Source organism: Nannospalax galili, unplaced genomic scaffold, assembly GCF_000622305.1.
Source record: "Nannospalax galili isolate Female #2095 unplaced genomic scaffold, S.galili_v1.0 scaffold513, whole genome shotgun sequence".
Classification (NCBI taxonomy): Eukaryota; Metazoa; Chordata; class Mammalia; order Rodentia; family Spalacidae; genus Nannospalax; species Nannospalax galili.
In genome coordinates, this window is record NW_008334861.1 from 2,793,918 (window position 1) to 2,862,399 (window position 68,482).

Sequence of the window (68,482 nt, forward strand, 5' to 3'; positions counted from 1 at the left end):
GGTTTTGATCTGCATTTCCTTAGTGACTAAAACGTTGAACATATTTTCATGCTCTTGTTGGCCATTCATACTTCTTCATGAAATGTGTTCATTTCTTGCCCATGTTAATTGACTTGTTTGTCTTCTTACAAAGAGTTCAAGACACCAGTCCCTAGTCAAATGTTTTTACAAATATATTCTTCCTTTATCAAATGTTGTTTAAATATTTTATTATTTTTCAAAAATTTTTGTGTGTTTGAGTGTATTGCCTGCATGTGTGCAAGTGCATCCATGCCATGCAATGCCACAGAGTTACAGACAGTTAGATGCCATCTGGGTTCTGAGACTCAAACCTGGGTCCTCTGCAAGAGCAACCACTGTTAACTGCTGAGCCATCTCTCCAGCTGCGAATCAAATACATTTTACAAATATTTTCTTCCAGACTGCATTTCTAAATTTTATAGTTTGTACTTTTTGAGTCATAATTAAGAACTCTGTAAAACTCAAGTCACTAAGGGATTAATGTTTGCCTATAGAACTTTTTTCATGATGGGGATGTTTTTTTGTTGATAATTTGGGGGTTTGTGTTTTGCTTTGTTTCGTTTTTTGGAGGTGGGGGTTCTCCTTTTGTTGCCTAGGCTAGTTTTGAACTCCTACACTCAAGTGATTCCCTGTCTCAACCTCTGGAGTGCTGGACTACAGACATGTGCCACCACACCCAACTTTGAACTCCTGTTAATCCAGAACATTCTCCCCTCCTTACTTCACAAATACCTTTTGGTTCTTTTATTTTATGTGTATGAGTGTTTTTGTCTGCATTTATGTAAGTATACCACATGCCCAAAATGCCTACAGAGGCCAGAGAGGGCGTAGGATCCCCTGGAAACTGGAGTTATCAACAGCTATTAGCCACCATGGGGGTGCTAAGAACTGAACCCAGGTCCTCTGCAAGAGCAGCCAGTGCTCTTGACTGATGAGCCATCTCTCCAGCCTTCACACAACCTTTTAAATAACTGCTTTAAAATCAAATGGTGATAGGTCTTAAGACACAAAGCTTATATATGAGGCCTACCATTCTAGGAACAGTGTGAACTTGGCAAGTTACCAACCTCCTCCTGTTTCCTATCAGGACTCAGTCTTAATAATCACCTTTGAGGGAAATTGTGAGGATAAAAGATGGTTGCTTTTAACATGAAACAGCCTGCACTGAAAAATTAAACTGAAGCCTGTGACCTATCTAGTCTCTGGACCTCCCCGCTTAACCTCAAAGTGCCCCTGGGAACCTAACAAAAGTGAACAAATCTAATGGGAAAAAAAAAAGGAAAAGGAAAGGAAATTACGGGGTGTGCATTTATCTCTACTATGCAGAGTCACCTGGGAACTTCAGACCAGTGCTCACCTGGCAGCTCTCCCCACTGACACCTGGGCATTGCTAGAAAGGAAAATGCCCCCTTCATTCCACCTCACCCCCCTACAATAAGGCTGTACCACACATGCAAAATTTCCTTATCATCCCTGATAGAAATTCTGCAATTTTAGCTTTTATGTTTAGGTCTATAACCCATTTTGTATATTTTGTGAGGCTAATTCAAAAACCATTTGCTATATGGCTATTCAGTTTGCCCAACACCACTGTTACTAAGACAGTCTTTTTTTCCTCCATTGGATAGCATTAGTGCCTTCATGGAAAGTCGGGGCCATATGAGTGTGAGTCTTCTAGATTTTGGGTGGTGTTACATCAGTCAGTAGAAAGGACTGAATATCTGAATATTTGCCTCCTTCAACCCTGATCATATGTAGAAATCCTGTCAGACAATGGGCCGGTGTTAGGAGGTGGAGCCTTTGGGAGTGATTAGCTTTCAAAGAGGTCATGAGTGTGGGGCCTTTGTAGTAGGATTAGTGCCCTTGTAAGAAGACAGTGCAGGGCTATAGAGATGGCTCAGCAGTTAAGAGCACCGGCTGCTCTTGCAGAGAACCCCCAGGTTCAGTTCCCACCATCCACATGGTGATTAACAACCTTTGATGCCCTCCTCTGACCTCTGTCAACATTGCACAACACAGGTGTACCTACCTATATGCAGGCATTACAGTCATACACATAAAATGAAAATAAAAATAATAACTGTTTTTAAAAAGAGAAGAGACTCCAGAGTCTCCTCTCTCCAGCATGCAAGGCCCCACCAAGAATGGAATCTGCCAGCACCTTGATCTTTAACTTCCAGCCTTTGGAACTGTAAGCTATAAATGTGTGGTATAAGCCACCCAGTCAATGGGACTTTGCTAGTGTAGCCCAAACAGACAAAGGTGGGTGGTCTATCTTTATGCCAATGTTATATTCTCCTCATTATTGTAGTTTTGTAACTCTTGAAATCAGGTAATCTGAGTTCTCTATTGTTCCTTTTCAAAACTGTCTTGCATAGTCTAACTTTGTTGTTATTCCTACATCAAATATGTTGCTAGGATGTTAATTGGGATTTCATTCACTCCATAAATCATTTGGGGAGGATTGACATGTCAAGAAAATTAGCCTGGTGAACACCCACCCCTGATCCTGGTTGTCATAGGTTCCCCCATTACCCTTATGCCTGTCCTGCTGTGCCTGCCTTTCCTCTCCCCAACCCATCATTCTATGCAGCTAGCCTCTGGATCGTTTATCCCTCTCCTTCCTCACTTCCTGCACACTCTTCCTAAACAACCTCGCATGAACAACCATGTCTATGCCCAGAGAGCACTCCACACGTGTGCTCCTGTGACCCCTCAAACAGCAGCTGTACTGCTCGTTACTGCTTCCAGTGACAGCATTTATGCTGGATAGCTTTAGTGTCAACTTGACACACCTGGGTTGGGGGAGCCTCAATCGGGAAATTGCCTCTATTGGACTGGCCCGTGGCCATGTCTGAGGGGCATCTTCTTGATGAGTGATGTGGGAGGGCCCAGCCCACTGTGGGTGGTGCCACCCTTGGGCAGGTGGGCCTGTGTTGCATAAGAAAGCAGGCTGAGCAGGGGCCAGGAGAGCAAGCCTGTAAGCAGCATTCCTCCATGGCCTGTGCTCCAGCTCCTGCCTCCGGGTTCCTGTCCTGAGTTCCTACCTTGGGCTCCCTGATGAACTACAACCTGGGAGACGAAAGCTGAATAAACCCTTTCCTCCTCAAGATGGTAGTGGTCAGAGTGTTTTGTCACAGCAATGAAGAAACAAACTAGGACAGCATTCCACTGAGGGTAAGAAGCCTTTTCCAAGGCCAGGCCTTTCCGAAGGTGCTCACAGACAGGGAGACCCACCTGCAAGGCTGCAGAGAGCAACCTAGGAGCCCTGGTGCTGCTGGTGCTCATGGAGTGACAGGGTAGGACCTAGGAGGACAAACCTGCCACAAAAGACCCTGGGGCTGAGTTCATGGCAAGGTCATAGGTCACAGCTGCCATAGTGAGAATCCAGGGGAGTGCACCATGCTAGGCAAATCACCAGGGAACAAGAGTGCCAGGGATGACTATCACAAGGTCTTTAGGGGGGCTGAAACAATGTGCAGGGAACTTCAGGCCTTAGAGAGTCCTGAGACTTCATTTCAGTTTTCATTAGCAAGAAATTAGGGCCAATCAAACCCCGTGGAATTTCTCTGCTGGAAGAATTTTTCCCCACTCACCATTTTCCCCCCCTTCTTCCAGTGTTTGCAACAGCAACTTCCACTTTATGAACCCTTCCTCTGGCCCTTGGAAGTGTATATAAAATCTCTGTAAAACTTTCTGGTGGGGTGGGGGCAGAGGGAAGAGACTGGGTCTCATGCTATAGGCCACACTGACTTCAAATGCCTGGGGATCCTCCTGCTTCAGCCTTCCAATTGCTAGGATTATAGGCATGCACCACCAAGCTTGGTTTTGTAAACCTTTTAAATAAGCCTCCCACAAGCCCTACTGTCCTGGGAGGTTGCTGTGAAAGCCTCTCTCTCTTTCTCTCTCTCTCTCTCTCTCTCTCTCTCTCTCTCTCCACTTATCATCTCTATCTCTGTCTCTGTCTGTCTGTCTGTGTGTGTGTGTGTGTGTGCGCGCGCGCGCGCGCGCGCGTGCGCGCACATATGCAGGTGCAGATCAGAGGACAACTTGTAGGCGTGAGTCTGGGGCATGGTCTCCGAAGGCTGGGCTCAGGCTTGGGATGGGAGGTGCTCAGCACAGGACACTTGGAGAAAGCCAGCACCCCAGCTACCTGGAGCCAATGAGGTGTCTCAGAAGAGCACAACCAGCCCCTCTTGACCTCCTTGGCCCCTGGACGGGAAGAGACTGGTAACCCCAGAGGATGGGACCTCAACTTGGGCTGTAGTAACTGTCATAGCTCATTCCACTTAAGGGGTCATTGCTATTGTGGGACCTTGGGATGGCGGAGGGGGCTATAGCTACATCTGGAGGGTACCTGGAAACTAAGAACTTCAAAGTGGAGGATGCCAGCCAGGGAGACAGAAATAAGGAGCACTTACCCAGTCCCTGGAGAAGCCTTCCTCCAGAAGACAAATGCCTCCTCAATTATACATCATAAGGGCCGTTGGCTCTGACCCAGTTGCCACAGATCTAGGAAGTGTTTGGCAAACATTCCTGAGCTGGGTGAGGGAGAGTATGACTTACATATGACTACTGGATGGGCTGACTACACGCTAGTGGATGCATTTGCACTGAAGGACATTTGGGTACAAACACCTGAATGAATAGGACTTAGCATGTATGGCAGAGTGCATAGGGTTCAGTGGCAGGGGGTGGAAGGCTTGGATGGGGGAGGAGGTCTGGATGTGAGTGGGAAATATTGTATGAATTTTTAAAGGCTCAATAAAAAAAGAAAAAAAATTCCTGAGCTCCAGGACCACAAGGACATTTTAGAAGCTTCCAAAAGGAAGGAACCAGTCACAGCCAAATTAGATCAGAGTATAACTCTGGCAGTGGTCAGCAACTCTTTGGTCCTAACTCCAACCAAGTTGGGAAACCACTACTGGATGCAAAGCTGCAAGATAGAGACCTCTGGGAAGAAGCGAGGTGGGCAGTCATCCTTGCTAAATGAGTGGTTCCGTCTATGTAGCTGAGGACAGAGAGGACATCTGGGTGCCCCGTGAGGCTTGACTGACTTTGTGGATGTTAGGCACTAAGACGAAGTCAGAGAACAAAGACTATAATGTCACTGTCAGGCTGAATTTTATGCATCAACTTGGCCAGGCTACAGAACTCAGGTTTTCAGCAAACAGCAGTCTAGATGAGGCTGCAAGAATAATTTTATATGAGATTGACATTTACAATGGTAGACATTAAATAAAGCACATCCTTCTCCCTATTGTGGATGGGAGTCAGCCAATCAGTTGAAGGCCTTAAGAAGAAAACACTGAGAAAGGAGGAACAGTGCTCCAGATGGCCTTTGGACTTGAACTACAGCATTTCCCTCAGCCACGGGTTTGCCAGCCTGCCTTGCAGCCTCTGTGCCAGATGAGCCAGTGCTTTAGTGTTTTCATAGCTGAAGAGACAGCTCCCAGACGTCATGAGAATCCTGACTAACACAAGTCGTAAGCACAAGCACATAGCAACTAAATGCATAACGGAAAACTACTCAACATGAACGAATACTTCAATAAAATATAATTATGATACAATATATTCATGTGTCACCATAGAATTAGGTAGATGTAATAGATAAAAAAAACAAGCAAAAATAAAAGAATTGCATAGCAGTTGTCAAACTAGATATTAGAGACAGAGCGAAAAAGCTAATGTTTCTGGAAGAAACAATTCTTCAGCATCTGGAAAATTTTTGGAAGTTATTTATGAGCATACATGTGACATACACCTGTAATGTCATTACTGGGAACGCTGAGGCAGAAGAATTGCAAGTTTCAGCCTAGCTTATACAGCAACTTTCAGGCTAGCCTGTGCAACATTGTAAGACCCTGTCTCAAAAACAAGCATACACCCCAAAGTTATTTATTATTGTGGCCTATTATAAGGGCTTCCCCCACTAAAAAATTATACTTTGGTGTCCTAGCCCCCAGTATTTCAAATGAAAACTCATTGGAGATGAAGAGATGGCCCTTGCCATCTTTCTAGCTTCCTGATGGTCCTGGTCCACGAACTCTGTTCATGCTGAGCAGCATCCTCTGGGCAGATGTAACATGGATTGTACAGTCAGTCATCTGCTAAGAACATGTGCTTCTTCCCAGATGTGGGCTCTTAGAACTGGAGCTGTCCTGAACATTGTGTTATGACTCTTTCTCATGGGGAAATACATATAGGTGGAACCTTGGATCACATGGTGGGTGGTCAGTTAACCCTTTCACACACTACCCAACTGGCTTCCATAGATGCTGCATCACCTCTGATCTTGCCAGTATGTGTGATAATCTTTTTTGTTTTAGTCATTCAATTAGATGTTAAATGTTTGGGAATTTTGAGAAATTAATAGTTAAATACTACCATTTATTAAAAATTAAGTTATAGGGGCTAGAGAGATGGCTCAGCAGTTAAGAGCACTGATTGCTTTTGCAGAGAATCTGGGTTCAATTCCCAGCACCCACATGGCGGCTATGAACCATCCTTAACTCCAGTTCCAGGGGCATCCAAAGCCCTCTTCTGACCTCTGTGGCATTGCATGACACGGTGCACTCACATACATGCAGGCAATATACTCATATACATAAAATAAAAATAATACGGGTTGGGGATTTAGCTCAATGGTAAAATGCTTGTCTAGCAAGTGCAAGGCCCTGGGTTCGGTCCTCAGCTCTGAAAAAAATAATAATAAATAAAATATATTTTAAATTAAGTTATATAGGAGCTGGAGAGCTGTCTCAGTAGTTAAGGGCACGTGCTATTCCTGCAGAGGACATGGGTTCAGTTCCCAGCACCGACATGGCATCTAACAACCATTGCTAATTCCAGTTCTAGGGGATCTGACGCCCTCTTCTGACCTCTACAGGCACTGCATATGTGGTGTACTTATACACATGCAGGCAAAACACTCATACATAAAAAAAATTTTTAATTAAAAATTGTTGGGTGTGGTAGTGCACGCATTTAAGCCCAGTACTCAGGAGGCAGAGGCAGGTGGTTCTCTGTGAGACTGAAGCCAGCCTGGTCTACATAGCAAGTTCCAGGCCTGCTGGGGCTACAGAGAGACCCTGACTCAAAAAATAAGATAAAAAGTATGTAAATGAGCTACTTGTGGTGATACCTGTCTGTCATTCCAGTACTTGGGAGGTGGAGGCAGGGGGTTCAGGAGTCCAAGGTCAGTCTCTACTATATAATCTTGCAGAAGATCTGGGTTCAGTTCCCAGCACCCACATGGTGGCTAACCACCATCCATAACTCCAGTTCCAGAGGATCCAACACCCTCTTCTGGCTTCTGCCAGCACTACATGACAGACATGTAGGCAAAATACTCATACACATAAAATAAAAATAAATGAAAAATTAAGAAAATTATATTAAAAATAAAAGACATTCAAAATCTACTTTAATGGGACACATTTTACTATGAATGTATATCGAGGTGCATCTAGCAGATCTCCACAGTGGAAATCAATGTTGTAGTGTGCCACCATGAATCTCTTTCCAAGGTCCCCTTCAGTCACATATTTGTAGCTTGATACTGGCAGTAATGGAGGTATAGAGGGTGGCCCTGACCCCTGTCTAGCTTCCTGTCCAGCCTTGTACCCACTCTGTCCTCCACCTACTGGCCACAGTGGTAGAGATAGTGGAAGAATTATCCCATGGAGGTCAGGGGGCCAGGGCACAGCAGGGCTTCGTTTATTATTGGTCTGTTGATTGCCCTGACTTGAGGAAGTGATGGGGAACTTAAACAAGACTGTTACCTCTGTGGCCGCAACACTGTGAATAGAATAGTGTGAACATATAAAGTTCTCTGTTACTTCACTTTCAAGGTATTCATTAAGACAAAGGTAGCTATCCGCCAGCATTGATGTGGAAGCCACATTTGTCCATTAGTGGCCATAATAGGTGGGACACACACACACACACACACACACACACACACACACACACACACACTAGTGCATTTGCTTTCCTGAAAAGACAGCTGGCATGAGTTTATCAGCACATCACTGCTTGGAGGCAGGTCTCAGCCTGTTGGCGCCACATGGAAGCAAGGTGCTTGGCTCCACCAGTCCAAAAGGACATGAACAATTTGGGGACAGCTCCCAAAATCAAGCCACCATGAGGTCAAGGGCACTTGGAGGCCTGAGACAAGAACCCCAGCTTCAGGGACAGAAGGCACAAAACAAGACCACTTGAGGAAGTGGCATCAGGCACAGACTGGGCAGCTGAGTATAGAGTTGAGCCCTTCTGACCTATCATCTACATAGTAGCAAGGCCATTGTTCTTAGGGCACCACCTTCTGGTACAGACTACCCTCCTGAGCCTGGCTAGAGGGTAAAAGGGATCCAGCCTGCTGGGATCACAAGTTGGAAAAGCCCTATGTTTCTGACTCCTTCAATTCCTGTGAAACCTTGCACAGCCCAGCCTGTCCCAGCTTTGTGACACTTCCTTGATTATTTTGTAAAAAGCTTGCCTATGACAAGACCTTCTGGTTGTCTACCACATTCCCAAAGCAACCTCTGTGGGACTTCCCCTTGCTGGGCCTGGCCCCACCCCTACCATCCTATCTCAGCCAGGCTGGTACCTCCCTTCCAGGAGAGTATTAACCCCCTCTGCTTCTCTGCCCTGCAGCTGCCACCTTCCCCCTATAGACCCACACTATAGTCCATTTTCCACATAGCAGTCTAGGAGCTACAACTAACATACAAATCAGATTTTGTCTCTCTTCTACACATAACTTCTGTGACCTCTGGTGCTTTCTGGCTCAGTCCAGGCCCAGGCCATAGGAATGTTCTGATGCCACTGATGCCAGTGTTCTGGCCTCACCATCATGCCACTGTACATATTGCAGCAGCTCTAGTCATTTTGACCTACTTAAGGTTCCCCAAACGGGCCAAGCTAGCTCAAGGCTGGACTCTTTGCTCATGCAAGTCACTCTGGGGTGTGGTTGCCCCACCTCTTCCTACCTGTCCCAGCATTTAGTGACACAGCTCTCTACTGGCCCACCTCCCCACAAGACAGGAGTGCCTCGGGGTGGGGCCCCACAGGCAAGTCAACCAAAAACCTGAAGCCCAGCTGAGGCAGCTGGTGAGAAGTTGCCCTCCCAGGGCCACTCCATGAGGAATCTAGGACCTAGGATGATTTCTATTCTGGGTGGCCCTTCAAGTGCCACTCACTCCATCTCTCTTCTAAGCCTCAAGTCAGCTTGGCGACCTAGTCTGCCTGGAGCATCCATGTACCATGCCCACAAATCAGTAGGGGCATGTCTTTCCCCAGTGCCCTACATCATATCAGTTCCTTGTTGCCACTTTGCAGAGTGAGGACAGAGGGCGGGCAAGGCTAAGGGCTGGAGCTGAGCCTTGAACAAAGCAGGGACCAGCTCTACAGGCTCAGATACCCCCCTCTAGTACCCCTACCCCCAGGAAGATTCAGCATGCTCATCCTAAGCCCCTATTCAGAGAGGAGCAACACTCAAGGGGACGGTGAGACCTACTTTGGAGGTGGTCAGGGACTCAGGGTCCAGAGCACCAATCCATCAGCCCCTTGGAGCATCCTTCTTGCCAGTACTTTCCCCACGGTGCACCCAAGGGGGGTACATCAGAGGGTCAAGCCACAATGAGGCAACTCTGGGGGCTCTGCTGCAGCAGGCATGGTCCTCACCTGTGTCTTGGTGGGATCTTTTTGGGCATGAGCAGGGAGTCTGGCCAATAAGACAGCTGGTGATATTTATTGAGAAACAGATGAAAAGATGGAATCCCTGAAGCAGCAACCTACAGGAGCCCATGGGTTGGACAGATGGCACCCAACCTGGAGGTGGGGCACGGAGAAGGCTCTAGGGCTTTGTGGCCAGGTAAGCTAGGACTGGGGAAGGCCAGGCAGGTGCTGCAGAGAGCCAGAATGTGGCTTCAGACCCTTGCTGAGTGAATGATGCTGCCACTCAGGCCTCGAAGCTAGGGCCATCACGTGGCACATACATGGGCTCGATGTGGGCCCAGCTGCGGGCCTGCTCATCTGCCCAGGTGAGCAGCTCTGCAGCGCGGTGCAGGAAAATCAGGAGCAGCGTGTGCACATCACCTTCTGCTGAGTGGGCAGCGCTGGGCTCAGCCTGGAAATAGCGGTGGAAGAGGCTGGCCAGGCTATAGCTCTTGCGGCCTTGAGCCCTGGTGCCATGGCTGTGAGCATGGTCCAGGCCCCGTAGTGCTGGCAGCGTGTCTAGGCAGACAGTGTCCCGAGGCAAGTGGGCACCCAGGCGCTGTAGCTCTGTGCACAGCAGAGGGAAGTCATAATCAAAGCCATTGTGGGCCACAAGGCAGATGGGGCCCTCCTGGCGGCTCAGGAAGGCCTGCAGTGTCCGCACCACGGCACCGTTGAAACCAGCCTTCCGGCACTGTGCCAGTCCTTCGCTGCTCAGACCAGTAATTTCACTGGCCTTGGCAGTGAAGGGGCGCTCTGGGCACATGCACAGCGTGAGCTTGTCCAGGACACGGGGCAGCACCAGGGCACCAGAATCATCACGCTCTGGATTCTCCAAGGAAGAGCGGTGGACAGCAAAGAGCGATATCTCTGCAATCTCAGGATCCACGTTGGGGAGCCCAGTGGCTTCCAGGTCCAGAAAGACAAAGGTCTCAGCCCGGGGTGGCTCTGACATGCTGATGTTTTCACAGGAACAGCGAGGCCAAAAGCTGGCAGAGCAAGTGGCATAAGTCAGAGGACTAAAGAAATGGGAGCAAATGCCTGGGCCCTGCTGCCCACAGCTATCTCAAGTCAAAGCTCTACCACTCTGGGCCTTACTTTTTGCCTCTCCATCTCATATCATGAGGCCATTGGCTCTAGGAGTAGTTTCTGAGGTCCATATCCAAGGGCACTTCAAAGGGGACTTCACATGGCTAGAAAGCAGTGGCCAGGATGTGTTACTGCTGTTTAGGATGAGGCCTCATATTCATGCCCCTCCTTCCTGTCCCCAGGTCTCTGTCCTGCCTAACAACGGACAAAAGAAAGGCCTGCGGTGCTCTCATTTTTGCGACCAGGCCCAGATCTAGCCACCGTCCTCATCGAAGAAACAGGGAGGCAGATACAAACCACAAACGGCACCTTGGCCCAGCCTCTTTGTGGAGACACTTTGACTGGGAGCCTCAGGCATTGTGCCCTGCTCTCCACCTATGGGCTACCAGGAAGCAGCAAGTAGGCACCAGAGAGATCTGTCATGGGGGCCCCAGCCTCCCCAATCTTCTCCCTGGTAAACTAGTGCTGCCTCAAGCTGGCCCTCTGCCTGCCTCCAGACTCGTGGCACTGTCCACACCAACCCCACTGCGCTGGCTTACCTGGGGTGGGCTCTGGCCGGCTTCCTGGGCTGCTGGGCACCTGTCTCCGCACAGGCTGCTCCAGGCAGCCTTTAATCAGTGGCCATGGCCCGCCCCCAGCCGCCTGTTGGGCAACCATGGAGGCCTGAGGCCGCAAGACCTGTGCAGCCGGCTTGTTTGCCGCCCCCTCTCGTGAGCTCACAGCCACCAGGACACACGCCCCGTGTTTACAGACTGGGAAGCAGGCTCTGGCCACATGCAGGCTTCTAATGAGTGATGAGCTCTGTCATGGGCTGGAGGAACATGTCCTCACAGGCAGGCGGAAGTCATGCCCATCTCCCAGCCCTACCTCTAAGTCTCATGGGGACTGGGCTGGGACCAGGCCTGGCTAACCCAGGTGTGAAGCCTAGCCCTATGCTGGGATGCATCACACAAAGGCAACAGGCTGCCCCTCATGAGGCTCACATGACCTAAGGAGTGACAGGGGCATCCATTGGTGTGATGCTCAGCCTGTGAATGGGAAGGGATGCTGAGAAGAGAGCCTTAGCCTTGCTCCTGTGACCAGGGGTGGCCTCAAGCTATGCTCAGCATGAACACTGTCTGGCTGTGGCTCACCCACCTTGTGGGCTCATCTTCCAGCAGCAAGTGGCAATGATGGTATCTGCTCCATGGGTGTGACATCCAGGGGTCTGACACCTGATATATACCAAATACTTATTCAGCAGAGCTGAGAAGGCAGGGAGGACAGGCAGGTAAAAGGGGGCTGCAAACCAGTGAGGCGGTGAGGCCTGCCTGACCTAGACAGCTCTATGGCTACGGCTGAGCCAATACCTACTGTTCCAGAAACAGATAACTAGGAGACCTCTCAGGCTATAGGCTCTGAGGACTTTCCTGCCTCACCTGACTCCAGGTGAGGGACACCATCAAGATGCAGTTAGAAGGGCCATCTGCAGTCTGGTAGCCCATGGTTTCCTGAAGATCTGGTTCCAGAGCCATACATATGGCACCACAGGCCTGGCCTCCAGAGGTGGTGGTCAATGTCGGGCTTGCCCACTGCAGGCCATCCTCAGTCTGTTAGCCCGTAAAGCAGTTGGTTCAGCTGGACAGTGGAGAACATGAACCTGCCTGCCCACCGACATCTCCCATGGCAGCTGAGCAGGAAAGGCCTGGTACCCATCTGCCCAAAACACTCAGGGGAGTCTGGGGGAGCAAAGGTGCAGGTGTAGGGTGGGGTGGGCAGTCGCAGGTGTGATCATGGGCCCCACTGATTGTGCCTGTTCCGGTGCTTGAAGGGAAGGAGGTGGCTGTGACAGGCAAACTACTCAGGAAGATACTGAGTCACCCTGGGAAGCCCAGAGAGCAGTTTCCTGGACAAGCAGTCAGGCTACGTTGAGAATTTCCCAGTGAGTGCCAGCACACTGGGAAAGGAGGAGCTAGGCCACCTCCCAAGGACATGGCAAGGAGGGCCTCTGTGGGACCAGGACCGAGGCAGGACAGGAGGTGAAGGTCACATAGGCAGGGAGAAGGGCATGTTGGGTACAGTGGAGACCTCCAGGGCCGGGCATGATCAAGTGTAAGCAGGAAGTGTCAGAAAGCAGTGGAAGCAGCAGGGGGAGAGGCAAGACCATTGGAGCATAAGGGGATGAGGACAGGAAGGCCGAGCAGCCCAGGTCAGAAGGAACCAATGTGACATGCACAAACAAACAGCAGTCAGGACACGACTTCTCAGAGCCTCAGCTTTATTTCCAGCTCCTGTGTCCTCCCCATCTCTGCCCTTCTCTACCTCCCTCCCTCCTTCCTTTCTTCCCTCCTTCTCCCTGAAGGCACCAGGCAAACAGAGAGCCACACCGGACATGACAGGAACTGCTCCTCCTGGCAGCTCCAAGGAGGACCTTCTGCCCTGATATTATCTTGTGCCTTTGTGCAGGCTGTCGGTGAGGATCCTGTACTTCTGTGTTACCTCATCAATTCTGGCAGCTGCGCAGGAAACAAATAGAAAAATAAGTTGAAGGCTTTTGGATCTGAAAGAGGCAGAAGCTGGCAGTCTGTACCAGACCCCTCCCACCCTCCCACCAGGTTCTAGGGATGACCAGGTGGTAAAAGGGCCCACCCTCACCTGGTCCTCAAGGGAGCCAACTTCCACCACAACCCTTGTGAGTGCTAGGCCAGCAACAAAAAGGTCCAAAGTTAGAGCACACTGACCATAGAACAATATGCAAGCTCAAGCCCAGGGGTTGTCCTGGTTTTGATGTGAGCTCTCTTTTAATAAGAACAGTATGTGCACACAAGCTCAGCCACACAGAATAGCCCTAAGGCCTTAGTTTCTACTGTCTGCTGTACCCCCAGAAGCAGCTGCCACAACCTGAGCTGCCCAGCTTTGTGGGATGTACCCTGTAAGGGCACCTACCTCCAGGGCCCTGACCAGAAAATAACAGGGTGCCAATGAGGGGCTTTTGCCCAAATTCTTCCTTTGGGCTTTCCTTGTTTTTTAACACGTATTATGTTATGCGTGTTTTAACATGTGTTATGTGTGTGTGTGTCTGTGTGTGTGAGCGCAGACACATACACACACATGCAAGCATGCTGCATGTGGCCCAATACACATGTAGAGGTCAGAGAACAACTTTAAATTTTTTTTGATGTATTTATTTCAATTTTCTGTGTATGAGCAGATTGCCTGCATTTATGTAAGTGCACCCATGTCATGCAAAGCCTGCAGAGGCCAGAAGAGGGCATCACATCTCCTGGACCTAAAGTTAAGGATGGTTGTTAGCTGCCATGAGGGTGTTAGGAATCACTTTTGTGTGTATCTCACTGTAACACTTACTTTTATATAAATATCCACAAGTGATGTTACAGAATAAGCCCCACTAGGGGAAAAAGTCAAAGTTATGGTTTTGTTAAACTGAGCCCTGCCTTCTAGGTTTGGCCCCAGCCTGGAGATGCCTGCTGCATTGGGAAGGCTGGAGCTGCTGCAGGGAGGCCACTGAAGAAGCTGCCTATGTTGCCCACCCCTAGGCCAACCCTCTACTTTGATATGTGGTACATGGTGACCTTCTCACCCCACACCTCCCTTCCTTAGCTTGGGACAGAGCTTTGTGGAGCAGGGTCCAGGAGTCCTGGGAGCACTTAGAAATGGGGGGGGCAACTTAGCCATTAGAGGCTATATCCGAGGCTTGGCGGTTGAACTCTTTAGAGCTGTGGGGCACACAGAATTAACAGGAACAAGCCTGGGGGGAACCTGGGCTAATAGCCAAGAAGCATTTTTCCTAGGGTCTGGACTGCCCTTAGGTGGAATCTGCCTTTATCAAGTCCTGGCCCCACTACAGTAGATAGCAGCAGGCTGGTTCCAGGGTTGTGTCCTTTGGGTTCCCCCAGCTCTGGTCTTGGAATGGGGAGCCTTGTCTGTTTCACTTCAGCTCCTGTAGATCCAGTTTCTATGTCCTGTACTGTGTGCTTACTTTCCCATCTCTCTTCTCTTTGTTTCTAGAGACTCCCTGCCTGCCAAATCATCATCTTCTGGTCTTTACTCTTGGCCGGGCTTTTACAGTTGTCCAGGCACATGTGATTGTCATGTTGGTTGACAGTTCTCCAGGTCAAATTTCCTATGCATCCAGGTTTTCTCTCTTCAGGATACGCGTTCTCTGTCCCCCTGTTCCCAATCCTGTTCTGGAGCACCTCTAGAGTTGGGGTATGGTGCTGCTATGGAGGTTCTATTCTTTCCTGTGAGGGTGTCTAGAGTTAAGAGTTCTGTGGAGGGCAGGATAGGTTGACAGGTTGACTCAGCTTCAGGGGGAAGCAGCTGGGTCAGCCCTCAACACATGGACCCTCAGAAGCAAGAGAGGTGGTCTCTGTAAGGACTGCAACCAGTCACATCACAAGCTGCTTTGCTTATTAGCTGGCACTGTTTTCTCCACAAGAGAGCAGGCCACCTATGCCCTCTCCACAGACTGTTTCCCCTGCTTCTTTTCTGAGGCAGCTATTGGATCCTGGGACCATACCAGTTAGTTGGTTAGTTCCATGAGCATGGTACCTGCCTCCACTGCTTTCTTGGGCTGTTCTGTCACTACAAGGTTCCTACCTGTGGGTCCAGCAACTCACTGCACCCCCTTCCACACCTGTTGACCTGTCTCGTGTGCTAGTATTATCTGTGCCCTCACATACTCTCAGTTCCAACAGGGTCACTCTGTCCTCTAAATCCACTGATATTTTTCTAGCAGCACCCATTCACACAAGACTACCAGCCCAGGAGGTATACAGTCCTTTACATAAGGCTCTCACTTGATACTTGGGGACATGTCACCAACATGGCTCAGGTACTGGCACCCAGATCAGTAGGAGGAAAACAGCACAGAAAACAGACCTCCCATGGGTACAAGGGAGGTAGTTGCCTGAGGTGGTGCCCACAATACATCAGGTAGGAAAGGGGAAGTGAATAAAGATCCAAGTGGCTTTGGAGTGGATTTGCCACTGGTCCTTTTTTTCTGGGCATACCTAGTGCCTATGAATTTGTCTTGAAGCAAATCAGGAAGCCGTACCCAGAGCTGAGTCAGGAGCCCCATGTGAGGTCCTGCTCCACTAGCTATCTCCACATCTCTGAGGTTACTGGGAGTCAAAGCATGGGGGTGGGAGCGGCTCACACCAGCACTAGTATGCGCTACTCACCAGTGAGAGCACCCTGTTAAGACTATTAATGATCACTATACAGTAATAATAGCATGGATTATGAACAATTTATTAATAGCAATTATACAGGCTGCAGTGAGAGTCACAGTGACAGTAATGATTTCAGTAAATGCTGTAATAAATTTTAAAATGAAGGATCCTCTTTCACCTCAATCAGTAAGAAAATATTCCTTAGTGTCTGGTATACACGTGGCAGGTGTAAGCCAGGGTCAGGAGCAGTGACAAGGCAAGGAAGCACAGGTCAGAAGCAGGGCCAGGTGGTACAGGCCTATAATCCCAGGTAGGTAAGCCTAGCTACTCAAGAGACTGAGGTGCACATATCACACATTTGAGGCCGGCCTGGGCAACTTAAGTGAAAATCCATCTCAAAATTTAAAGTTAAAAAAGGGGGCTGGGGTGGGGAGAGGAGGGCTAGGATATGTTTAGTGGCATAGCAATTATGTAACATGTATGAGGCCTTGGGTTCAATCCCCAGTACAAGGAGAAAAAAGTCCCCAAAGGGAGGTGGCAGAGAGGCTGTGCTCTAAGGCCACTACTTAGGGTTTTATCAGTGAAAATAATTATAGTCAAGTGTTTTAGCTGCTGCTGGCTAGAGCACTGGGAAACAAAACACTAATCAAAAAGCTTGGAAGGAAGGAAAGGCTAGGAAACGAGCTGTCCACAGGGGATCCAAAAAGGTCTGGTACAGTCCCAGGAACCTAGAAGGTCATGTGTGTGTGCCGAGGGCTGTGGAAATGCCCAGGAGAATCCTAACAAAGCTCTGAGTCCTCCCCATAGCCAACCAGAGGAGACTGAGGCTCTGAGCCAACAAGAAGTGAAAAAGAATGAAGAGTTGTCAACTGCTTGACTGTTGATGAACAGGATCTATACATCTAGAAAGTTCAAAAAGCTCCAAATGAGACAAATTTACAATGGTTCACACAAAGACACATAATCAAACTGGTAAAAAAAAAAAAAACAGAGACCAACAGAATTATCAAAATAAGAAAGTAAAGAAACTTGTCACACACAAGGACCCTAATAAGAATACAAGTGGTTTTGTAACCAAAGCTATGAAGGCCAAATGACAGTGGGATGATATATTGGTGAAAGTATGAAAGAAAATAACTGTCATCTAAGAGTTCTATAGTAGCAAAAGCTATCCTTTAAATATCAGGAAAAATCAGACCCCTCACAGAAGTTTCTTTGTACAGTGGATGGCAGAACTCAGAAGTGGGCAAAGCATAGAGAATAAGAGACTGTGGAATGCTCAACCATAAATAGGACAACTATATCACAGCCCCTACCCCCAAGGCTTAGGGACCATTGTGGAAGATCGAAGAGCCAGAGACTAGGAAGGACTTCAGCAAAACAGTGTCTTGTGGGCATGACAGAACTGTTGCACTCATGAATTCATGGCAGCTGTGGTTACGTGCACAAGATCAAACCAGTCAACATTCCAGCATGGAGAGGGGAAAGTCCCCAACTCTTTGAGTGAGGAGCTACAGGCAGTTCACAACTTTTGGTAAAGGGACAGTTAGTTTTCCTTAAAGATGTGCCCTCTCACAGCTCAACCGCAGTCCAGTGGATGGCCCCACACCCAGGAAAATATGGACAGCACAAATTGGTCTTGGGAGTGGGTTATAAAAAACAACCAAAAGGGCATGAAGTTGGGAGGGGTGGGAGTGGGAAATAGATCTGAGAGGAGTTTGGGAGAAGAGTGGGTATGATCAAAATACATTGTATACATGCATAATACTCTCAAATAATTGCTAAGGATATTATATTAAAATGTTTTTGTGAAGGAGAGAGCAAGACAGTCCCAGATCAACAAAAACTGAGGGGCTTTGTCACTAGTGGACCTTCCCCACAAAAAAAAGAATGAACACTAGACAGTGACTTATCAACCCATATCAATATAGATTTCCAAACATAGGTGTGGTGATACACACCTGTAAACCCTAGCACCTGGGAGGCAGAGGCAGGAGGATCACTGCACACCTGAGGAGACTAGCCTAGTCTACATAGTGAGTTTCAGGTCACACAAGGCTACACAGTCTCAAAGAACCACTAACAAAATCATAAACTCCAATAAAAGTAAAACCCTAGGTAAATACAAAAATGAGTGTATTTTTGTTTATAACTCTCCTCTAATTCAGAAGGCAACTGCATGAAGCAATAATTATAAATCCATGTTGATGGATATTCAATACATGAAGTTGCCATGTATATTTTAAAAAATTGCGCAAGGGACAGGACAAAGGTTATATAAGAGCAAAACTTTTTTTTTGAGACAGGGTCTCACTATGTAGCCCCAGCTGGCCTGGAACTCACAATGTAGACCAGGCGGCTTTGAACTCACAGAGATCTGCCTACCTCTGCCTCTGGAGTTCTGAGATTAAAGGCGTGCTCTTCCATGTCCAGTCAAAAAGGTTTCACATACTATTAAAATTAATTTGGCACCAGATTGTTTTAAGCTGTCAGCTATGATCCAAAGGGGAAGTGGTGAGAAAATAAATAAGAAAATAGAGTTCAGTTTAAACATACAGCCACCAAATGACTCAACTTGGGTCTTTAGACCCAAGAGAATCAAAACACGTGCACACAAAGAATCTAAAAGCACTATTCACAACAGCTAAAAGAAATAACCTATAAGTCTATCAATAAATGAATTCATAAACAGAAATGTCGCAGGCCCCTATCAGTCATAAAAAGAAATGCAACATATGAATGAACTTTGAAATCACTGTGCTCAATGAAAAAAAGACCAGCCAAAAAGGCCGCATACTGTACAACTCCACTTATAGGAAAATGCCCCAAAGAAGCAAATCTATAAACACTGGATCAGTGGCTATCAGGGACTAGGGGGAAACAGGAGAGAGGTTTTAATGGTACAGACCTTCTTTAGGGGGTGATAAAAATATTCTGGACTTAGTAGTGATGCTTGAGCAACTCTTTGAATATCGTAAAACAGAAAAAAACTGGACTGCTCACTGTTGAAAGGGTGAATTTTATGTTAAGCAAATTATAGCTCAGTAAAGCTGTTATTAAAATAGGGCTGGGGTGTACCTCACTTGTATAACACATGTGAGGCCTGGATTTCATCTCCAGTGGAAGGGAGAGAGGAAGGGAGGGAAGAAGGGAGAGAGAAGGAAAGGGAAACTACATTTACCATCTTCCTATGGATTTATTTTGCTATTTATTTTCTGATCTCTATGGTGCAAAGACGGGGGAAAAAAGAGAGAAACAGAATAGAGAACCCAGATATCCACTTATGTAGTCCTGATACTTAATGACTAACAGAGGTGATGGCTTACTTGACCAATGGGGGAAAGAGTGTGTTTCTGTTAAGTGGTACTGGGCCAGACATGTATCCATGCTACACAAAAATCAAGTCTGTGAAGATTGCCAACTGTGGTATATCAGAGTGGGAATACATTCTGTAGTAAACATAAAAGATGCCATCCATAAAGGGATTATGGCTACATTTGATAACATGTAAATTATGCAACAAAAGACTAGACAAAAGTTATGAAAAGATAAGTCACATCGTGGAAGATGTACATGCAATATTAAGCATTTGATGACTTGTATCTACCATATATAAAAACAGCTGCAAGTCAATGAGAAAAAGACAATCCAACTAAATAGAGACTTCAACAGACCCTTCACAAAAAGGAAATCATCAATGAGCAATAAATGTATGAAAAGTCCAACCCTGTCAGTAATCAGAAATGCAGCATAAAGAAGCAGCAAAACATCTACCAAAGGCATCAGCTACAAAGTTAGTCCACGACAAGTGCTGATGGGCATGTGCAAGGTCACACAGGATACAAGCAACATGACAGAATGAATTCTACTCCTAGGAAGACATCCCATAGAAACTGGCACGTGTATACACAGGGAGACAAGTTCAAGAACACTCAGCAGTGGTATCTGTAAGAACCTCAAACTTCCTTGATGTGATGGCTGACAGCTGTTATCCCAATACTCAGGAGGCTGAGATAGGAGGATTGTCAACTGAAATGAGCCCTGTGTCCAGGAGGAGTGGAATGAAGTTTTAGAGCACTTACAGCACAGTGTGACACGGGGTATGACAGAGCACCATGTGGCAGAATCAACAAACCACAGTCCATTTAAGTAAAAATGAAATTTTACTGAAACACAGGCACAGTCATTAACAGGGAGCCAGACATGGTGTTGCAAGCCTGTCAAACCAGTACTCAGGTGGCTGAGGCAGGACGAGCACCCAGAGCTCAAGGGAAACCTAAGCTACATAGCAAGTTCCAGGCTAGCCATGGCTATATAGTGAGTGAGACCTGTCTCAAAAAAAATGAAAGGAAGGAAGGAAGAAAGGAAAGAAGGGAGGGAAGGAGGGAGGGAGGGAGGGAGGGAAGGAGGGAGGGAGGGAAGGAGGGAGGGAGGGAAGGAGGGAGGGAGGGAAGGAGGGAGGGAGGGAAGGAGGGAGGGAGGGAAGGAGGGAGGGAGGGAAGGAGGGAGGGAGGGAAGGAGGGAGGGAGGGAAGGAGGGAGGGAGGGAAGGAGGGAGGGAGGGAAGGAGGGAGGGAGGGAAGGAGGGAGGGAGGGAAGGAGGGAGGGAGGGAAGGAGGGAGGGAGGGAAGGAGGGAGGGAGGGAAGGAGGGAGGGAGGGAAGGAGGGAGGGAGGGAAGGAGGGGGAGAGAGAGAAGAAAAAAGAAGAAAAGGAAGAAAGGAGGAAAGAGAGAGAAAGAAAGAAAGAAAGGAAGGAAGGAAGGAAGGAAAGAAAGAGGCAAGCCCCTAGCATTCCCAGAGGGCTGGCGTAGCACAGAGAGAAAAGGCAGAGCCTGCACTACGTGGGCACTGGGACAGCTGTTCCTCGTCCCTGGCAACATACCTAGACTCATTCCGGAGTTGTTACTGCCACAGTAGTTCAGCTCGCCTTGCTGTCTCCTTGCTGCCTCCATAGCTTCCGCAGAGGTGTCAGTGACCTCCATGACTGCTCTCAACAGCTGCCAATGAAGGAGAAGACGTGTGGACACTCAGTGAGGCCAGTGTCACCTAGAGATGGCATCTCTTGCTCTCCTTCCAAGCTTCCACTAAACCCCCGAAAGACAGCCAAGAGAAAGAGACAGAACTAGCAGCTAGAGAGTTGCTCTTCAACCCCAGGTCTCCTTCCCTCTGACTCAGTGGGACTCCATGCTGTCATGTTATTTTGGCAACCTTCAGTGCCTAGTGCAGGGTAGCGCTTCATATTATCCCAGCTTGAGCAAAGCAAATGGCAGGCAGGGTAGGAAAGCAAACGTCCCATGAAGAAAGTGCCTGTGTGCTGAGCTACGCCCTAACCCTCCCCCTGCTGAGGCAGTCTCATGGGCAGGCTGTCCAGAGGTTGGGAAGTCTCAGACTTTCTTGTTACAATCTGAAATCAACATTACGGCACTATGAGCCAAGGTCAGAATTGCGTACACGGCAGCTACAGTGATGGGAACTAAGCCTAGCTGCTGAGGCCAACCTCTGAGAACCAAAAACATGCAACAGTGAAGTGAGTCACTTTCACTCAATGGCTTTAGTCACATAGGTGGTTTCCTCCCATCTCATCTGTCTGGCCTGGTATGTGGCCAGATATAAGACTGGAGGCATCTCGGGATGTTTAGGCATAATACAAAAACAGAGCAAGACCAACATGAGCATAGGAGCTAGGTCCAGGGTACCATAGTGACTGGAGGAGAACCCAGTGCAGCCAATGCAGGAGCCTCCTAACAGGGAAGAGAGGTGACAGCGGAAAACCTTCTCTTGGCAACAATGTCCACATCAGCTGTCATCACTTCCCCAAGGCATCAGAAATATCTGTCCTCACCTGCCAAAGATCCCAGGTTCAGAGCCCACTACACTACTGCCTCAAGGTATCCTGGCCAAGTCCTCTCAAGCCCTTTTCCACCCCTATTCCTGTCATCAGGGGATGATGATGAGCTCTAGCCTGGTAGGCATGTGCTCTTGGAGTGCTGGGTAGCAGGGAAAGAAGGGGGCCTTACTTGGCCACAGGAAGCCAGAGTCTGATACACAGCTTGGACAATGGGGCCACTCGGGTGCACGCTGGGTAGTGGGCGCTGGCAGCACTCGCCCAGCTCGTCATCGTAGACTTGCAGGAAAGCCAAAACGAGCTGGTAGAAGTCAGAGATTACCAGGCGGAGCTTCTGGTCTATGGTGCTGGCATTGCTTCCTGCTTTATACTGTGCAAAGCACTGCAAAACCAAGGGGGATGGTCACTCGATGCCGCCATGCCCAGTCAACCCATATAACACAATGGACAGGTTGACAAGGAAGCCTCCATTGAGGAGACAGGGGGGCTGAATGGAGCCTCAGCCCTGCTAATGGTTACACAAACCTCAGTTTCCAGTCAAACAGCGTGACCAATGGATGCTAAGAAAGCTGAGTATGACAAGGCATGTGAAGGCACAGACTTCAAGCCTGGTGCATGGCTGCCACCTGAGGCCCATTCTTTCATGTTCTGATCCTCAGCACCTACTTCCCCACTCCTGTGGACTGAGTACCTGCCATCTCGCTGAAGTCTCACAAGCATACCATGCTGTTGGGGAGGGGTATCCCTTGCCCTAGAATTCAGCAGAGCCTGTTCCCTAACTCCTACAGTTCCCAGAGTTAGTGCCCCTCACCTGGTTCCGGAGTGTCTGAAGCTTGGTAGCGCTACTCTGCAGCTGCCTGGCCAGGTCTGCCACCTTCTCCCCCTCTGACTCGGCAGAAGTGCCAGCCCTACAGGAAAAGAAGGAGGGACGCTGCCAGTTCTCTGCTGCTGCTGTGGACAGTGCACCATGGTAAGGTCCGCCTTAGGGGACAGAAGCAAATAGGGAATGGAAGGTGCTGGGCCCAGAGCCCTCATGGGCACCTACTTTGGCAGGTCATCACTTGGCTTGTCGAGAACAGACTGAATGTCCAGGGGCCATGGGTCACTCTCAGGTTTCAGGATCTTCCACATGTTGGGGCTGGAGAAAAGCTCCCCCAGCAAGGCCTCATTCTTCTCTGTGGTATCCTCAAAGTGTTCCTTCAGGCTGCAAAAGCAGGCCAGGCCCTGGCTATACTGTCACCAGCCAGCACACTGGGCCAGTAAGCCCTCGGTCTCCCAAAGAAGCAAAAGAGTTCAGGCCAAAGGACAGGGAGCTCCACTGCCGGTATCTCTCCCAGCCGCCACCTGCTTTGTCCCCTCTGACAAGCCCTTGTCCACAGGCACCCAGTTACTCACTTTTCTCCTATACACCTGAACTGGTTCCCCGGAGGCCCGCAGTGCAACTACAAGCTGAAGACACAACTATCCCTTGTTGGTCCACTGCCTGGACCCTGTCCAGCAAGCCCAACCCCAACACAATGGCGGCAGGGAAAGCTGTCTGTACTTCTTCTGATTCCAGGACCAATATGAGGTTACTGATACCAAAGGGGACAGAGAGACCCCAACTTGAAGACACATCTCCCACGATCCCAACCATCTCCATAGCTAACACCAATACCAGCTGTCAAACGGACCCAAGTGGGCCATTGGTACCTTTACCTAGAGCTACTGGAGCATCCAGCAGCTAAGCTCCGCACTGCATCCAGCAACTGGTCCATGAAGTTCAGCTGCTTCTCGGGATGCTCCTGGCCCTGGCAAAGAAAGCCACACACATTCAGCACTAGACCCAGGCCAGGCCTGGCCAGATGCTCCAGGTGTCTGATCCTATGCTGCCCTTGTCATGACCAGTGGCAAGAGGAGGCCTGGCCTATCAATTCCTCTTCCCTGTCCCTGCCCCCCTATTGGTAGCCTCTTGAACTGGCTCAGGTTGGCATCCTCAGGCTTCTACCATCAAGTGCTCCTTGCTGAGCTCCAGTACCCAAACCCAATGACGCCAGGGAGCACACTCTGAAAAATGGTACTGAAAGATACTACAGTGTGAGTTTGTCACACAACCATTGGAAGGGCTTATTGGATGGGTGGTTGGCATGCAGCAGGGCCCACTAAGGCAGAACAGAGTTCACAGGGACCTGATGATGGTCCATTCCTCAGGGACACCTCCAGGCCAACATCTGTTATGCTCAGTCAATCCCTCCTAGCCAAGAATGGCACAGATTAACCAATATGTGGTTACTGATACCAAAGGGGACAGAGAGACCCCAACTTGAACATGAGGCCTGGAGGTGGCCTGCTCTCTAGCAGGGGTGTAGAAGTTCCATCTGGAAGGCCAAAGGCTTCAGTGAAGCAACTCATACAGGGTTGACCTGGTCTCCTATCTGCCTATCCACCCAGGTGATAGGATGCTTGTGGGGAGCAGCCCAGCCAGAAGCCCAAGGCTTGCCTCCTTCTGGAAAGTCACTGATCCCCAGGACCAGACACTCTATGACTGCTGCACAAAGCCCCGTGTAAGCAGGGCATCAGAAAGAAAGTGAGGCCTATCTTTTGAGTGTTCCTTCTTATTGCCCCGTCCTGGGACACACTGTTCTCAGGACAGCAAAGTGGGAGACCCTCAACCAGCATTGCCAGGAACTTATAAAAAAAACTGTGAGAAGCACAAACACTGAATCTGGTGCTAAATGCAAAGTCTGAAGGGAATGCTAAGTGGCCTCTGCTGAGGAATAGACTTGGGGGCAACAGGGCCTCCTGTTCTTTGGTACCAAGTCTCAGAGCTCCCAAGAGACCCAGCTGCCACCTGTGTGACTGAGTCAGCATGATCAGTGCCTCCAAAGCTTCCAGCTGTGTCCTCAACGTGCCACTAGCTTCTAGGACCTTCTTACTCTCTCTTGTTGACTCATTCTCCCCATCTGCTCAAGAAATACACCTACAGAGCAATCTGAGATAGAAGGCAGCACATTGTCCAAAAAGGAAACAGCCCAGACTGAAACACAAAACTGGCTGTCACTCAGGACCTCACAAAGCTTTCACCAGTGACCTAGGACACCCCCGTCTACCATTTCCACTCAGTGAAAAGCTGGCTCCAGCAGCACCCCCACCAAATGGCCTGGAATGACTAGGCAGTCTGCTTAGAGTTCCATCATCACAGACTGCCCCGTGCCGTCTTGGTCTGTGTCTCCCTGTAAGCTCCCCAAAGCCCACCAAGGTTCCTTCTGGATAACCAGGACCCAGCCCTCAAGAGTTTCAAGGGTCCTCACTGGCCCCAGTGCTGGTCTTGAGCAGGCTGGTCTGCGGCCGCATCGCTGAAGCCCATCACAACACCATACCCCATCTGTCTCCTCTGTTTCCCAGCAAAGGGCCAGACCCAACAAGGACACTCTAGAAAGGTCTGAAGAATGAATTCACAAGGACTCAGATCTCACCATGTCCCAGGATACCTCTGCCTATCTCTGCCTTACCTGTCAGCAAATGGAGAAGGTCTGGCTGAATCCAGCCACTCCCCCACTTTTCCTACTAGAACTGCCACATAAGCCATCAGTTTACATGCCTGGCCACTGTTACAACCTGCCAACATGTATCCTAGTAGCCACCCCCACCCCACTCCATCTTCATACCTTAGCCACAGCTGTCACTGCCATACTCCTGCTCCCACTGCTCCTCAGGTCCAAGCTTCCCAGTGGCCACAACTACGCCCTACACACCAAGGCCTATCCTAGCCTACAAAGTCCAGCACAATCCACTCACCCCAACTCTACAACCTTCCCTACCCTTCCACTCTGCTCCAACCTAACCACATGCTGGCAGTTTCCTGAACACATCAAGCACAGGCCGCCCCAGGGCCTTTGCACTTGCTGTTCTCCTAGACGTCCTCTTTTCACTTGGTTGCACTGATATTTTTTGTTAAGATTTAATTCAGTCCATGAATTTTGGTTATTAGGATAGTCACAGCCCTGAGCAGTTATCACCATAGTCACATTTTAGAAACAGCTCTATCACCCCCAAACACCTACTGGCAGTCATTTCCCATTGGCCCCTTCCCTAGCCACTAGGAATCACTACGCTCCTAGCTTTCTTTGTGGAGTCTCCTCTTCTGAACAGACCACATCCATGTGACCTTTCATGTCTGTCTGCTTTCACTTAGCATAATGTCCTCAAAAATCATATTATCACATGTAACAGCAGCTTCTTCTTTCTTGTTGAAAATGTCTTCATCTGGCCATGTGTGGTGGCACACGCCTTTAATCCCAGCACTCGGGAGGCAGAGGTAGGTGGATCTCTGTGAGTTCGAGGCCAGTCTGGTCACCATGCCGAATCCAGGCCAGCTAGGGCTACAGGGAGACCCTGTCTCAAAAAGACCAAAAAAAAAATGTCTTCATCCACTCACCAACTGATTGGCATCAGGAATATTTCTACTTTGGGGCCATTATGACAACAGGAATTGTGGTTGCATGTATTTGAAATCCTAGAACTGCTGGGTCATATCATTGCTCCGTGTTTGAATGACCAAATGGCCTTCCACAGTAGCTGTACCGTTTCATGTCCCTACAACCAATACATGAGGGTTCCCATGTCTCCCCATCCTTGCCAACATGTGCCATTTTCCTTTTTGTAACCCTGGCCACCCTGGTAAATGTGGTGTGGTGATCCCATCTGAGTTGCACTGCTCCTGTTAACAATGAGCATCTTCCCGTGAGCCTCTTGCTGGCTTTTCCTCTCTGCCCTCTCAGTCATACAAGTAGGTAATTCATAGATAGAGGACTGAAAAGGGGTGGCCCAGGGAACTGAAAGTGTCAGATGGCACAGAGGAACGATATGGAGACACCCCACAAACGGATTTAAAAAGCCTGGAGCTGCTCTATGTGTGCACACCTGACTGATTACCCAGGCCCAAATCCCAGGCTGACCACTGGGTGGCACACATGCAGGATGGAGGAGAAGAAGGTGAGCAACTGTAGGCCAGAGAGGAGTAGAGCCAGCTGCAGAAAGCAAAGCAAGCCTAGGGCCTGCTAGAATGCACCCGTCACTACTCGCCACAGAAGATAACAAGATCCAAAGAACAGCCAGAATGTCCAGGATGCAACCCAAAATCACCAGAGATGTGAAAAATGATAAAGACCTCAACTTGCACTAGAAAATAGGCTCATCAGATGCCAACGGGATTACACAGATGGCAGACGAACTGACAGTTTAAACCAGCCATTAGAAAAATGCCTGAGTAAGCAACTGGAACAGGAAACAAAAAACATACAGCATCAGCAGAGAGCCAGAAGATAAAGGAACCATGTAGCGGCCTTCAGAACCAGAAAGCACCAGAGAAGCAAAGGCCACTGGATAGACTACAGGCGATAAAGACAGCAGTGTTGGTTCACAGAGGTAACAAATGTGCTGATAGTGAGCGAGGCTGGCATGTGGGGGCAGGAAGAATTCTCTGTGCTTGCTGCTCACATTTGCTGTGAACCTAAAACTGCTCTATGTAAAAACAACCCTTCACTGGACAGACTCAACAGCACAATGGAGCATAGCCCCACTGAAAAATTGTTCGCTAGTTCCTCAAAAACGTCAATATAGGATCACCACATACATAGCAAATTTTACTCCTAGCCATATACCTAAGATATCTGAAAGCAGAGGTCAGTCATAAGCACACATAAAACTGTCCACAGCCCTGTCATCTGCAACAGTCAAACAATCTGAAACAATTATGCGAAATTCAGACATTTTAAGCGTAGGGTAGGGTTTCTCTGACTTGACTACAAGATTTCTCTGACTAGATCAGGGCCCCTTCATATAGAATCCCTCAGACAGGGGAAAACACATGGGCTTGGGAGCCAGGGGCCTAAGTGGAGGCCTGGTTCTGCCACCATGTGACCTCAACTAAGTGCCTGTCACCAGTCTGGGAAACAGAGCTAAGAAACAGCAACTGCCAAGTGTAGGTGTGACAATGAATGGTATATAAAGCATCTACTGGGGGACTAGGCATCACAAGTATGACAACATCAAATGAGGACAGGATGCACTCTGTCCCTTTGGTCATCATGAGCCAGACATCTGCTTGTACCTCCACTGCAGAACTCTCCACTCTGTCCATCACCTTAAGGGATTCCAGGCAGTGTTTAACATGGGGATGTTTAGAACAACAGTCTTGCCAGGCATGCAGGTTTGGGGGCCAGAAGCTCCCTCTATCTCCTCAGCAGGCCAGGAAAGACAGTAGATATCTCCTCTACAGGGACAAGGTCCTCTCTTACCATCAGAAGATTCTGGTCATCCAGCATGCATAGCATCAGCTCATGGCCTAGTTTCGTCATCTCTGTTGGAACACAAAGACCTTGTCACTACAGACACCCACCCAAACATAAGGTGGACACGAGACATCCCAGAGCTTGGAGCACATACGGTGATGAGGCTTATTCTTCACAATGGTGAGGACAGCCCCACATTCTGAGACCAGACTAGGCACAGAAGATCTCCTGTGGATGAGGAGGCTGCTGGCACACCATGGTGCCAGAGCTACCTCTTGCTATAAGGCCTGTACCCAATCTGCCTTTTTCTGGGTATTAGTTTCCAGACCTAGAAATGAAGGGCAGGCTGACCACCATACTCTGTGTACATGGGATGGAAGCTGGCCAGCTGCCTGAGAAGCTACCAGAGGTCAGGGGGCTTCCAACATTGCATCACATGCCACCCTCTCAGAGACCTCATGAAGCCAAATCAAAAGGACCCAGGGCATTTGTCCATATTCCAAAGCTTTCTCATTGCTTCCTTCCCTGCTATCTTGGAGGTGAGTCTGGGCGGTATTTTATAAATTAGGAGTCTGAGGGCCTTCAGGGGACAGGAAACACCCAGCCACACCTTCCAGGGCATCCAGGGCATTGTTGAGTAGGTGTCAAGTATATAAACAAAGGTCAGTTCGTAGAGCCAGTGCCAGCATTGAGGCAGAGCCTTCATCTCCTCACAGGCAGACCTAGGCCTCAGCAGAACTGCACAGCACATGCTGTGAAAGATTCAACAGAAGTGAGCAGAGCATCTGTGTGAAAATTCTGTGACCCTGGGAATACTCTGCAGATGACACTATGCCCCGTAAGCTAGCCTGCTTCACCCACAGCCCTTAACCCCATGTCCTCCTGACCCTGTCTTCCTCCCAGAAAATCCAGAAACTTCCCAGCACACAGTTCTATCCACTCCCCAGTCTCTCACCTCAGTCACTGCAAGAGCCACACTGCTGTCCCTGCCTCTGCTGGGGCATTCCTAGTCTCACCACAGTGGCCCTGGGGAGACTAATGAACCCAACAGATGGCAAAGCTTTCCTTGGAGTAAAAGCCAATGACCTTCCATGGCCTACAAGGCCTACCTGGCCCTTGCCCTATCCCCTCCTGCTCTCCCTGACCTCACTATCCCCTCTATCGCAGTCACATCTGCTCTCCACCCTTCCTCAAAGCTGCCAAGCATAGCCTACCTCAGTCCTTTTACATTTGCTGTCCCCTTGCCATGGATACTACTCCTGCCATCAGCCTGGCTCTGTTTCCCACTTTCTGCCATTTTCTGTCAACAAGATTACCCTTCCTCCAGCTCCTCCTAGGCAAGACCTTGCTCTTACCTGGCAGCTTATAGTCCTTCTTGACACCTCAACACTGAGAAATTTATATACTTCTGTGTTCATTATCTGTGTCACCCATCAGCTAACATGTAAGTTCCATGAGGGTGTTGTACCCCACTATTATGCCCCAGATTCTAGACCACTGCCTCACACGTCAGCCAAATGAAGAACGATCCTAACCCCTGCCTGTCCTTATTTCTCCTACTTCTACTTGAACAAGCACTCAGCACATTCTTAGGAGGCAAGCAAAACTGGGGCCTTCATCCTCAATTTCCTGAGTGAAGTCAAGGCTATGGCTGGGCAAGGCCAGACTGAGGGCCAGGGTTTGCCCATGTGCACCAAATAACTCAGTCTCTGAAGGAGTCATGACAGCAGGAAATACAAGAGCAATGGAATAAAGGCACAACTAGTCTGAGACCCAGCACCCCACTTCAGCCACAGGGACAACTCTCCCCAGATAACTGATTTGGCAGCACCAGCTGGTGCACAGTACAGTGCTCCAGAGTCCAGCTCACCCATCCTGCAGTGGTTCAAACAGACATAGGCCAGTGGAAAACGTAGCCTTTGAAATTCCATCAGCGTTTGGTGATACCACTGGGAAGGTAAAAAAGCTTGCAACTTACAAAGATGGTATTTTCACTCATTTTTATCTAACATTCACACAGGGTTAAGGGCTGTTTCTTGCCAAGATACCATCAAACAAAAGTAGTTACAATGCAAGCTCCATCAGAAAGCAATCAGGGTACTCTTGGGAATACCATGTAGACAGACTGTGTATACACAGCAATGAGACTGGAAAACAGATGTCTGACATCAGAAAGAAGCACGCTCTCTACCTACCAGTGCTGTGGTAGACCAATGTACTATGGGATCCCTTTGGGAAGTCTCCCACTCAGCATGCCGCAGAGGCCCTAATTCTGGAAGACTCTAGCAATATCCACCATCCAGAATACAAGATTAGTTGATAATGAAAACTTGGTAAGAAGCTGTGACCAAGCTCAGAAGTGCCCAGAATTCACCAGCAAATTCCACACTCCCATAAACAGACCTACCCTGGATTTTCACATCCATCGAGGCTCCTTTCAGTGAGCTGAACTTGTCCTGGAAGGACGGACAGGCCCTGCAGAGAAACAGCAAAGTCAGTCAAGATGTGACTCCTCACCACCAACCCTACAAAACCTATCTCTAAACAGTGAATTACTTGTACATATGCAAAATGCCAGTGAAAAGCCACTTTTAAATGGTTCATTTGATTTCATTGAATTACTAGAGGAAAAATACTTCAGAAAATTTCCCTCAGAAATATGAATGTAAATACTGAAAGTTCTCACAAGAGAAAAACTGTGGGTGCACAAGAAAGGAAGAACAAGGCCATCCATAGGAGAGCTTGGAGCCTGAGGTCTTAGCCTGGGTAGGGACTACTGGGGAGTTCTTTCCCACTCAGCCCCAGCACACTAGTCACTGTCTCATTCCTGTTCAGTCTGGCTGGCCGTGGTAACGCCTTTCAAGAAATCCTGTGGCCACCTTGGCGGCCTCAGTCCCCAAGGCGCACTCCCCTCCCATTGGGCTCTACTCTTGGAGTGCAAGCTGGCTGGGGTCAAAAGCTGGCTTTCCCTTGGGTATTTCCAGAGCCGCATATTTCTGGGCAGTGACCAACACAGCAGAGTATGCAATGAGGGAAAATGGTTGCCTCTGCCATTAATAAACACCAATAAACACTGTGCTCTTTCCAGAGAGGGTCATCTTACACTTTTCAAAAAGTTTAATTCACACTTGAAAGCTGGGGTTAGCCCAAACATAGGCCCCCAGTTTGGGTTTAAAAAAAAAAGTTATTGCCACAGCACCCCATCCATTCCTATGAGTGCTGTTTACAGATGATTTTGTAACAGCTACCCTAGCGGGATCAAGCTGAAGAGACAGAGACCAACAGTAGCTGGCTCTTTGTAGAAAAGCCTTGCTTAGCCCTGCTTTGAGACACTTGAAGGTTCCTGCTGTGAAAGTGGCTGTGGTCACTCAGCTGTGCAGCCCTGGCCTTGGGGGTGGCACACAGATAAGCATAACAATGAGGCTCCTCAGTAAGCATCTGGCTTGAGAGACCTGTTAGCTGGGTAGAACTGGTTCCACACATAGCTGCAAATAAGAAGTCCTCCACCACCTCCCACCCAGTAGGAAAGGCCTATCCAGTGCTGAGCTCCATGCCTGGTTTGGCTCTGAGGCCCTGGGAACATGCTTCCACCCTCTTACCAGCTCAAGGACCTAACTAGGAGCCCAAGGCCCCTTAACTAGGAGCTCTGGCTACGAGGGGCAGGAGCAGGCGCCCCACAGATAGCAAAAGGTTCTTTCCAGAGGAGACTTAACTCTACCCTCTATTGCCATCAGCATGGTGGTGGCCTGGTCCCCAGAACTTAGACCTGCTGACCCAGTGCGGTGGGAAAGGACACAGTGACTGAATGGGATGAACTGCAACCAGTGTCTAGGCTTCAGGATGTACTTAGAAGAAAACTCTGGTTCTTCGCAAACTGGGTAGGGAAGGAGAACAATCTAGAATGCTAGTTTCTGTTCCTGGGCTTCTGGGCAATGTCCCTGATCATAAGGTGCTCGTAGAGCAGATGGTAATCACAGCTCTGCTGCAGCCAGCAGTGTTAACTAAGCAGCTGCTCTCCTGGGGCTGACTGGGTTATGGAATGCTCTGAAAGGACATATATCACCCAGGAGACACCCCCATGGAAAAGGAAGAAAACAGCACATTACCGTATACACATCCATTCCACTATGTCCAGTCGGTACTTCGAGGGCCTACATAGCAGCTCCAGAATCGTTTTTGGTTCTGTGATATATAGACCATCGAGGAAGGGGCAGTTTAGACCCTGAGCAAGGTAAAGAAAAGTCAGAAGAAAGCTTGTCACTACAGAGTGGCAGTGAATTTGTCAGCTTGTGTTCATTGGGGGGGGCGCCGCTAGCACGATCCCCTGGGCTTTCCTTCCATCTTGCCAAAAGTTCAAGTTCCTCATCCTTGCTCACCGATCTCTTGTGACCTGCTGCCGCACTGCTTTTAAGTGTGCCCCCTCTGGGTTCTGTGGCCACAGAAGTAGGAATATACTTGAGCCTGGGACTAGGGAGATCAGACGGGTATTAGTATGGGGAGCAACGGGCCTGGGCTCAAATGGGATAGCTCCCTGACTTCATAGGGTCATTTCCTCACTGCTGCGTGGACCTCCCCCCCAATCGTACCTGGAGATCCTGTCTCTGACCAACAAAGTGGCAATGGGCTCGGCTATTCGTCCCCCAAACGTAATCCCCCTCAGCTCCTGGACTTTGGGGCCTGTATCCTCCATCTCTACACCTGCTCTAAGTTCCCTGCCCCCATCTCGCAAAGTTCTATGGGAAAGGCATGAGCAGAGGTTTGGGGAACCCCAAAGAGCAAAGCGATGCGCCACAAGCCTCCCTCTTGTGGGACCACAGGGTGCAGCCGGGACCCAAGACTGAGGCCCTGTGGCGTCGCAAACTTCTGTAGCAAGCCCCTAGAAGGCCTGGGCCCAGGCCCTGTTGGGTCTTCCACCTACAGGGGCTCCCCTGGTCTCCAGTACCTTCAGCTTCTCGAACACCTCTACAGCCGCCTTGAGCACGTGGTCGTCACCCTCGTCCTCACAGTAGTTGCCCCCCGAGCCGCCGCCGCCAGAGGCACTCTGCTCCGCCATGTTTCACGCTCTGAACCAGGACCGCTCACGCCCCCAGCTTTCTGGTCACAGCCGCTGGACTAATCACACGTCACTTTCGTGCCCTTTCCTCCCACTGGTCCCCGCGCAGAGGGGCGGGGCCACCCGTCAGCCGGTAGCTCCTGAGGGCCACCCTCTTCCTCTTCTCGTCTTCCCATTGGCCTGCGCCTCCGCCCACTGCCTGCTCACGCGTCTTACTACCACACGGAGGCGAAGGGGGAGGAGACGGAGGCGGGGCTGGAGGCAGGGGCGGAGTGGGACGGAGCAAAAGTGGAGCTGACTGGGGCGGGGCTAGAGAGGGGCGGGGCGAGCAAGGCACCCGGAAGCTACCTCTAGCTCTGTACGCAGCCCCTCTTGGTGGCAGATGCTCCGGACTCCTAGACATCAGGCTCGTCCAGAAGAGGGCGCTCCTACCACGTTCGGATTCTTCGCTTTAGCTGAGACTATGGTCCCCAGAACGGTAAAAGACTTGAAGAATTCACCTTCTAACTCAGAGTTCTATCTTCTGTTTCCTTTGCTCACGCTAAGGCAGAGAGAAGGTTCTTATAGTCAAATCTGGCCCTGCCGCTCACTGACTGTGTAGTTTTTTTGTTTTTCTTTTTGTTGTCTGTTTCTGCCACTCACTAGCTATATAATTTTGGGGGGGGGGGGAGTTGAGGGGTTTTGTTATCTGTTGCCTCTAGAGGCAGGTTTCACTATGTAGCCCAGGCAGGCCACAAACTTGTGGCCCTCCTAACCCAACCTCCAGAGTGCTGGGATGACACACCACACCCAGAAAACCGTTTAACTTCGAACTAGCTACCTAACCTCTCTGTACCTCCCTTGTCCTTACCTAGTAGGATAAATGAGTGCAACCTACCTCACTGGTTTGCTATAAGAATAAGAGACAGTAATTTCTATAAAATTCCCACGACATCACTTGGCAGGTAGAAAGCATCCTGTAAATGTTCACTATTATCATTATGCTGGACCCCACCTCCCCCAGCATATCTTTTACTTTTGTAAATGCTCTTGTGGCCCATTCCTGCACTGTCCATTTACAAATCTCTCTGCATCTTACGCTTCCAAAACTCAATACATTTGGAGTGGTATTGGTCAGCCTTTCCTCCCCAAAATTCCAAAGCCCCAGTTCAGTATCATCCAACCTGGAGATCAGCTGATTGGATAAGGCCAAAAGGAATTGAAGGGTGGCTGGTGCCCAGGAGCCAAAATCCACCAACAGTTCATTGAAGTCAGCATGTCCCTCCTCTGTGCACTGTACTGCTATCTCCTCAAAGAGGATTCATGAGGGCACATTAAGAGCTGAGGAGAAGTCAGATATAAGGCACTTGGAAGTGGAGGTAGGAGGATCAGGAGTTCAAGACCATCCTCAGCTACATAGTAAGCTCCAGGCCAGCTTGAAGCACATGAGATCCTGTCTCAAAAATAGAAAGAGGCAGGGGTCTGCTGAGATGATTCAGCCAGTGCTTGTTGCAAAACCATGTGGACCTAAGTTTGATCCTCCAGAGCCCATGTTAAAAAAAAAAATCCAGGCTTGTCAGCATATTTGTTTTGTTGTTGTTGTTGGTGGTGGTGGTGGTGGTGGTGGTGGGTTTGTATTTGGTCTTTTTGAGGCAGGGTCTCCCTGTAGCCCCGGCTGACCTGAAACTCACTATGTAAACCAGGCTGGCCTTGAACTCATAGAGATCCGCCTGCCTGTGCCTCCTGAGTGCTGGGATTAAAGGCGTGCACCACCACGCCTGGCAATTTGGCAGCATATTTGTAATCCCAGTGCTGGGAAAATGAAGACAGGAGAATCCAAGAGACTTTCTGGCTGGCTAGTCTACCCAATTGGTGAGCTCCAAGTTCAGTGAGAGACCCTTCTCAAAAAATATAATGTAGAGGGCTGGAGAGATGGTAGAGATGTTAAAGGCTAAGGCTAATAACCCAAAACTTAAAAAAAAAAAAAAAAACCAAGGGGAAGAGCAATTAAAGAAGACAACCAACATTGATCTCTGGCTTCCACATGTATTCACACACCCACACTCACACATATATGTGTACACACACACACACACACACACACACACACGGCGGGGAAAGTTGCTGGCAGGCAGCTGGAGTCATCACAGTGACTAGAGAGAGCTCTCAGCTGGATCCTGGGAGGAGGGAGTGGGCCAGAGCTTGGGGCTAGGCAAAGTACTTCTCAAGACCCCATTCCAGCCTCTACAAGGATGCTGTCTTGAATCCTTCTGGAAAATGAGGGTCAACAGGGCTTTTAGTTATTCTCGGTTGTAGTTTTCGTTTGGTTTGGTTTTTACTTTTTCCTGTCTTTCTGATTTTGTTTTTTCTTCCTTTCTCTTTAGAAAATTTCATTTCAATCATGACCCCAGCTCAGACATTCAAATTCTTGTGGGTTTTTCCTGTGGATCTTTCCTAGGACTGGGGAATTTGGCGGGAGAAACCACGGCAGTGTGGCTCCCTCCCTCCACCCTCCACATAGCCTCTACTCCTGAGGAATGGAGAAGAAACCAGCCCCTGTGTATTCTGGAAGAAAACCCCCTTCTCCACCCAGTTCCAGGGAGCCAGGGCACTGAGCAGGCCTTTCCCCAGCTCAGCAGTTGTCTACAACTCCAGGCAGGGCTTGGAGGGATTAATGAGGCCTGGGGAACTGAAGCCCATCTGCAAAAGTCATGGAGGCACCAAGGCCACAGCAGCAGGGGCCAGACTCCCTGCCCACATGGCCTCAGTCATGGCATCTCCCAGGCATCCTCCAATGGAAGCTGGAGTGGAAACAGAGAGGGTGATGGGGCTGCTCCGTAAGAATATAGAGCATCAATGGTAGAAATTTCTGGAAACAGAATCAAGCTTGACACAAGGAAGCACTTTTTCCAGAAAGGACTGTCTAAATGTGGCTGGAGAAGGGGGATGCTACATGTCTTGGAAGGTGTGCATGCCAGGGAGGTAGATAGAGACATGGAGGATGGGAACGGGCAGACCTCTAGGGACATTCCTGTCCAGAGGCTGTGACTTCTGTAAGGGAGGAGGGGTGGAGATGAATTACTTAGGCCCATTTTAGGGGAGCTGAAAGACCTTAAGGCCTGCAGGAAGGTTTGTAGGGGGGCCCTGGGGGACCTTAGGCAGAACTGGGCATTAGAGGAAGCAAGAGTCAACCTGTGTAATTACATGTTTTCCTCATAATTGAGGAAAACTTGGCTATGGGTCCCAGCAGGACCTAAGCCACGTGTCAGTGTCAACATAGGTTGGAAAAGAAGAGCAGATGATAGGCACTGGCCCTATAATGCAAGGAATGGACTGGCAGCTGTGAATGCACATGAGTCCCCTCCATTTATGCAGCTGGACTCCTGGACTTGGTTTCCTTGCCTTAGAGTGTTGGACTGACACATGGAGCCCTGGAGGACATCAGCGCAAGAAAGCCATGGAACACTCATGTTGTTTTTAGTGTTAGACCCCAGGCTGCAAGGGGGACCTTAGCCAGGACCCCCTCAGGGGAACACCATTGATGAGAGGAGACCAAAGGAGGAGAAGGCAGGTTGGCTTCCATTGCTTCTGTCAGAGAATAGTAGACTTGGGCCCTCCCAAGGCGGAGCTGTCCCACACAGGCTGGGCAGGCTCAGAGCCAGGAACAGTCGCAGGCAGCCTTCAAGGGACCAAGGCTCCCTCCACCTCTACCACTCTCACCCCTGAAGCTCTCCAAGAAGGGCAGTGGGTGAACACAAATGCAGACTCTTGAAGAAACAAGCAGAATCCAGTGCATGTGTGTGTTTCAAGGAGGTCAGACTGAGGATGGCCTGAGTTCGGGATCCCAACAGGGATCCCAGCTGAGGCCCAGGGCCAGCAAAGACCCGGAGGGTACACCCAGTGTTTGCCAGGTGTGACTAGAGCATGTAGGTCTGTGTGTGCTGTAGTATACCCAGGAGAGTGCACCTAGCCCCTTTGGGAAGTGGAAGCAAGGGCTGTGTGTCTTCTTCCCCCAGGCCCAACAAGTGAGAACAAGGCCTGGAGCCCGGAGGACTGCTGCATTCAGGCACAAGCCTCCAAGCACCCCCTCCCATTTGCTGTGCCTGTGAATGCACAAAATGGGATGGGGTGCACAGCTGCATGGGCACAGGGCTCAGCCAAGGCCAGTGAGGAAACAGCCGGCCCATGGGCGGTGGGATCACCCCCTCCACAGGGAGACTCTTGGGTCTAGACAGCTTGGCAAGGCCAGCAGGGCTGAGTCACATGTGTCTGGAGCTAGAGACACGGGCGCCAGGACTGGAACATGAACGTGCCCAGCTCAGAGGGCTGCCGGGGGAGGGAGGGGGTACTTTACTTCGCCTTCTCACCACCAACCTTTCCTTACCCCAAACTGAGCCCCAGTTTCTTCCCGGCATCTGTCCCCTTCCTGGGGCCCACCTGATGGAGTGGGACGGCTTTCATGGAGAGTCAAGCGGAGCTCAGGTTTTTGGCAGGAACGAGCTGGAATTTCAGGCAGAGAAGGAGAATGGGAAAGTGGTCCTTCTCCGGACTATGGCTCTGCTGCCTCCACCCAGCCACGTGGCCAAGGACAAGCTTCATGTAAAAGTCCCCCTTGCTGCATGCCACCCTGTTCAGGCCCCCTCTACTGGCAACCCTCCACAGGGACACCCACACCCCAGCCAGAGAAGCTCTGCTTGTCAGTGCTTCTTGCTCCCTCCATCCTGATCCCAGCCATTATCTAACAAAGGTTGTTTCCTGTGCCTCCTGTATACATTCTCTCTTCTCTTCTCTCTCTTCTCTTTTCATTTCCCCCCCCCCCACCTATGTCTCATCTCAGGCAAGGTAGCGCAGAGGATGGCATGAATGTGGACGGACCTTTGTCTTCAGGGCTCACAAAAGAATCTACAAGAGTGTGCCTTTAATTGGGAGCAGATCCTCTAAGTTTCAATGGCATTAAAATAAGCTGAGTTTCTTCCAGGGAAGGGTCTCTGGCAGCAGGAGGAGGGCACGGAAAGTTTGACTTTACTTTTCTGAAAGATTTTAAGGAGGAAAGGCTCCTGTACCTTTCCTGCCATGCAACAGCTGCCTGTGTGTGCCCTGAGGCCTACGTACATGTGCACATGCAGAATCCACATGCACATGGGTACACATACACACACACACACACACACACACACACACACACACACACACACACACCCGATGTAACACACACACACACACACACACACACACACACACACACCTGATGTATCCAGACAAGGTGTGGAAGTCTCAGGATTGCGCCATGGGTTACCAAACCACTGTTCTGCCTCACACCCTGGCAGGAGTGCAAACACATGGGAGGGACTCTATGTATTGGACAAGTGACAGAGCAGTGACAGTTACACATACGTTGGTCCAGATACTTTCCTGAAGTACCTTCTAGACAGTAGCTTGAATGTTTGCTAGCCTACCTCACAGCTCCACTTCTGAGCTGGGGCAGGTGTGTGGTTGGCACAATTTCTCCCCTAGGCAAGTCAGCCACCTTCATACCTGTTCTCACCTCTGTTACTCCAATGAGTCTGTGCTCCATCTGGCTGTGAAGTCACCTTTTGTAAGTCAAATCGTGCAACTTTTCTTCTGAGAAGTCCATGGTGGTTCTCTTTCCTTCAAGGACAAAAGCTATGTTACCTCGCCACCTTGACAACTTTCTCAAGCAGGGCCTCCTGCTCTCTTCCACTTTCAGCCCCTCACTCAGCCTACTTCACCACCCTGGTCTCCCTGCTCTTTCTCAAGTTGAATCAAACTATCCTGCTTCAGGGCCTTTTCACTGGCCAGTCCTCCTTTATGAAGGGCTCTTTACTGAAGTTCTTTTTCATGGCTATCTCCTTTTCATTCATCTCTGTCCAAGTCACTTTCTCAAGGCCTTCATCTGATACTGTCAAAAGTATTGTTTCCTCTAGCTACCAGGGCCAGCCTCTTCGTTTCTGATGGAATCCCTGTTCCCTCGCTAGCAGGGGCTCAGGAACATTTGGTGAGCAAAAAATCTATTCTCCAGTCCTCCCTTGATGAGAGAAGAATCCTCAGCTGTGCAGTGCAGCTCTGAGAAAACGCTTAAGAGACAAAAAGCCCTGGGGGCCAGTGTCATGTGGTAGGAAAGAAGGGAAGAGAAGGGAAGGGAGGGGAAGGGAGGGGAGGGGAGGGGAGGGGAGGAAGAGAAGAGAGAAGAAAACCATATTCATGGGTGTTCATAGCTGCCTGAAGCAGAAAGAAGCCATGATCCACCAGCTGTAGCATATCTATGCAGTGGGCTGTTCCTTCGCAATTGACAATAGGGAAGGGAAGGGAAGGGAAGGGAAGGGAAGGGAAGGGAAGGGAAGGGAAGGGAAGGGAAGGAAAAAGGAGCAGGGAGAGTCTTCTTCCTTACCCTTGGAACTCTGGGATGGCAAAGTTATACGCCATGGTGATTATCTACCTTCTCCCTGCCCACTCGCAGAATGCACAGCTTTCGAAGGAGCCTGTGTCTTCCACATTGAGGAGAGGAGACTAGGGCACTGGGCTAGGAGGCTTGCTCCTGAGATCACAGGACCAGTTGGGCCAGAGGATATGGCTGAGCCTGACGCTCTTTCCAGCAACCCCCTCTCCAGCAACCCCCAGGCCTCATCATGGTTCCTGGAAAATCCCAGTGCCCCTCCCACCCTCCTCTCCAGACATGGCTCAAGATCATTGCTGGCCTGGGGTCCTGGCTGGCTCTGCCTGAGTAGAGTCCGAGTCTGCAAATGAGCTCTTGGGGAGGGGAGAGGGCAAGACCCAAACTTGTTGGGATCTCTGGCTCTGCTGAGCTCCTCACTACAGGCTGGTTCTGCTCTTTGGGGTCCCAGAGTTGTCTGGAGACTCTGACTAGATAGAGTAGATGGCAGAAGGACCATACCTCAGCTGTCCACCTGGGTTGGTCACTGGATTTCCAATCAAGATAAGGGTAGCCAAGCTAGGGATCCATGGGAGCTGGAGAAATGGGAGCACCCCAGGCCTTGCCCCTTCCTGCTTTGGTGGCGAAAGGGGGGTGTCTCTCCCTCCTCCAGGCTGCCTGTGCCAGAGAAACCTGGGAGCAGGCTTCCCCCCACCCACAGCCCAGTTAATGGGAACCAGATGGCAGGATGTTTAGTCAGCGCCTGGGGAGCTTCAAGAACAGGGGAAATGGGTAGGGGGCCAGGATTCCAGAATCCATCCCAGGCAGGGGGAGGGGCAGAGCCAGGGCATCTCCAGGGGGCTCAAGGACTTGGGTGAGCACCCCCCCATGCACTTCTTTGTAAAATGATGGTGTGTGGGGGAGTGGAGGGTGTTCTCTCTCTGGCTCTCCAGGATGACAGTACACTTCAGGCCTTTCAGGCCTCAGGGCTCCCCTCCCCCAGCCTCAGCGTTGCCTCCCAGGCAGAACTCTGGGCCTAGGCCATCCTCTATCACCCACAGGGGGCACAGTCAGACAGTGGCCTCATCCCTGGCTCCCAAGACAGCCAGAGTCTCTAGTCTCTATGTGGCACTGTCCCAATTTCAGGTCATAAAGCAGAGTCCTACACGGCAGAAATGGGGAGGAGACTGTGGATGGACCCTGTGTGGCTCATAGGCTGGGGACTTCTCCACAACAGTGATTCCTAGGTCCCTCCCTCCCCTATCCTAGTACATCTGCTGCTCCTCAGACCCAAGTGGGCAACTGTCAAGGAGCCCAACAAAAACCCACTTTCCAACCTCAACTCCCTCCCGTCTGCTTCACACATACATACCTCCCAGGGCCTCACACACTGTTCCATGGCGGGACAGAGACAGAGACGCTAACATGCAAATACAGACAAGGCTGTGGTCCCTGTCTGCCCCTCCCCCACTGCTTCCCCTTCTCTCCTCCATCCAGGCCTTGCCCACAATTAACTCATTTTTTCAGAATGCTTCCAAACATAAGTCAACACTGGACAGAACTGTAGGAAAAGCTTCCTCAATGCTGGCCGGGAAGAGCTGAGCCCTGTGGCCGGCTGAGCAGCATGCCAGCCCCAGCCGCCTGCCCCCTCCACCCCAGAGCTGGGTTTGGAGCTGGGATTGTGGGGATGCCAAATGCCTGGCGTCCCGGCCCAGGCACTAGAACAGGGACTGCTGACACCCCCAAGGACTGTTTCAGGGATTCGTACAGACATCCACTTCTCTGCCTCTTGCTCTGCTCCACTCTGCTTCTCCCCAGCTGTACCTTCATTTAGGCCCAGCCTCCTTTCTACCTGGTACCAACCTGACCCATAGGGCCCACAGGGTGTTGGGGAGGACAGGGACATGTGTGGTCTGGGCTTCTTGGCCAGGAATTCTGGGGGACTTATGAGTTGGGTTCACCCAGGCAGTGCCTGGTGTACACATGTTCTAATGTGGGGGGGGGAACCACAGGACACTCATGTTGCCTCCCATTCCACAGAGGCTGAGGTAGGGTTCTGGCGGAAAGAGCACTGGCAGGACTAGGAGCAGCCTTATTCCCAGGGGCCCTCAGGCTCTGCTGCCCGTGGAATAGGAGGCTTCTCAGTTACCCGCAGCAGAAACCCATGGAATTGGCTAGTTCTGTGGACACCAGAGCCTCCACTGCCCCAGGCAGCCCTGGCACCTACCCCATCTCCTGGGGACCCAAGAGGCTCCTGCTCCTCCTCTTTCCGTGCCATAAAGGTAGGCCCTGGCAGCATGTGGTTTGTATGCTGCCCTGTGGTGGACCTCATAGGCCAGCAGTGTGTGGAGACAGATGCCCAATTCATCGGGGCACTGGGTCTGGGCCAGTAGTCAGTGCAGGCCTTACAGAGAAAGCATGTGCCCTCAGATCCAGGAAAGAATCACCGTCTTTCTCCTTAGGTGGGAGCAGTGGACATTGTGGGGAGTTGGGCCCAAGACCTGGGAGCCATTTGTTTGGCAGAAGGAAGGCCTTGGTGGAGGGGGGCAGGGTGGGCAGTGGTAGCTCCCGGAGACACAGCCAGAGCCAGAAGCTCAGGCAGCAGGACTGGCACAGGCTATCCTACCATCACTCTGTGGGTTTGTGTGTCCCATCCAGTCGTGGTCACTGTTCTATCTCTTCCAGCTCATGCCCTCTGCTGGCCCACAGGGGCCATGAAGGGTGTACTGGTCCCCATCTTGATTCTTTGGGTGGGGTGCTGCTCTGGAGAGGCCCTGGCCAAGCAGGGGCTGAGCACAAGAGAGTTCATAGCCCCACCAGCACCAGCAGCTTTACCCATCGTACAGCCACCACCCAGCAGCTCTAGATCCTCCAACGGTGAGTAGCTGGCACTGGGAAGAAGAAGAGTACCTTGCTCTGCCACTGCAGTGCCCCTGGAGCTAGAGCAGAGGGGGAGAAAGCCAGTCACCTGAAGACTGCCAACTTAAGACACTCAGGCAAAACCTGAAGCAGCCACTGGCCCTCAGAGAACCATTTCTAGACAGTGAGGGGTGTTGCAGACTCTGGAAGTGTTTGTGCCCATTGTATAGGGTGGGGCAAGAATGGGTGAGGCTGGAAGAATGGACCAGGCTTTGCTGGTAGGGAGTTAATCTAGCTGCTGAAAAGCCTACTAACAGGAGAATCTTGGGAGATTGGAAATGGGGCAGAAGGTTGGCAAACAGAGCTGGGGGCTCTGGGACAAGGACTATGAGTGTGGGTTGCTGGGTGCTGTGCTTGGTGGCCCTGCCCTAGGCCTAAGGAGGCAAGAGGGGCCAGTTGAGTAGGTCTAGGCCCCCATCCCATCCCTGGAACACAGATCATTAAGAGTTTCTGGGCTGCTGGGTCAGGACAGGCCCCAGAGATTATTGCCCTTCCTTTAAGGTGGCTGACAGCCCCATAAGATAGCCTTTAGCTTAACTACCCCCCAACAAACCCTACCTCTTAGCAGATGCTGGGGCTGCCACCTCCAAAGGCTAACTGTGCCAGGTGGCAGCACCTGTTCATCGCTCCAGAGGCTGTCCCAATTAGGCATCTGCTCAGCACTGGGTAGGGGCAGAGGGGGATGCTGAGGCAATGCTCACTCCCTCTGTCTTTAGGGGGCACTGGAGAAGAGGCAATAAGGAGAGATAGGACACAAGGTCCCCTGAGCGAGTTGATTTCCTTGGCCCAGGAAAACAAAGTTCTTGTGGGCTGGGAGCCAGCCTGTATCTTGTCCAGTTGGGCTTGGAGAGCCCCCAGTGGAAGCACTACATCAGTTCTGAGAGACAGGTGGAGCAATTGGTGGTATGGGATGGCATTCTGTTCTCTCTTGCTCTCGCTCTAGCTCTCCCCTCTGGAGATGAAAGAATGACAGAGGGAGGCCTGGACAGAGAGGAAAGAAGCTAATAACTAGACTGCCATGGACACACAATAGCAGGCGAGGGCCAAACCCCTCAGCCACCAGAGCCCATACTAGCACCTTCTATAGAACCCAGCAACCCAAACAGAACTGAAGAGGAGCAGCTATACTGGCCATAGAGCTGGTCTTGGCCCACCCTCAAGGAGCAAGTTCACAGTGTCCCTGAATGAAAAGCACCTGCCAGACCAAACCTGGCCCTGAGGAAAGAATCACCCTTGGTGGTCTCAGGGCAAGCAAGGCATCTGAGCAGTGGCATGGGTAACCAGCAGGCTCAGCCCCAGGCCATAGCTTCCTCAGGAGCTGGGACAGAGAAGCCCATGGTGGAGAAGCTCAAACCCTTACAGGCTAGCAAGAACTCTGGGAACCCATAAAGGGCAGTGGTCACAGTGGAGGGCCAGGACAGAAAGGTAGGAGGTCAAGAAACCAGGAGAAGGGATCTGAAACCCAGGAGGCACTCCAAAGGTAAGGACTAGCCAGGGCAGATGTCCCCTAGGTGATATCTGCTGGGTGTGATGAGGTTACTCATGAGTGACCAAAATGGTCAAGGCCTTGTCTTTCCTCCACCAGGCACATGAGTGTCACTAGCCACTCAGGCCCTGCCCCATTCTGTGCCCAAGACAAGCATGCAGGGTAGGAGAGGAACCCTCCAAAGTTATAGCCCTTCCCAGCCTCAATCACTGGCAAACCTTTGCCCCTCGATTGGGCTCTTTTTGCTCGTGACCAGGTCAGGGCTGCTTCTGTCTTCCTCCAGGGATCTCCTGTCAATCTGGGCCAGGAGCCCTGCACCAACAGAAGGACTGGGATAGACACCAGAACAATGGCAGCAGCACCTCAGAGGCCACAGGCTGTGTGCAGAAAAAGCTAGGAAGCAGGCAAGGGCAAGGGCCTAGGCTGACAGAAATGGGCACTACAGAGCAGTTTACGCCCTCCTCGCCGGCTTTGTGTCCACTGGCCCAGACAGCTATTGCCTACCACAAGGTCAAAATGAAACATGCCCCCACCCTGGTGGATCCTGGTCTGACAACCCTTTACCTAGAAGGTGGGTAGCCCCACTCTGTCAACACCCACCAGAGCAGTAGGGATGGAAAGGGAGCAGGCCTGTACTCTTGCCCTGGCTCCCCTTCAAACCGGCCCTCAACCACTGTGGCTGCCTTCTTACTCTGCAGATGGCTGGCCTCACTGTGGGTCCTGGTTGGCAGTGGAGCAATGTCTTGCCCTGGGAGGTGAAGAGCAGCAAAGGGCAGGGGACGGGGCACTGGATATGGCTGCCCCATGTGTGTACAGACAACAAAATTGCCAAGATTCTGGCCCACACGTTCCTGGGACTGCCCAACCTGGAGTGGCTGGATCTGAGCAAGAACAAACTAGAGAGCCAAGGCCCGCACCCACATGCCTTCGAGTCATGCTGCAGTCCTTCTACCAACTATCCAGGACCTGGATGGGGTCTTACATGTCTCAGATGGCCCAAGAGGTTCGTTGCTCTGCATTGGTCCACAGTGGCAGGCTGCTAGGGTTCAGGTCTGGAGGACACTGCAGGGTGGCTCCTGTGATTTGGGGTGCATGGAACAGACCCCTGGACTCCTCTATGTAGTAGATGTCCCCAACAGGCCTAGGTCCGATGGCAGCTAGGAGCCACAGTGCAGTCAGACGGGGGGTGTTCCTTGCCTAGGATGGGCCTGGAGTCATGCCCAGGAAGGCTTGTGCTCTGACCAACAATAGCTAGACCCCAGCCTGCCTCCTTTCCCCCAACCCCCCACCAGAATCTGAAGCAGCTAAAGCAGCTCAATCTGGATGGAGATTTGCTGTCCACGGTGCCAGCCTTACCCTCTTCCCTGCAAGAGCTCAAACTCAATGACAGTCTCCTGCAGAGCCCGCAGCACAGCAACTTCCAGAGTGCGGGCAAGGGGATTGAGGGCAAGAGGGTTGAAAGGCAGGAGGAATGGGTGGTGGGATGAAGAATGAGGGAGGCACAGGTGAGGAAGCACCAGTCAGCCCTCTGCCAGGCCCACAGGGCTCAGCCAGCTGTTGACAATAGAGGCAGAAGGAAACCAGTTACCTAATGGGGACATCACCCCACTGACCTTCTAGCCCTTGCACAACCTGCTTTACCTGAGACTGGACCAAAACTGACTGAGGACCATCCCACCTGGCCTACCAGCCTCCCTGCAGGAGAACAGGCCACCCCTAGGATGAGGAGGTGATATCCTGGTAAACAAATGACCTGAGCATCTGCTGACAGATATCATGCAGCTCATTCCGGAATTTTTATCATGAAATTCACAGGGCTTCCCAGCCTGTGGGCCTCTCCTTGGTCTAAGCCAAACTTCTCCAATGTCCAGATTTACCTCTTGGACTGTTCTGCATCCAGTGGGTGTCCCTGAATATATCAGTTACTTTTCCCATTGCTGTGACAAAATTCCTGACAAGAATTAACTGAAGGCAATAAAGATTCTTTTTGCTCATGGTTTGAGGGGATGGAGTCCATCGTAGCAGGGAAGACATGATAGAGAGTATGAGGCAGCTGGTCACATTGTGTCCCATGTCTGCAGTCAGGAAGCACTCAGCTGGCTTTCTCCTTTTTCCCTCTGTATTCAATTTAGGACCCAAGCCCATAGCTTGGTGCCACCCACATTTAGGCCAGGTCCTTAGTTAAGCCTCTCTGGAAACACCCTCAGAGACACAGCCAGAGGTCTGCCTCACTAATGGCCTAGGTCTTCTTAATACAATCAAGACACAATCTAAAAGAACCATCACACTGAGTAAAGCCCACTCCATCCAGGAAAAGTCTGGCCTCACTGGTGGTGCTTTCTGGGGATATGAGTTGTAGGGTTCAGAGGAGCCATGGCCAAGTCAGCAGGTTCTCCCAGGATCCTTGGAACAGACTCCCATGGGCCTGAGTGGCAGTAATGATGGCACCTAAGTCCCACAGATGGAGCAGCGGGCCTTCCTCATGACCCCTGACTCCTGGCCCTACGAGCTGCACCTGCACAGTAACTTCCTTCAAGAGGTGACAGAGATTGTGCTGAATGGTATCCATAACCTCAGTGTGCTGCTGCTTAGCAACAACCGGCTGCAGGAGGACCGGCTAGCACCTGGGGCGTGGATCAACCTGCTGTGTGCACCCTGGGGGACCATTAACGCAATAAGTGTGTGGAGGACAGTGAGGAAGGGCCCCTAAAGCACAGTCAGGCAGGAAATCAGAGAGGACAGCGTGGAGCCAGGCAACTCCAGAGAGATGGCAGAAGGCCTAGGTGCCAGCAGACGCTCTGTGGAGAGGGCCTGGTCTTAGGAGGTTGATCAGGTCACCATACTCTCTTCCTAGGGCTCAAAGAAGCTTGGGCCCTGTCACCACCTGCTCCTCCAAGCTCTTACAAGTTTCTAAGGCCTGCCCCACACCCCTTACCATGAATGGCTCCCTCCCACAGCCATGCCCATGCCTGCCCTGCTGGCACCCAGGAAGCCCATGTTGAGCTGCGGTGACAGGCAAAGCTGACCCAGTGCTGGGTTTAGCTATGAGGTGACAACAACAGAAAGGAACATGGAAAGGAGGGGCAGGGCAGAGCAGAGATGTGTGTCCTGGGGTTATCACAAAGCCCCACAACTGGGTGTCCTAGCACAACAGAAGCCTGAAATCTGGGTGTGAGGGAGCATGGTCCCTCAGAAGTTTCTAGAACAGAATCTTCCCTTTCTTCTCCAGCTTCCAGTTTCTCCCCTGCCTCCCCAGTGACCTTTGTGGTCGCGGCACTCTGGTCTGTGCTTCTGTGTCCTCATGGCCTCCTCCCCTGTGCGTTTCCCTCTATCCTCTCTCCCTTCTGTCTGTTATGTGGGTTTAGGACCCACCTCAATAACCCAGGACCACCTCATCTCAACACCCTATTCTCACCGCATCTCTAAAGCCCCTTTAGACACATAAAGTCAGCATCAAAGGGACTAAGTAGGCATACTTTTTGGCTACCACTCACCCCACTACAAGAAGGGCCTAGGATAACTCCCCTGGTCTGGTTTGGATAGATGGTTGGGGTTGGCACTTAGAGATTTCTTACCATGACAAAGATCAGAGGGGACAGGGTTAAACAGGCAGGACCCAGTTCTGGGAAAAATAGAGCAGACTAAGGGAGGCTGGGGGACAACAGACAAGAGGCTCATGAGGGTCTGCTGACCACCAAGACGGGACTGGCTGGAGTAGGAGTGGAGTCTCACTCACCAGACAGTCCCACTCACTATTCCCAGGACCAGAATCTCCCGCCCTGTGTCTTCTTGTTCCAGGAAAAAGTTACCAGGACGTTTGGGTTTAATTATTCCTTTTTCCTCTCCCCTTCTTGCCAAGGGGGCAAAAGAAAGCAGACAGCAGCCTGGGAGGGGCCACCCAGCTGCGTTCCACTCCCCTCTTCCCCCACTGCCGCGGGGCCTGGGCAGGGGGCTGGCGGCCAGTCAAGCACAGGCTCAGCCCCTGCCTCTCCTTGACTGCAGACACTGCGGTCTTCCCTTTGCTGGCAGAAAACATGGGGACTGCAGCGTGCAGGGGCAGGAGACAGGGGAACTGCCCCAATGCCTTGCCCCACTTACAAGCACTGGGAGAAGGGGGGTATCACTAAAAGAAGCCATTTTCCCTGCTCTGACCATTCTTGGCATTACCACCCTCTGTTCTTACAGATTTGGAGGGACCAGGCCTTGGAGTCAAGGAGTCAGGGATCCACCACAGACTAACAGGGGGCTTATGGTGGCCCAACAGAAAGTGGCAAGGTGAGCTTCACTATTAGTTTAGCCTTCCTGCATCCCTCTTCCCTGCTGGATGCCCAGAACTCTTGCTAGTTACCTGATTTGCTTTTCTCTGCCATCTGACTGCTGCAAAGAGGATAAGACTGGCTGGAGCAGGTTAAGAAGAGTGGGACAGACACCAAGAGAATGCTCTTATGCCTAGGACAAACAGGGGAAGGGGGCAGATTTTGGTGGAATTTTTTTTTTGAAACACGGTCTCCCTGTAGCCCCAGCAGACCTGGACCTCACTATGTACACCAGGCTGGCCTCAATTTCACAGAGATCCACCTGCCTCTGCCTCCCAAGTGCTGGAATTAAAGGCATGTACCACCACACCCAGCTATGATTTTTTTTTATTTTGTGTATATGAATGTTTTGCCTGCATATAAGTGCACCATGTGAGTGCAATACCGGCAGAGGCCAGAAGAGGGCATCAGATCCCCTGGAACTGGTGTTACAGATGGTTGTTAGCCACCATGTGGGTGCTGGGAACTGAGCCTGGGTCCTTTGCAAGAGCAGCCAGGCCAATGCTCTAAATCACTGAACCATCTCTACAGCCCCCAGATTTTAGGAACTGTTAGGGTGCCAGGCCCAAGAGCCTAGGAGACCCTATGACAGAGGAAGAAGGAGTAAGAGAAGAGACCACTGTCTCTACAATAAGGGCTGGTGTGACTAGCCCAACAGGAAGAAGGAAGGCCTCACTCAGGCCCCCTCTTCAGGATCTTTGGGGGCAGAGGGGAACAAAGAAGCTACACAGGTCCTGGCTGACTCAGGAGTCCTATGCGCCCCTGCTTAGAAGAGCTCAAGGTGGCAGCTGCCATGTAGGGACACGACCTCATTTTTCTCTGAGGAGTGGGCCCAGGGCTTCTCTTGGGTATGGCGCTCCAGTCTCTGGAGCTCCCATGGTAGCTGGGCTGGGTACACTGGAACCACTCAAGCCTCCAGCTCTCTTTGTGCCTATATGCTCCACCTTACAGGAAGCTGGAGACCCTTGACCCACGACCTGCTGGTACATGTGCCTTCCTTCCTACCACAGAGCCTGAGGTGCCTGATACTGTGTCACAACCTCATTGAGTGCATCCCAAACTACATACTTGCACATGTGAAGCCTGGTCTGGAGTTCCTACACCCGTCCCACAACAGGCTACATGCTGAGGGCATCCACAGAGTGTCCTTCTTGGGCCTGCACACCTCCCTGGCAGAGTTGCTGCTGGATCACAATCACTTGTAGGCCATCCCACATGGCCTCCTGGGGCTCAAGGGTCTGCAGGTGCTGCGTCTGAGCCACAATAAGATCAGGTAGGGCTGCCTGTCCACCTACATCCATCTCTACCCCTAGTCAGGAGGAAGAGGCACCCTGCCCACAGGCCTCAGAGGTCTGGGAGAAGCTATGGGCAAGAGTGAGAGAATCATTCCCTTTCCTGCTCAGGATGGAGCACTGTGCCTGTGGCTGACAAGCCCACGCAGCCAAGGTATAGGGCTTTGGATAGCTGGATCTGGATAGGGGATGGGCAGAGGGAAGGTGGGTCTCTGGCCCAGAGCAGCAAGGGCTAGGGCTGGCAGCCAAGTGCTGAGCACTGAGTTCAGAGGGGAAGGAGGCCACCCAGTCCTCCTCCCAAGCTCTGTGTTGTGTGCCTGAATCTTACTGCTCTTCTCTCTCAACCATGGGGCTTTTTGTCTCTTTTTGCATGCTGCTTGACCTTCTTTTCTGGGTTCTTCTCTTCCCTGCTCCACCTTGCCGCCTCTTTCCTGGACACGTGCCCCTGAATTCCATCTGTGATACACGTGTGGCCCAGGATTCCAACCTTATTGCCATACAGCTGGACAACAACCTCATTGACCTGCGCCGCATCCCACCTACGGCCTTCTGAATTCGAGCCCACCACAGTGTGGTCCTTCAGCCTCAGCAGAAAGAGGAAGGCTCCTAGTCCTACCCTACCTACTTTCCCTTCCCCAGTACTTATTGGTTGGGGTACACCCAAGCCAAGCTCCACTTAATCTTTGCACCACTGGGGAAAAGTTTTAAATGCCCCTACTTCTTGGGATATACCTACTTCCCATGATTGATGGAGGCCATTTTACTCAGCAAATGACCCAGTGGAAGCAAGGGGTGGGGCAGCACTGGCTTGTAATTGACTGTAATAAATGGATCTTGTTCAAACTTTGTGTGTCTTAGATTTAAGCTGCATGCACTAAGAGCTCTGGCTCTCTTTGCCAAGAGTCCCTAGCCACAATCTCAATGCTGTTTCATCAGGAAAGGGCTCAGAGGCCTGTTGCCCACAGCAATTCTAAAAGCCTCCCTAGCTTCCTGTCCTCACCAGGGTCCTGAACCCTTGTAGCTAACCCCCGCCCTTGCTCCAGGAACCATCTATAGCTGAAGCCTCTTCTCTACTAGGTGTTCCTATCCTCAGCCAGGAAAGGCCCACAGAGATGGTATTTGGCTGCTGGTACAGGTTGGTAGGGAATCCCACAACACTTGCCCTTTGTCTTAAAGCAAGCAAGAGCTAGTGACTGCTACATATTAGTACCTTTGAAGCCCCTCCTCCGTTTCATGTTCCAGGACACTCATCCCTGACCCTCCATACATATCCACTCCCAGTCAGCTTTCCGGATCCTCAGAGTGCTACCAACTTTAGTGACAGGAAACTAGGGTGCAGGCAGGTAAAAGAACTTGCCCAAAGATGTACACTTTGCTTCCTGTGGGACCAGGTTATGCCCTGTGTGGCCTGGTACAAGGACAGGGTGGTCACATCTACTCAGCACTTGCTGGGGACTGAGCCTTTGGTCCGCAAGGCCAGGCCTGCCTAGGGGGCTCAGCCTTGGAGACCTGGCGCTGATTGATCAGCATCATCCTGCAGCGCCAGGGTGGTGATGGCTTAGGGCAGGGTCGGCTCTGCTGGGTTGGGATACTGCTCTGCAGACCCCCTTGAGGCTACAGGAGCAGTTGTCCTACCTGTGTGAGGGGAATCACAGAGAAAAAGGGCCAGGGTTCCTGGGTCAGCCTCCACAGCTCAAGGCCTGGGCATCAGGTGACAGGCAGACAAGATGGAACAGGAGAGAGACCACCCCTGCCTTCTGGGGTATAAACAGAAGAAAGGCACAAAAATACGTACTACAGAGCCCTCACACTACCACCAGTTCCAGCAGGGCTCTGGGCCTGGGAACTCAGTCTTGCCTTGGTCTCATTCTGCAGCAATTCCCCTAGTTCCCTACCCCCACCACCACATTCTCAGCGGAAAGGACCAGACTTGGGGGTGGGGGAACTGGGAAGCTGGTGGAGTGTTTGCTTTGGACTCATCCCTGCATTCCTTCTCCTCTCCAGTCTGGGCCCACAGATATGGCACTTCCTGTTTGGGCTGGGTCAGAGGTCAGCAGCCCTGGAGGCATTGGCCCTGCTTTCCCAACTCTCACAAACCCTCCTCCCCAGCCCAGCCACCCCAAACCCTGCCCATCCTGTTCTTGTCTCCCAGTCCCTCCAGCTCCCCTCTCTCCCACCGTCTTCCCAGTTCCAGAGTTTAAACCCAGGAGGCACAGGAAGTGTGGGCTGGGCAGACCCAACATCCCATCAGTCCTCCCCATTTTTAGCCCTGCTAAGCAGATGAGGCAAGGAGGCTCACTGTGTGTCAGGGCAACTAGCTCAAGGAATGGGGGAAATACCCTGCACAGGTGGAGGAGGGCAAGGGACAGACACTCCACAGACAGTTCCTGAGTTCACTCTGGTTTGCCTGTGAGGTAAACTGTGAAGTAGCAGAGCCTGGAGCAGGGAGCATTCCCCTGTGATGTTCCCAATACAGAGGCAGGAGATTTTCATTCAGAACTTCTACAAGGGGGTTCTGGGATCCACCACCTGGTCAAAGTTGAAGCTGAGCGATGATCAGACAGGCCTCAGCTAGCCCCAAGGGCACTCTGGAACTGGGCTGGCATTGAGTTGTGACAAGGGGAACATGGCTTTATATCCCTATATCATCCCCAGCAAGGGATGCCCAGCAAACAGGGTGCTGTCTTCACCCCAGGTAATTCCACAAGACAGACAGGATCTTGGTGCTCGAGAGTCCCGGCAGCTAGAGGTCAGAGACTTTAGTCCAGTGGTGACATGGGAGGGGCTGGCCAGCAACCAGCAACCAGTGTCTAGGCTGCCACCATGAGGGACATCCACAGATAAAGCTGCAAGGGGGCCTAGGTCAGGGCTGACTGCCTATTGTCTGCTTCCCAGCATCCCCCATCCCCTTGTGCTAGGCTTCCTTGGCCTGCTTCTCCCTTGGCCAAGTCTACACAGGAGGGTAGTCACTGTACTCTTCTTCAGGCAAGCACCAGCAGTGCATGCAACCCAACTAGGAGCCCCAGGGTGCTAACAGGACACCATAGTAAAAATTCAACTGGTGGTGATGGGGTGCCTGGGGTCATGTGGCAAGAAAAGAGGCACTTATCAATCCCCAAATTAAGATGGGGCACTGAGATAGTGGATAAGGACAATGGGGTTCAGGAACGGCACTCCTATGGCTATCAAGTTCAAGTGGAAAATGAGGATAGAAAACAGTGCACTTGTTGGGGCTGGCCGGTATCTCCTGAAGGGGACCTCAGCAGGACTTTGCACTTCTGTTCCTCTTGTTCCTGGTCCCTGTGCCATCAGTTTCCAAGTTCTGTAACCACTAGCCTCCCCTGCCTAGTCTGCCCACATTATGTTCCAAACGTCCCCCTGCCTCAGACCCCAGGGCTGAGGAAACTGTGTTCAATGTGCTGTTCTTTGTGCCAGGGTTACCCTACAGCCCCTACTCCCATAGAAACTGCCACCATCTGGGAGACACTAGGTTCTATAGTCCTCACGCCAGGTGCCAGGCACCTGGCTAGAGGGCTTGAAAGACAGGGTCTGGCCTGCCCCTCCCCAAACCTACTAGAGTCATCCAGTTCCATGTGCCACAGACAAAAGCTGTACTCCTGGGGCCTGGTCTTGCTCAACAAACGAGCACAGGGTCTCAGGGATCCTCATGACCTCCCCCTGGCTCATCAGCTTTGAAGGCCATCCGTATAAGCCACAGCATAGTCCCTGACCACTTTCTCTCTACTGGCCATGCCCTAGATCGTGCCTCTAAAGATAGCTAGACACAGGCCAGGCCTTCAAGGAGCCCCCTTCAGTCCCTGAAATTACAGCCCTGGTGGCCCAGAGGGGAGAGATGCTATGTGATTATGTCTTCAGGGGAAGGTCAAAAAAAGCTCCTGGCGTAGAGAATGCCAGCTTTCACCAACCACGCCTCGGCCATCAGCCCTGGGAAGCTCCCAGACAGTGGAGGCTCGGCTCGTAGCACTACCTCAGCTCAATCTTGAGCAAGTTGGAATAAGCTGTGTCCCTAACTGCTCTACCTCCTGCAACACAGAGGGCTGCCTGCCCCTGCCAAGTACCCATTTCATACCACCCCTGGGCTTCAGGTAATCACTCAAGAGCCACTCTAGTGGTGGCAGGCCTGCCCTCTGGAGTCTTTGGGCCTCTGCTCAGTTACTGAGGGTATGGGCATCAGCCATGGACAGAGTTAGTGGGCTGGGAGGGAGGCCCTAGCAAGGCTGTGAACTTGGAGGCACTCTGGGCAGGAATTGCTTGCTAAAGAAGTGACCCTGGTGAGCATGTGACATGTCTCTAACTGAGCATTTGTTCTGGAGGCTGTGACCCAAAAATGATCCCATGGGAAGAGGCCCCATGCTTAGGGCTGGCTCCCAAGAAGTCCACAGGAACACTGCAGAGGGTACTAAAAGGTACTGTGGGACACAGTGTCCTCCTCTGCAAGTCCTCCCTGCCCCCGAGGCTGGTGTGCACACTACTTCCACCATCATCTTTCTTCTCCAGGCATAGCCTTGCTCATGGTCCAGCAGCACACACATTTCATGTGGACAGGACCACTATCTGATTCCTGTTCTTCAGCCCATCTGGAAGCCAGGCATTATTTTACCACTGCCAGAACAGTTGGGAGAAGCACTATGCAGAGCCTTGGTTCAAGCAGCAGCCACCCTCCCAGCCAGCTGGACACAGTAGGGGAACAGGACAGAAAGAGGGCAGGAAGAAGCTCAGAAGAGGTACTGGCAGAGGACCCCTGTGAAGCCCAGGCCCAAGGGGTCCTTTTCAACACCCAGAGACTAATGAGCCAAGCATGTGGGTGGGCAGAAGCCCCAGTGGGCAAGAGCCTCTGGGGCAATTTTCTCAGCAGCTGTCACATCTGCAGAGGGCACCTGCCAGGCTCCCAGACCCTGCTCTCCAGGACCTCTCATTTTATACTCACGGAGGACGGGTGTGCTCATAGCCTGCCCTCTTGGTGCCCTGCTTCTCTCGGGCCTCCACCCTTCTAGCTTTGAAGCCGGGTACAAACAGCTGCAACCCAGCTGTAGGGGGATGGGCTGCAGCTGACCCTGGGTCCTTGTCCACACAGGCCAGGGGGGTGGTAACTGACTGAGATTCCCCTGCCCAAGAGAGGGGGCCTTTCCTCCTCTTAGCCCCTTTCCTACTTGGCCCTTCTGGAAGACATGGGCCCTACTTCTATGTGTCTAAGGCTCTGCCCTCCTACCAGTTCCTGCCATAAGTTCTTCCCTGGGCAGGCTTGGGGAATAACTGCCTAATGAAGGACAGAAGCCTAGCTACTCAGAAACAGGGAACCAGCAGTGTCTCCTGACCTGGGTATCCAGGCCACACAGGTACCCATGGCAGCTGCTCCCAGCAGGACAGCTTCTTTGCTGGCTGTGTTACCCACACATCTGAAGGACTGGGCTCCTCCTCACGTTCTGGCTCTGGTTCCCCAGCTTCAGGCTATGAGGCAGGCCAGGTGAGGCAAGCTGATTCCAGCAAGACAGCCTGACCCTCTCTGAACCTCTGGGGAAGCATCCGAGTTAGGGCGCATCCAAGTTAGGGTGGTAGGGGACCTGTCCCTGTCGGAGGTGGCCCAGAGTCACACAGGGGTGTGTTGCAGGATGATTGGCTCTGTCTCACAACTCCCTGCACACAGATGCTACTGGTTCCAAGGGAACTAAAACAGCTGTGTAGTTGCTTTCTCCTTAGGAGTCCTGGGGACCTCAGGAAATGCCTGTTCTTCCTTCCTTCCCCTAACTGCCCTCCCCCTGTGTTCTGCACCTCCTCCCAGGCCTGGGAGGCCAGAGGCCAAGGGGCTGCCACTGCTGCTACCGCTGCCGCTGCCGCTGCCACTGCTGCCGCCACTGCCACTGCCGCTGCTGCTGCTGGGGCTGCTGCTGGCTATTCCTCTGTTGGCCAGCAAGGATGAACTGTTCCCAGGCTTGCTACAGCTGGGGTCCAGGTTGCTCCTGGGCCTCCTGGGAGAGCAGAGGCATGGGGAGGGGGAGCCAGAAGAGAGAGAGAGGCAGGCCCAAGGACTGAGGTGCTGCCTGGCTGGTCTGGGAGCGGCCCCAAAATTAGAGGGCCAGGACGAGTGACTCAATGGGTCCTGGGCCTGGCATGCAGTTACAGCTTATTGCAGACTGCAAACCACAGACACAAGGACCTTCTAGGCACAAGAACCGTATTTATGGAAGTACTGGCCCAGACCTTATCCCCCAACTTTGAGGAAGAACCCCAAGGTACACAATACACTCCCTCTCCCTGACCTTCATGCAGAAGGTCACCTCCTCATTACTTCAAGCTCCATTCAGGAAGGAAGCCAGGGTGGCTTCCTGATCAGTCTCCCACCTAACCTGACACTTTCTCTGGGCTGTTCCCCATGCCCTCTGCAAAGCAAAGGCCCTCTTCTGCATTTCCTGGTCTGTTCCAGAAAGTCTTCCTGAGCCTCTGATGCTGCATGCGGTCCTTTTGAGACCAGAAACAAGGACACCTGTCTCCTTCATGGCACTCAGAGCCAGGCTTGGGAGTCTGTCTAGTGGGTCACAGCTGCTCCATCTTGAGATCACTGTCTTCAGGGTATTTCTCCCTACCAGGGCTCCTGGAGACCCGCCAGAGCAGTTCAGGCCCAGACCAAGTGGTGCCAGATTCAATAAGGGATTTACAGACAGGTGCCTGTGACAGTGGGTATATATTCTGTTATGTTTTGCCCCTTAAAAAGAGGCTTGGCTAGGCATGGTGGCATGTGCCTATAATCCCAGCACTTGAAAGGTGAAGTCAGAAGGATGGAGAGTACAAGGTTATTCTGGTCTTATGTAGCAGTCTGGTCTTCATGAGACCCTATTTCAAAAAAGCAGAACAAGAAAGGTTTAGTGAGAGATACTTGCTGGGTATAATGATGGCTCCGTCTCGTAATTTCAGCACCCAGGACATAGATGAAAAAGGATTACCACGAGTTCAAGGTCAGCCAGAGCTACATATTGAGACCCTGTCTCAAAAACAGGGACGGGGAGAGAGAGAGAGAGAGAGAGAGAGAGAGAGAGAGAGAGAGAGAATGAATGAATTCCTGGGAGTTCATGTTCTCGATATTGTCAGTTTTGGACTTCAGCAATTACTGTATGATGTATGTTGCTTAGTATTTGTTTCATAAGAGAGAGAGAGAGAGAGAGAGAGAGAGATCACAAACCGTACAATTTATAATGAACAGCTCAGTAATTTTCACTCAGTGTATTCGGAGTTGTGTGAGCATCATCACTGAAACTTTTAGAGCATTTTCATTGCTTCAAAAAGAAGACCCAGGACCAGCGAGATGGCTTGGTGGGTAAAAGTTATTGCTACTGAGTCTGAGTTCAATCTCTAGGACCCACATGTTAGAGGGAGAAAAACTCTGACTTCTATTTGCATGCAGGGGCACAAACACCTCCCCACCCCACCCCCAGGCATAAAATAAAAAGTAATAAGTGTTTTAAAACCAGGAAACCCATATATTCAGCCATTGCCCCATACCATTCCATTCCCACTCATCTGTTAGCTCAGTCTCTCTGGATAGGCCTATTCTGGGCATTTCACATGAATGGGCCAGACATCATGTAGCCTTTTGCCATTGGCTGCTGTCACTGAACAGAATGCTCCATAAGTGCCTTGAACCCTCTTTAGCCTTTAATGCCTTTGCCCCTTGTCTCTGCTGACATGTCTAGGTATAGCCACTGGGGAGTAGGGACAGAGTTATCACAAGGTGGCTGTGGATAGAGAATCTGAGGGTCCACAAGGCTCTGTAGTTCCAAGTTATAACTTTGTAAACAGTCAGGTGTGTTTGAGTATGGACACAGCAAAAAGCAGGAGCCAAAGCTAGGCTCTCTCAGTGAGAGACCATTTATTGGGCATATACAAAACCCTGGCCTAATTTCTGCCTCTGCAAGACAACAAGGAAAGAGAAAAAAGGAACACCGAAAAGACGTGAACAAAATGGGGTGAGGTGGTGCATGACTTTAATCCCAGCGCTTGGCAGACAGACGCAGGTGACTCTCTGGGTTGGAGGCCAGCCTGGTCTACACAGGGAGTCCTAGTCCAGCTGTAGCTACAGGAAGACCCTGTCTCAAAAAATTAAATTAAACAAAGACATGAAACAGACAAAACTAACAGTCCCAGCCTGCAAAGGGCTTGTGTGCTCTCCATGGAATCCAGGGGCTCCCAGCCCACATCTTGCTTCTCCCATGTTTTTCCCTTTCTGTGGCCAGAGGAGAAGGTTCTTGAAGGAAATCACCATATCTGGATACGAAACTGATGCTGGTGCCAACTAAAATCTTCATGGAACCTCTGTCCCAAGCTGGGAACCTGCAGTGATGCTCACCCCTCCCCTTGCCCTCTCTCCACTGGGCCTCTGCCTCTCTGCCTCCCCTCTGCCTAGGCCTCTCTGAGCGTGCCCCTCATCCTTGTTTGCCCTTCCTCACTCTTGCTCCTTAATTCCTTCTGCAGATCTCAGTGTGACTCTGTGCTTCAGTCTCTCCCTCAGTCTAAGGACTCTCATCTTGGAAGCTGTGCTGGTGACAGAGGGGTGGGACATCCCTGGACAGGGCTCACTTGGGCCCTCAGGAAGCTACTGAGGTTTGGCAGGCTGGCCCAGTTAGTGACCAGAGGAAATGCCCCCTACAGAGACAGTGGTTAAGGCACCGTGTCATCCTAGTCCCCGGTCCCCCCCTCCCCAGCTTGAGGAAGAAGATCATAGGCTGGGCTCCTCTTCTCTGAATCAATTATTGTCACAGGGAAGTGAGCCAGAGAGGTCCCCAGAATCTGGGGGCGGTCTTCTTGCTGGCACACAGACAAGACTAGAGACCCTGGGAACCTAGCTCAAGCCCTTCCAGAAACCTACAATCCAGGACTTCTCTGACTCCCAAACCACCGCCTTGTTTCAGACTAGGGGAGAGAGGTTCTGGGTGGAATTAGGACAGAATTCCAGGGCCACTCATTGGCCTAGCCATCTGAGGCCATCTCCTCCTCATCCCACTGCCCCCCCTCACTTTCTTCTGCCTGGCTGCATGCCAACAAGCACCTCAGTGTCCCCATATGGGCAGTGGAAAATTTGACTCTATGAGATTGTGCCTGCCCAGAGACACCCTAGGATCCGTCTGAATGTGAGTGTATGTGTCCTTTCAAAGTGTGCTTGAGGTAGGGGCCAGGGTTGGGGGGGGCATAAGGGGGAGGAGTGCTGCACAACCCAGCCGTCTAAAAGAAAATTGCTCCCTTTGAAGCTGCCAAGGGGGTGGGAAGCCTGCCCCCTCTTCCTAGCCGCCTTCCCTCCCTCCCTCTCTGCTCCACCAGCCCCTTCCCTCCTTGCTTCCCTCCCGCCCCCTCCCCGCCCCTCCCTGTCTGCTGGCCCGCCCAGCCTTTAGCCTCCCTCCCACCGCCTCTGTCTCCCTCTCTCCACGAACTGCCCAGGAGTGAGCAGCTGTTCCCGGTTGGTCAAGACTGACAGACAGACACACCGACAGCCTGATATCCTAGACCACCAACTAATCAGCCTGCACCTGGCTGCTTCCCCTCCCCAGGTAGGGCCAGCGTCAGCCCCGAACTGTCCCCACTCTCTCCATATAGACCTCAGTCTTCCCTATCTTTGTTCCTGGCTATGCTGTCCCCTCATTAACCTAGAGATGCCTGTAACCCGGCTACCGAACACCAGTCCTGCTGCTGCCTCTGCTGCCTCAATCTCTGATCTTGCTGTCCCAGTGTCCATGGTTCCACTGTCCCCTTAACTGCCCTCTCTAAGTTCCCAGGGCACCGGCCACAGGCTCCTGGTTTGTGCTCCTTCATCGCCACCCTGTGGTTTCCTTGGTCCTTGTCCCATTTCTGCCTCTTCCTTGTGCTTTCTTTTCCCTCTCCCCTCTGACCTTGCTCAGTTACTAAGCCTGCCCCTGCCTTGCCTGTCTGCTTCTGGAGAGCGGGTAGAGAGGAGGGAGATTCCCCTTTGTCTGCTACCCAGAGCATCACTGAGGCAGGGCTGAGTGGCTGGCATGCTGGCTGTACCCACAGCCTAACCCTTCCCAGACACATCGTCCACTCCTGCTAGCCTTGGCTTCCCTGCTCAGCCTCTCTTGAGAACTTGGCATGTGGCTGGGTCAGGGAGGACGGGGTACATGGAAAATTCAGTGCTGGTGCCACCCCCTCCCCTTGAAGTGAGCTGAGAGACTTGTGTTCCTGGGCACACCCCAGGTCCCTTAGCTGGATATTCCTCACAGGCTGATGCCCTGTCTCCACCTTCTCCTGGGCATGGTGTGGATCCACAGAGCCCCAGCTATAAGGATCCTGGGTGGCCTGCCTGGGTATCTTAGTTCTGTTTCCAGAACCCTCTTAAGTTGGGACATAGAAAAGGAGGCAACTGTGCCATATTACCAGGGACAAACATGGCTTGGGGCCCTGAGGGGCCTTCCAAGGGATCTAGTAGAGGAAGCAAAAGAGATGGAGCCATGTGGGTGTCTACCAAGTGCCAGTAAAGGCTGGGGGACAGGAACGCCCTGCCACTGCTCCAAGGATGAGGCCAGGCTCCCATCTACTCAGAGCAAGAGGCTGGACGGTGAAGCCACAGTTGGGGCAGGCAGGGGAGATCCCTCCTTAGACCAAGGACTTTGCATCCAGGTGGCTCCAATTCCATCTTGAGGAGCTTCTGTCTTGTCTTGTCCTTCTCTGGCCTGCTGGCTCTCTGCCCTATAGTGACTGGGGTTGAGACAAACTGAAGATGCTCCCTAGGCGCAAGTCAGATTCCCAGGGAGAGCTGGCGGGTGGGTAGGGGTATCTTGTGTAGAACATGACCGTGTATGGCTGCTGAGGGCCAGAGGGGGTGAGCTTGTGTGGCTATACTGAAAGCAAGATGTGGCGTTGTTTCCAAGCCACTAGGGCAGGGCAATGGGAGCAGGCTTTGAGCCAGGGAGTAGAAAAGGCTTCGTGGCCAGCTGGCCACATGGGTGTGGCAGCTAGACCTCCCTGGCCCACTCTCACACTGGCCCACCTTCCATCCCCAAGGATTCAGGTCTACCACTGCTTCTGCCCAAAGCAGGTACCAAAGTCCTACTACATGCATAGGGAATTTGGACCAGACAGTTTTAGGGGCCCAAAGGGGTGCCAGTCACTGACCATTAATGCCAGGTGACTTGCTAGCACTGGCCCAAACCTCTCCCCAGTCCCTCCAAAGCTCTATGCTGTTGTGGAATCGCCAATGGCTGGGAGGAAAAGGGATTTGCAGCAAACTTTTGTAGTCCTCCAGTGACACTGTCAAGTCCTCAAAAGAGGGACTTGTAATGAGGCTACACTGGGATCCTCCCCCTGGATTTCTGACTCCTTGTCACCCTGTGTGGGGGTGAGATAGAGTGGGGACTCCACTCCAGTCTTTCCGCCTGAGCTTACCCACCATGGACTCTAACCCCCTAGAAACAGCATGGCATGAGTGTGTCCCAGAAGTCACTTGTCCTTGGTCCCACAGGATTCTCAGCATGCCTTTTCCCAGTGGAGCCCCAGCACCAGGGACCTCTGATACTCCACTTGCTGGAGCCCCTCAGCTTCCTTGCTATTCCCCCAGTACCCACTGACTGTTAGGAAGATCTTCCATGCCCACCATGACTTCCTCCTGCTCTTCTTTGATCTCTGCTCCCACATGCACCACCCACCTTCCAGACTAGCCACCACACCCCAATAGTCCTGGCAGCAGGCCTTCTCCATGAACCCCAGGACCACTGGAGAGACACCAGCACTGGGCCTCACATCAAAGGGCTGGGGCAGTGGTGGCTCTACTTGGACACCCAATCCTGGATGAGCCAAGGATTGTAAAGTGGGCACAGGTACCCTCTATGGCAGGACAACCAGAGGAACCTGGCTCTGACTCTTGTTGGATTCTGAAGCAGTCTGCATTGCTTCTCCTCTTCTTCCCAGCAGGGCTCTCCTATCCCCTTGTGCTCAGACATACTGGGCTGGGGGAGTTCAGGGGCCACACACTGCACCCTGGCCAGCCATAGAGCCTTTTCTGCAAACCTCACTGGGGGTGGCACCAGAGAAAAAAGGGTATGGCTCACACCTGCCCCATGTTCAACTCTCTTCCAGCCTTCCAAAAAGAAACAGATTCGGGGGTTCTCAGGGGGAAAGCTGGGGCTTGCTGGACCAACTTCTCTGGTGCAGGAGGCTGGGTCTTGCCTCCCCTCCTCTACCAGGCAAGTAAGTACCCCATTTTATAGCCTACAACCAAAGACTCCTTGGATAGATCTGGGACTCCAGGAATGCCCCTCCACTCAGCTTACCTTTGGTGGTCAGAGGAAAGTGAAAAACAGTGCCTTGTGTTGCCTGTCTCGCTGTCACAACTTTCCCCATCCCCACAGTCCCAGTGGAACTGAGTGGAAGGTGAGACATTGATCAGAAATCATGTAGGGTTGTTCAGTGAGGCCTAATGCTCCAGGAGGAGGCTGCTGAGACTGCGCCCAGAGTTTGTATCTTGGCAGCTGCCAGCTCCACATCTGCAGGCAAGCTCCTAGAACCAGCCAGACCTCAAGCCTTGCCCCTGCCGCCCTTGGCCTGGCGTGAATGCCTGGCACAGCCCTTCCGTGTTCTCAGGGACTGCCAGCACATCTTGCTTGGCCGTGGCCTCGTGCAGTCCTACATGGAGGACTACGCTGGCTTTCAGAGGGGCAGACAAGGAGGGCCCTATTGGGGTGGTGGCACAGGCTTCAGGAAACCCAGCCCCTTCCCTTGTTCACACCTGCGGTCACCAAGCCCAGCTCACCACGATGACCACTTCTTTCCTTTACTCTAAGGAGATGGTGCTCTGCAAGCTCAGAGCTCTTTTATGGAGCTTAAGGACATGTCCAGAGAGGCCAACAAAGGAAAACCGAGGCCTGCAAGTCCAGTGGTGAGGGGAGGTGGAGATGGGAAGGACTTGCTATAGGTCTCAGAGTTTGTCCATGGAAGACTTCTTCCCAGCTACAACCTGGCCTCCCTCCTCAGCGTATGGGGGTGAGGGCTCAGTGTGAGGAGTTTGGGGAAGGGAGGCAGGTGAGACTATCTGCACTATCTCCACCATCATCACCCTATTTGGGGCTCCTTCCCCACTCCCAGGCTCTCTGCATTGCCTACTTATGAGCCCAGAGTCCCCCAGCAGCCACCCCCATTCATGACCCAGCAGCAGGACTGAGAGCTCAGACCAGAGCTGGACTCTGTTTAGACTGCGCAAGCAGGGTACTCAGGAGAAAACAACTCGTCTCTGTAGGCCTCAGTTCTCTCATCCATAAAGTGAGACTACTTATGGTACTGACAGCAGGGAAGCCTTCTGCACTCCCCTAACTCAATGGGATCCCTTTCTGCATATTCTGTGTCTAAGATACCCCCTCTCCTTCAGAGTATGGGTACCGAGTCTAGTGCCAGTTCTTTGAGTGGAAATGAGGGTTGTGCTGGGAAGCCTGCCTGACCCCCACCCCTCTAGCCAGAAGCCCTGAAAAAGCAGCCAAACCCTATCCTGTCTCCATATGGGCCTGAGCTTCTGATCCCAAAGATGAGCCTGGACTGGAATTGACTGACAAAGGGCTTCAGTCTCTATGTATCCCTCTCTTAGCCCCTTGGAGAACCCCATACCTAACTGCAGCATCAGGCATGATTGTTCCAAACTGGTGAATTTCTTCTAGGGACCCTGTACACTCAAGCCTAGTCTTATGATCCCACCAGGAGACCTGTATGTCCTTTCCCTGAGTTGAGGGGTGTGTGTGTGTGTGTGTGTGTGTGTGTGTGTGTGTATGTGTATCTGTGTGTCCTGAACAGGGTGCAATGCCTTGGAGAAGCATCATGTCCTGAGTGTCTTGAGGGCCACACAAGGCCTCTCAGAAGACTCCTTGCCCAGGACAAGAGTGCCCTGTGGAGACCTCTGGGCCACTGTGCAAGGTTCCAAAGGCTCTGGATTGGTCTCTCAGATAGATCATCCTCTATGCCACTCACCCCTTATCCATACCACCTTCCCTGATCCTGGCCTGGCCAGACTGCCCCACCAGGTGGACTATGGGTACCATAGACTTCAGGGTTCTACTGGGCAGAAATTCCAGCCTTGACTCATCCTCCTGTGGGGTAGCCACTTTGGCAGAAGGGGTAGGCAGGCTGGCTGCTAGCGCAGAGGGGTGGAGGCTGTGCCTCCCTCCTTCCCTGCCATTCCATGTTAGTCTCCAGCCTGCCTTCAGCCTCCTCTGCCTGATCTCTACTAGTTCTGCTCCTCCCAGCCCTTCTGGTCCATCTGCCCTGCGCGAGAACCCCACTCTGCCCTGGAAGCTGCCAGCTGAGGGAAGAAGGGGAGTGACTACTTAGGTAGGGAGCACTAGGCTTTCTAGCCACTCTGGGGCCAAGACCTTCTGGGGTTTCTCCTCGGTCCTGCTGGGCCAGCCTAGGATGGGCAGGTGAGGCTGTAGCATTTGAGGTTCCCTAGAAGGAGCAAGGGAAGCTGGGCACTCCCCCAGCAAGGGACTTCTTGTGACCTCAGGAGTCATCACCAAGCTCACTTCTTCATGAGAGAAGGAAAGTGAGCCAAGCCTTTGGCCGTGTCCCCCACTTTGCTATGTGACCTTTGGGAAATCAGGACGGTTGCTCCATTCTTGCCTAGAAGCACTCAGCTCTCACCTGTGTGCAGGCCCCTCAGTCCACAAGTATAAAATGGAGGCCAGGACAGGCCATGAGTACCACTTGAGGGATGCCTTCCTCCAGGGTGCTCAAGCAACACCACTGGATGAGGTTTATCCTAGGAGTAACAGCTGCAAGATGTGCAATGTTTGTGCCCAGGTCTAACCAAGCCAGGAGATGGCCCAGGGAACTCACCTAGCCCAGCTGGAGCCCCAAACATCCCATCTTCCAGTGAAATGTACCCCAGATGAGGCCTCCTTGGGCTGGGGTTGCTTCAAGTCTGCAGGAGCCTGGGCTCCCTGTCCACCCAAGTCTGGGGGATAAGCAGGTCCGACATGGATTCCCTATTTAGCAGATGGAGAGAGCAGACTAAAACAGCTTGAGCCTTTGCCAGGAAGTTGGACAAGTGGGGGTGGTAGCAGAGGCTGAGCTCTGGCCTGGTCCTGAAGAGTAGCCCCTGCTTGGGCAGTATCTAATGCAGGAGGAAAAGACAGGAGATGTGGATGCCAGGGACAGGCTCAGACAGCTCAGTGTCTCCGCCCCCACCCCACTGCCTCAGCCTGGGGGGCCTCCAGACAAGCCTGACTCTGCCCTGCCACCCTGGCAGCAGCGTGCTCCCCTTGGGAACCTCTCCAAGATGCCATGACTGTGGGCACAAAAGAAGTACAAGAGGGCAGATATGAGAGCCCCTAATTCTGTGGTGTGAGGTCCTAGGGGATGATAGGAAGTTAAACACAGTGCCAATCCTTCAATCCTAGGTCCCTTGCTTGCTGCTACTGCCTTAGAGGATCGATCTCTCTCTCTCTCTCTCTCTCTCTCTCTCTCTCTCTCTCTCTCTCTCCCCCCCCCCCCCCCCCCCCCTGAAGCATACGTCCTCCTCCTCATGCCTTGGCCTCTGGACCTTCTCAGAGAACCATGGGGATTATGGAGGGGCTCAGGCAGCGAAGGGGATGACTCACCAACCACCCAGTTAAACTAAACTAATCGGTATCCAAATTGCCCTGAGCCCCAACTCTCTCTCTCAGGAGGGATTGGCAGGGTGGCCTGCAGGGGCCAATAGCTGGGTTCCCCCAACCATGCTTCCAATTGGCCTCACTGACCCCCTGCCCTGAGGCAGTGAGGCAGGCTCTAGCTGACTCAGTGGTGTGGCGGCGGGGGGGGGGGGGGACAGAGCCTTGAGCTAATTGGGAAGATATTTCATTGCCCAATGAAACCAAGTCCTGCCAGGAAGGGGAGAGGAGTGGAAAGAGGCACCCTCCTGGCCAGGCAACACTCCCACCCTGCCTGGTGCCTCTTACCCATGCCTCCTCCCTCTCCTGCCTCCTGGCCTGGACTAGCCATTCCTGGTGAGGGATGGGGGACACCATACCAATACACAAATACACACACACAGGAGACAGCAGGAAAAGGCTCAAAGGGTAGTGCTGGTGCTAACCTAAGGCCCTCCTCTCCCTTGGCTCTCAGGCATATCCACCATGCGGCCCCTGTGGCTCCTTGCCTTGCTGCTGGCCCTGAGCCAGGCACTGCCCTTTGAGCAGAAGGGCTTCTGGGACTTCACTTTGGATGATGGTCTGCTCATGATGAACGATGAGGAGGCTTCAGGCGCAGACACCACCTCAGGTGTCCCTGACATGGACTCTGTCACTCCCACCTTCAGTGCCATGTGTCCTTTTGGCTGCCACTGCCACCTGCGGGTTGTTCAGTGCTCTGACCTGGGTGAGTCGCTGGGCAGCTGGAGTAAGAGTGTGCAAAACGGCACAGGCGCAGCCTGGGAGAGCCTAGTAAAGGGAACACAGGCTATCCTGTGAAATGGATGTGGAACAATGAGGGTGGGAATGCTAAGCATCTCTGCAGGCTGGAGGATCATGGCATGTGTCCATGAGGGTGTCCAGTGTCTGGCTACAAGCATGTGAAAAGCTCTGGAGCTGGCATCCATTTAGTTCACAGTTCGTGTGTGTGTGTGTGTGTGTGTGTGTGTGTGTGTGTGTCCATATGTGTGTGTGTGCCCACCCTTTCCCATAAGCTGTGACAGCAGACTGGATAATCTAGACTTATGCTGGTGATGACGCTGGCCCCCAGGTCTGAAGACTGTGCCTAAGGAGATCTCACCTGACACCACACTGCTGGACCTGCAGAACAATGACATCACTGAGCTCCGCAAGGATGACTTCAAAGGCCTCCAGCACCTCTACGTAAGCCTCCTCCTGCCTCATCCTTTCTGAGGAGCTTGGAGGAGATGGGAAGTTTGTGGCTGGGGGATGGCATGTGGGTAGTGAAAGGGGCTGGAGACCAATGGGGTCCTGAGATAAGCCTGGAGCTAGTTGGAATAGCAACTCCCAAGGCTATGGGTCATATGTGTGGGTGCAAGACAAGATCCCTCAGGTCAGTCCCCTTTTGGACTGAAAGTTTTGCATTTTCTTGGCTCTTCTAAGGAGCACAGAAAGTATGTATTCCCTTGTAGCTCATGAAGAAACTGCCTAGGAGAGTGTCCTAGGCAGTAGTGGCATTTCCAGGGAAGCTTAGAGCTAGCCTCAGCTTGGACTCCTTGCCCTGCACTCTACCCACCAGCACAGACTGACCTCTCTGAGGCTAAGTCAGGTACAGACATCTCTCAAGTGCCATCAGTAGCAAGCTCAACAAGCAGAGGCAGAAGGGAAAGAAAGGAGGTAGGGTGGGGAGCTGGGAGGTTTATTTTGGTCACCTATGTTTCCTCAGGCCCTGGTCTTGGTGAACAACAAGATCTCCAAGATCCATGAGAAGGCCTTTAGCCCTCTACGGAAGCTTCAGAAACTCTACATCTCCAAGAACCACCTGGTAGAGATCCCTCCTAACCTGCCCAGCTCCTTGGTGGAGCTCCGCATCCATGACAACCGCATCCGCAAAGTGCCCAAGGGTGTGTTCAGTGGGCTTCGGAACATGAACTGCATCGGTGAGTTCAGTCTCCCACCTTGGCATTGGGCACAAAGGAGTCAGGTAGAGGAGACCTCTTCCAGCAAAGACACATGAGTCCTGGGCTGTTCTGCGCAGTCATGGAGAAGCCCAGTGGGCCTCACAGAATGTTTCAGGTGTTTCATTCGAGGTATTATGGAGGGGCACTGGGGATGATGTTAAAGGCACTCAGATCAAGAAATTCTCAAGAAACAATGTAAATGAAGTCTAGAATGTCTCTAGACAAAGCCCAAATTTGGGTGATAATTGTGAGTTAAGGGTACAGGACAGAGAAGAACTGGAGTAGTAGAGACGGAAGAGGAGCAGTGGACCACCAAGGCCAACAGGAGGGGCTGGATGGCTTTCTGGACACTCTGTGTTCATCTTTAGGTTTCCACATTTTCCTCTTGCTTCCTTGCTCCCAGAGGCCAAGACCACAGTCAGGGCCCTTGGGTAAGCCATCCTGGCATTTGCCATTAGCTGAGCAAATTCATAAACTGCTTTCTAGAGGAGGTGGAAACAGCCAGTGATCAGCACAGCCCCACTCCAGCTTGGTGGAGCCTTGGTGGTATGTGTGGTGTCACTGACTGGATTCAGGGCTGACAGGACTTTTCTCCTAGAGATGGGTGGGAACCCCCTGGAGAACAGTGGCTTTGAACCAGGAGCCTTTGATGGCTTAAAGCTCAACTACCTGCGCATCTCAGAGGCCAAGCTCACTGGCATCCCCAAAGGTAAGAAGGTGGCCCTGCCTGCCCTCCAAGAGCACCAATGGGGGTGAGGCCTGCTCATTGTACTTGAGCAGGGCTCCATAGGGCCCTCCCCCTCACCCAGGGTACAGAGCAAACCTTTGGTCTGCCTCAGCCCCTACACTCACCTCCCAAAATGCTTTCTTCCGGGCAGATCTCCCTGAAACCCTGAATGAACTCCATCTAGACCACAACAAAATCCAGGCTATCGAGTTGGAGGATCTGCTTCGCTACTCTAAGCTGTACAGGTGGGGCTGAGGCAGCTCTAGAGGCCTCAGGTCTCCATGAACCAGTGGGGCAGGTCATAGGGTGGCACCCAAATCCCCAATGCCCTGTGTTAGGGTCCTCCTCCCCTCCAGCCTCTAAGGACCTCTAATTCACTTATCTTTAGACTGGGCCTGGGCCATAACCAGATCCGGATGATTGAGAATGGGAGCCTGAGTTTCCTACCTACCCTGCGGGAACTACACCTGGATAACAACAAGCTATCTCGGGTGCCTGCCGGCCTTCCTGACCTCAAGCTCCTGCAGGTGAGAGCTGGCTTTCCAAGATTGGGTGGGCGCACGGCACAAGCCTCTTTGCTGCCTGTCTCCATGCCCCTCTTTTTCAGGG

General features: G+C 51.7%; 4 protein-coding genes across 15 annotated transcripts in view; 2 read left to right on the forward strand and 2 right to left on the reverse strand.

Moving 5' to 3' along the window:
• Positions 1–9,919: 9,919 nt before the first annotated feature.
• Positions 9,920–10,731, reverse strand: Trex2 (three prime repair exonuclease 2). The gene has a single exon (XM_008829515.1). It carries the CDS (start codon positions 10,697–10,699, stop codon positions 9,989–9,991), a length of 711 nt encoding a protein of 236 aa, XP_008827737.1. The 5' UTR covers positions 10,700–10,731; the 3' UTR covers positions 9,920–9,988.
• A 2,342-nt stretch (positions 10,732–13,073) lies between these two features.
• Haus7 (HAUS augmin like complex subunit 7) lies at positions 13,074–33,666 on the reverse strand. Of its 2 annotated transcripts, XM_008829516.3 has the most exons (11): positions 33,525–33,666; positions 33,066–33,235; positions 32,230–32,345; positions 30,531–30,598; positions 28,130–28,191; positions 23,550–23,641; positions 22,897–23,055; positions 22,663–22,759; positions 22,024–22,233; positions 20,889–21,003; positions 13,074–13,328 (listed from the first exon to the last, which is right to left on the reverse strand). In XM_008829516.3, exons 2-11 carry the CDS (start codon positions 33,174–33,176, stop codon positions 13,258–13,260), a joined length of 1,101 nt encoding a protein of 366 aa, XP_008827738.1. In that variant the 5' UTR covers positions 33,177–33,235; positions 33,525–33,666; the 3' UTR covers positions 13,074–13,257. The 2 variants fall into 2 exon arrangements, with proteins under 2 accessions (XP_008827738.1, XP_029417686.1); XM_029561826.1 differs by lacking the exons at positions 22,024–22,233; positions 33,525–33,666 and having other exon boundaries at positions 33,066–33,210.
• On the forward strand, positions 33,536–50,387 carry LOC115069685. Of its 9 annotated transcripts, none has more exons than XR_003848924.1 (9): positions 33,562–33,654; positions 39,152–39,288; positions 41,587–41,828; positions 42,232–42,423; positions 44,235–44,522; positions 44,650–44,954; positions 48,137–48,226; positions 49,219–49,540; positions 50,038–50,387. XR_003848924.1 is itself a non-coding variant. In XM_029561827.1 (8 exons), the coding sequence occupies exons 3-7, from the start codon at positions 41,711–41,713 to the stop codon at positions 48,188–48,190; spliced, it is 957 nt and encodes a 318-aa protein (XP_029417687.1). In that variant the 5' UTR covers positions 33,562–33,654; positions 39,152–39,288; positions 41,587–41,710; the 3' UTR covers positions 48,191–48,226; positions 49,219–50,387. The 9 variants fall into 9 exon arrangements, 3 of the variants coding, with proteins under 3 accessions (XP_029417687.1, XP_029417688.1, XP_029417689.1); XR_003848927.1 differs by having other exon boundaries at positions 49,278–49,540; XR_003848925.1 differs by lacking the exon at positions 39,152–39,288 and having other exon boundaries at positions 33,536–33,654.
• An 8,565-nt stretch (positions 50,388–58,952) lies between these two features.
• The window catches only part of Bgn (biglycan), an 11,239-nt gene continuing 1,709 nt past the window's right edge, over positions 58,953–68,482 (forward strand). Inside the window, exons 1-8 of one of the 3 annotated variants that reach the window (XM_017797258.2) lie at positions 58,966–59,113; positions 61,653–61,763; positions 65,661–65,912; positions 66,276–66,388; positions 66,912–67,125; positions 67,745–67,855; positions 68,025–68,118; positions 68,262–68,400. In XM_017797258.2, the coding sequence (XP_017652747.1) occupies positions 65,672–65,912; positions 66,276–66,388; positions 66,912–67,125; positions 67,745–67,855; positions 68,025–68,118; positions 68,262–68,400 (912 nt within the window). In that variant the 5' untranslated portion in view covers positions 58,966–59,113; positions 61,653–61,763; positions 65,661–65,671. Of the gene's footprint in view, positions 59,114–61,652; positions 61,764–65,660; positions 65,913–66,275; positions 66,389–66,911; positions 67,126–67,744; positions 67,856–68,024; positions 68,119–68,261; positions 68,401–68,482 lie in introns of all 3 variants that reach the window. The other 2 variants (XM_029561830.1, XM_008829518.3) reach the window with 2 other exon arrangements.

What these genes read in the sequence shown, in the direction of transcription:
- LOC115069685 (XM_029561827.1), top strand. Translation starts at nt 41,711, where the DNA reads ATGGAATTGGCTAGTTCTGTGGACACCAGAGCCTCCACTGCCCCAGGC. An exon ending in CAGCTCTAGATCCTCCAACG is followed by an intron (nt 42,424 to 44,234) that starts GTGAGTAGCTGG and finishes GTCTTCCTCCAG; the next exon opens with GGATCTCCTGTCAATCTGGG. An exon ending in GACAACCCTTTACCTAGAAG is followed by an intron (nt 44,523 to 44,649) that starts GTGGGTAGCCCC and finishes CTTACTCTGCAG; the next exon opens with ATGGCTGGCCTCACTGTGGG.
- Haus7 (XM_008829516.3), bottom strand. Translation starts at nt 33,176, where the DNA reads ATGGCGGAGCAGAGTGCCTCTGGCGGCGGCGGCTCGGGGGGCAACTAC. An exon ending in ATGACCAGAATCTTCTGATG is followed by an intron (nt 23,642 to 28,129) that starts GTAAGAGAGGAC and finishes TTTCTTTGCCAG; the next exon opens with GGCCAGGAGCATCCCGAGAA. An exon ending in GGATGCTCCAGTAGCTCTAG is followed by an intron (nt 23,056 to 23,549) that starts GTAAAGGTACCA and finishes CTGCTTTTGCAG; the next exon opens with CCTGAAGGAACACTTTGAGG.
- Trex2 (XM_008829515.1), bottom strand. Translation starts at nt 10,699, where the DNA reads ATGTCAGAGCCACCCCGGGCTGAGACCTTTGTCTTTCTGGACCTGGAA.